The sequence below is a fragment of the Ailuropoda melanoleuca genome, chromosome 12 (assembly GCF_002007445.2).
Source record: "Ailuropoda melanoleuca isolate Jingjing chromosome 12, ASM200744v2, whole genome shotgun sequence".
NCBI classification, from domain to species: Eukaryota; Metazoa; Chordata; class Mammalia; order Carnivora; family Ursidae; genus Ailuropoda; species Ailuropoda melanoleuca.
Window position 1 is genome coordinate 24,612,302 of NC_048229.1, and position 71,681 is coordinate 24,683,982.

At 45.0% G+C, this 71,681-nt stretch overlaps 2 protein-coding genes across 6 annotated transcripts in view; one reads left to right on the plus strand and one right to left on the minus strand.

Annotated features, from left to right (window-relative positions):
• The first annotated feature begins 9,215 nt into the window (after window positions 1-9,215).
• Window positions 9,216-55,193, plus strand: LOC105234581 (zinc finger protein 501-like). 5 transcript variants are annotated; one of them, XM_019793116.2, is made up of 8 exons: window positions 9,216-9,475; window positions 12,411-12,487; window positions 13,667-13,784; window positions 48,268-48,348; window positions 50,667-50,943; window positions 51,810-51,969; window positions 52,160-52,286; window positions 52,928-55,193. In XM_019793116.2, exons 7-8 carry the CDS (start codon window positions 52,253-52,255, stop codon window positions 54,208-54,210), a joined length of 1,317 nt encoding a protein of 438 aa, XP_019648675.1. In that variant the 5' UTR covers window positions 9,216-9,475; window positions 12,411-12,487; window positions 13,667-13,784; window positions 48,268-48,348; window positions 50,667-50,943; window positions 51,810-51,969; window positions 52,160-52,252; the 3' UTR covers window positions 54,211-55,193. The 5 variants fall into 5 exon arrangements, with proteins under 5 accessions (XP_019648675.1, XP_034495229.1, XP_034495232.1 ...); XM_034639338.1 differs by lacking the exon at window positions 51,810-51,969 and having other exon boundaries at window positions 12,411-12,498; XM_034639341.1 differs by lacking the exon at window positions 51,810-51,969 and having other exon boundaries at window positions 52,165-52,286.
• Window positions 55,194-66,272: 11,079 nt separating this feature from the next.
• The window catches only part of LOC100467960 (zinc finger protein 256-like), a 22,840-nt gene continuing 17,431 nt past the window's right edge, over window positions 66,273-71,681 (minus strand). The window contains 2 exon segments of the mRNA XM_034639345.1: window positions 66,273-67,452; window positions 67,455-68,480. Coding sequence (XP_034495236.1) covers window positions 67,346-67,452; window positions 67,455-68,480 — 1,133 coding nt within the window. The 3' untranslated portion in view covers window positions 66,273-67,345.

The window sequence follows — 71,681 nt, forward strand, 5'->3', positions numbered from 1 at the left end:
TGATGTGGGGCTCCGTCCCAGGACCCGGGTTCAAGACCTGAGCCAAAGGCAGCTGCTTAACTGACTGAGCCACCCACATGCCCCATCACATTCTTTTTTAAAAGATTTATTTATTTATTTATTTACTTACTTATTTATTGGGAGAGACAGCTAATGGGGGATGAGGGTGGCAGAGGGAGAGGGAGAAGCAGATTCCCAGCTGAGCAAGGAGTCTTGAGGCTCAATCCCAGGATCCTGGGATCATGACCCAAGCCAAAGGCAGACACTCAACCGACTGAGCCACCCAGGTGCCCCTTTCCATCACATTCCCTTAAGTGCAGTCGTTGAAGAATATGATAAAGCCTTGCTTTGCAGTGGTTACACATTTTCCTGCTTTATCACCGTTGGGGTTGGTGGGTTGGAGCAGATGGGCGACAAGGTTGCATTAGTACAGGCTGGGCTTCGAGTCCCAAAGCCTGGCTGGGGGGTGATGTAGAGGTCATAATTAGGCTTCCCAAGTCCTGGCCCAGGGTCCCTAAGTTTAATTCCTGGATTCCTGGCCCTTGTAAGGACCCACAGGCAAATGCCCCCATCCAGGGCCTCAGTTTCATCCTATGTAAAATGGGGATTAGGAACTGCCCTATCCCTGGTCCATTGGAAGTTGTGAAGAGTTGAGCTGTCAATTCCTGTATAGTTCTACCTATGGGGAACAACCTAGAGCCAGGCACCTCTAGCTCTCCCTGTTTCCACCAGACCACTGTGCCCCTAGGTGTGTCAGGAACCGAGCTTCTCAGGAGCCCCTGAACTAGGTCAGTCCCCAAAACCCACCTGCAGGGAGGAGGGTCTGTACCATACTGAGTCTCGGTGTGGATTCCTGGGAATATCTGGGCAACTCCCCAGAGCCCCTTGAACCTCAGTTGGCTGACTGTGACATAGAAGTGATGATGGTGCTTACCTTGGCCCCTGGGAGCTTCAGTTAAAGTAACAGAACACTGAGCACTTACATGACAGAATTCCATGGGATTTTGAGCTTGTATATAATGTTTTTCTATCAAGTTTTTAATATAAATATTTCCATAACTTTCTTTTTCACAGTTCTTACTGTGGTTAGCTCTTAGTTATTGGCATTTATATTGCATTAGTAATATCCTAGTTTTGTTCATTCTATAGAGTGCCACATAAATCAATATATTTACTGTGGAATTTTGTCCAATCCATGTATGTTTGACCTAGCTTATTTTCTCTTCTGAATCACTCTGTAAGACCAAGAGCATGTTCACCAATTGGTGGATTATTTCAGAAATACTTTGATACGGGGCGCCTGGGTGGCACAGCGGTTGGGCGTCTGCCTTCGGCTCAGGGCGTGATCCCGGCGTTGCGGGATCGAGCCACATCAGGCTCCTCTGCTGTGAGCCTGCTTCTTCCTCTCCCACTCCCCCTGCTTGTGTTCCCTCTCTCACTGGCTGTCTCTATCTCTGTCCAAATAAATAAATAAAATCTTTAAAAAAAAAAAAAAGAAATACTTTGATTCATTTTCTTTTCTTTTTTTTTTAATTGAGAGAGAGTGCCCCGGTGGGGGGAGGAGGAGAGGGACAAGCAGACTCCCCGCTGAGCAGAGAGTCCCATGCAGGGCTTGATTCCAGGTCCCTGAGATGATGATCAGAATGACATGATGCTTAACCGACTGAGCCACCCTGGTGCCCTGATTCTTTTTCATATGTACTGAGAGAGCTCTTATGGACCTCTACTTGCTCTAACTGCCAGATTAATTCTCTTCAGGCCCTCTTTAGACAAATTTGATTTATGATGCTTAAATGCAAAATGACCAGTACTATTAAAGTATGTTATTCCACACATCAGAGATTCTTTTCACATAGCTATGTTTTGGTTCATTAAGAGTCATTTTTTTTTCTTTCCTAAAAATTCAATGCAAGTTTTACTTATTTAAAACTTGAACTGTTTAATAATATGATGTACACAACAGATGACCACTTGGAAAAACAAAAAACATTTTAATGAATTTTGTTAGAGTGCACTGGAAAGCTTCCAAGTTCATTTTAAAAAAATTCAGTGAAATGTTGCTGATATAAAGTAGAAATGATAAAGTAATAAATATATAGCTATATAAATTTTCTACAATTAGAATGTTTTTGACACATTAAAAAATTTCAGTCCACTTTAGTTTTAAATGTGTTAAATGTAAATTTTGAAATCAAGATGAAATTTTCATAATTTATTGTATAGTTGTGTGTGTGTATCTCCATATACTGGATAATTTTCACAAAAATTGTCTGTTTTAAAACTTTTCCTAATATTTTATGGCTTGTATGGGTACTGAAAATATTATAGTTCTTTTTTACATTATATAAGTTATTTTTGTGATTAAATTTTTTAGTTGTCTTTGTATTTTGCATATATTTTTATTTTAAAAAAGTGAAAAGCATATTTTGTGGTTTTAAATTGGGGTCTTGTTTTGTAATGACTTGCACATTTCAAGTGCAGGTTTGTTAAAAAAAAATATATATATCTTTTGTCTACGGCCATACCACCCTGAACTTGCCCGAGCTTGTCTGATCTTGGAAGAAAAAAAATCTTTTCTTTTAAATAATCTTAGGCTTTTTGTTTTCTTTTTTCCTTCTTCTTCTTCTTCTTTAAGATTTTATTTTTTTATTTGACACAGAGAGAGAGGAACACAAGCAGGGAGAGTGGGAGAGGAAGAAGCAGGCTCCCAGTGGAGGAGCCTGATGTAGGGCTCGATCCCAGGACTCTGGGATCACGCCCTGAGCTGAAGGCAGATGCTTAACGACTGAGCCACCCAGGCGCCCCAGCTTTTTGTTTTCATGTTAGGCTTGATGCAGTTAATTTTCTGTTTGACCTGAGATATAAATTGAGATTTTTTTTCTTTCTCATTTGGAATCCATCTTAATATTTTATTCCATTATCTATTTTCTCTACAAGTTGATAATCAAATTTAATACATATATGTTTATAAAAGTTTACCAATATACAGTTGTCAGGGGTATTCTCAGGCTGTCTACTGTGTACCACTAACCCATTCTGGTTTCCTTTCCAGAATAAGTTGTTAGATGTAAATGTAAGATTTCTCAATAAACTTACATTTATTACACTTTAGAAAACATTTCTTCTTTTTAAAAAATTTTTTAATTGAGGTATAGTTGACATGTAATATATTTCAGGTGTACAACATAGTGATTTGACACATACATCATGAAATGCTAACGTGTAGTTACAACCTGTCACCAAAGTCATTAAAATATTGTTGTCTATATTCCCTATTCTGTACTTTTCATCTCTGTGACTTCCTTATTTTATAATGGGACGTTTGTACTAATTAATCCCCTTCACGTATTTTGCCCATCCCCTACCCCTTCCTCCCTGGCAATCGCTAGTTTTCTATGAGTCAATTTCTCTTTGTTGTTTTGTTTTTTAGATTCCACATGTAAGTGAAGTCATACAGTATCTTTCTCCGTCTGACGTATTTGACTTAGCGTAATGCTCTCTAGGTCCATCCATGTTGTCATGAATGGCAAGATTTTCTTTTTTTTTTTTTAATGGCTGAGTAATAGTGCATTGTGTCTATGTATCACATCTTTATCCATTCATCTATCGATGGACACTTTGGTTGGTTCCATATCTTCTCTGTTGTAAATAATGCAATAAATAAAGGAGTGCACATATCTTTTTGAATTAGTGTTTTGTTTTTTTCAGGTAAATATCCAGAGTTGTAGCTATTGGATTGTATCAGTCTATTTTTAGTTTTTTGAGGAACTTCAACAGCGTTGCTTTCCAGAGTAGCTTCACCAATTTCCATTCCCACTAACAGCGCACGAGGGTTCCCTTTTCTCCATATCCTTGTCAACACATTTCTTGTCTTTTTAAAAATTATTTTAAAGATTTTATTTATTTATTTGACAGCACAAGTAGGGGGAGCAGCAGGCAGAGGGAGAGGGCGAAAGAGGCTCTCCACTGAGCAGGGAGCCCAACGTAGGGCTCTATCCCAGGACCTTGGGATCATGACCTGAGCTGAAGGCAGCTGCTTAACTGACTGGGCCACCCAGGTGCCCCTATTTCTGGTCTTTTTAATCCTAGCTGTTCTTACTGGTGATATCTCATTGTGGTTTTGATTTGCATTTCCTTGATGATTAGTCATATTGAGCGTTCTTTGATGTGTCTATTGGATATCTGTATGTCCTCTGTGGAAAAATGTCCATTTAGGTCTTCTGCCAAGTTTTAACTGGATTGTTTACAGGTTTTTGGTGCTGAGGTGTGTGAGTTCTTTATATATGTTGGATATTAATCCCTAATTGGATACATCATTAGCAAGTATCTTTGCCTTTTTGTTTTGTTGATGGCTTGCTTTGCCATGCAAAAGGTTTTTAGTTTGATTTAGTCCCATTTGTTTATTTTTCCCTTGTCTGAGGAGACAGATTCAGAAAAATATTGCTAAGATTGATATCCATGCCGTTACTGCCTGTTTTCCTTTGAATTTCATGGTTTTAGGTCTTATATTTAGGTATTTAATCCATTTTCAGTTTATTGTTTCTGAATGGTATAAGAAAGTGTTTCAGTTTCACTTTTTTGCCATGTAGCTCTCCAGTTCTCCCAATCCCATTGATTGAAGAGACTGTCTTTTTCCTCACGGCTTCCTTTGTCATAGATTGATAAGTGTGGGTTTATTTTTGGGCTCTCAATTTGAATTAATAACCTCAGGAATATTAGCATTTTTGTTTGAAATACACAAATTGTCTTTTTGTAGTAGCTGTATTTATAATATCTAATCTTTCTGTATAAAATGTCTTGTATCTATTTTTATTTAGGTCTGCTTTTCACAACTCCTGATACATTTTTGGATTTCTTTCAGTTCTTGTCACATTTGTTAGCATTAATTTGTTTTTTAAATTTTTATTTCATTTAGATATTTTCTCTAAATGTTTAAGTAGGAGAAAGCTTTATACAGGATTACCATGAATTTTTTTTTTACTTTTATTGCATTTACATAATTATCTTGTTAATATTTCATATGATTTTAAAAAGATTCTCAGCTATAGAAATGTTAACTTTGAGTTGTTCATTTGTTCTAAGTATAATTCATAAGTATGTCCCTAGTCTTAGAGCACTGAATATTCCAGACATATCGTATCCATCCTCTGATCTGTATCTCTTATGACTTCCAGAATAGACACACAGCTTCTCTGGTAGCCATTCCAGTCGTGACTTCCGCGCACCTGCTTTTTGTTCACACACAAAAGACAGGCTGGTGGTTTCCTGACCACCCCCAACTCAGTTTTACCAGAGCTTTTACATATCTTAGTACCAGTTCCTGATAGAACCCTCCACACCTGTTTACACTGGTTGCAAGAGATGATACATACAAAACCCGACATGCACTTCACACCCTGGGTTTTGGGTTTCTCCGTGATCTCCAAACTCAAGGACTGGGAAAATGAAATTTAGACTAATAGGAAACCACAACTCTGAGAACGTGTCAGCGGGGTTATGGACCAGTGTTCTTGCTCTCAGCAGCTTGGAAAGGCTGGACTTGTATCTTCCTGTTCACGATCTTCCCATTGGTCCCAGGGCTCTAGGAACGAAAGTACCGCACCTCCACTGGCCATTCCAGGCGTGACTCCGCCTCACACACTCTGTCACCTGAGGGCAGAATCCTACTGTCTCAGGGCCCCCCTCTAGCCTCTGCCCCAGCCGACCCCTCAGACCCGAGCCCACTTCCGCAGCCAGCATGCCAGCGCTCACACACGGGCCCTCGCCCACCAGCGCCTCCCTGTTCCGGACACTAGGGCCTGGACTGCATGGACGTGACGTGCTCGGGCCTTTTGGGTCTGGGTGGGGTGACGGCGGGGCAGAGATAGCCTAATATAATAACCTCCATCTCTAGAGCTGCTGCGGAAATCCTGGATTCATCCCTATATCCGGTTTCACTCCACTTTCCACATTAGAAAATCTGGTTACCTCTTACTAGGACATGCATCCACAATCCAACCACATCTCCTAAACCATGACTCTGTTCAATTAACCCTCACCTGAACTACAGCAGTAGCCTCAACTGCCATCTTACTTCCTCCTCCCTCAGCCCTGTGGTCTGTTCTCCATTCTGCAGCCAGATGTAGCCTGCTGAGACCTTGGTAACCGCTTCCTTTTACCTCCAGAATAAACACCCGAGTGTCATCCAGGTGTTCCAGTCTGACTCCTGACCTATTATTTTCCACTTGAAAAGAGACTTGTGGTTTCTGAACACTCTCAGCTCAGTTGTACTTAAAAGCATTTTACACATCCTCGAGCCAGTTTCTGGGATAATACCCATGCCTGTTTACGCTGATTACCAGAAGCCCATATGACCTGTGGCATCGACTTAGGTCCCTGGGGTTGAGTTTTTCCAGTTCCCAACCCTAGGATTGGGGGAATGGCACTTAAGACTCTCAGGAAACCACAACTGACAGAACACAATGGTGGCTTTGGGGCCAGTGAGGGACTGGAACACCCCTCACTTACCTGTGTAGGCTCCATTAGTGCATCTACAGTCATGGGAACCTGTGGGAAGAGGAAAGTCTTGGAGGAATGTGTCAGAGGGAGGGTTTGATGGGCTCATGCCTCACTGTACCCTTTCCTGGCCCTGGGATAAGGTGACTTCAGGCTAGCTTCTATCTTCTGTGCCTCAAGTGTTCAGTGTCACCTCTTAGCAATGATGTTGTATGACTTTGAGAAAAGATGCAAATGCCCTGGGCCTCGCCTCTATGTTCTGATCATTCCTCTCTGGTCTGTTCTCCTTTTGAAGTTTCCTCTGAAGAAACTTTTTTTTTTTTTAAGATTTTATTTATTTGACAGAGAGAGAGAGAGGGACAGTCAGCGAGAGAGGGAACACAGGCAGGGGGAGTAGGAGAGGAAGAAGAAGGCTCCCAGCGGAGGAGCCTGATGCGGGGCTCAATCCCAGAATGCCGGGATCACTCCCTGAGCTGAAGGCAGCCGCTTAATGACTGAGCCACCCAGGCGCCCCCCTCTGAAGAAACTCTTAAAACATAAACATAGATTGTGTCACTCCTTCGTCTACTATTCCAGACTTAATTCAGCCACAGAGTTCTGTTCCCTGCAGGCAGAATGTGGACCCCAGATTCCCAAACCCTCCCACCTCAGACCCCCTCCGTGCATCTGCACCAGCTGGCCCCCTTCAGCCCAGAACCCGCTCCTGAACGCCAGCAACTAGCACACTGGCACTCACACATAACCACCCCTCCCAACACACACACAACTGCCTCCCTGTTCTGGGCGAAGTGATAATTGCTCGAAGACTTGAAACCTTTTATTAGACCTGACTAAAAGAAATGAGAACCTAAATGACATCTAGGTCATATTTCTCAAACCTCCTTGTTATTCAAATGTGGCAGTAAGACTCTCACCTAAAATGTCTGTTGAACATAACAAGTATCAACCAACTATGAAATTCCCCTCTGAGGGACATGATGGACCCCAGAGCAGAAAACGAGGAGGCACCTTTTGAGCAGAGCATTTCTGTATTTCTGATAATCGCTTTGCAGCAAAGAGAGGAGATCATGGGCTTCAGATGCCTCATCTCAGAGTTCAGATGCTCCCTTTCTACCTTGACCTTTACAGAATATCAATAGTTAGGGTAAGAGAGGGTTGGTCTCAGCCTATCAATAATGATGCAACGAGCTAAGAATGCCTGGGGTTCAGTACTACTTGTGGCGAGCCTTCATAGATATTTCTCTGGAGCTAATGTTGGGGCTGGATGTCCCTCATGATTTTTATTATGATTGCAGGACACACCTCAGGGAAAACCATCAAGAACTTTGAAAAACCAAGGTTCATTACAGGTAGTGAAGGATACAAGGCACATCCAAGGACCACACAAGGCGGTCACCACTAGAGGGAGGGAGTGTGAACCCAGGGCTCTGCTTTGATTATGGTCATGAATGGGCTGCCTAGGGTTTCACAGGTTCCCTCTCTATTGGAGAATTGAAAATATAAGAGTGGGAATTGGGGCACAAAGGGAAAAACAGGGTCACTTGGTTATTTAGGCTACCTGGGGCTTTATACTAGTCATTTTACTAGTAGCTGTGTTACATAGCTGGCAATATGCTTTTTTCCAGACGGATGTCTTTGAAATTGATGTCTTGGAAATCAAAAGCTTATTGTCAGGCCCTTGTACTACAGGGAGGGATGAACAGGTGGAGCAGAGGATTTTTAGATCAGCGAAACTTCTCTATATGATATTATAATGGTGAATACTTGTCATTATACATTTGTCCAAATCCATATACGGTACAACACCATGAATGAATTCTTATACAACTATGGGCTTTGGATGATAATGATATGTCAGTGAAGATTCATAAATTGTAACAAATTACCACTCTGGTGGAGGTAATCTGGTAATGGGGGAGCATTGAATGGGGGGGGGATCAGAGATGTTGGGGAAATCTCTGTACCTTTTGCCCATTTGCTGTGATCCTAAAACGCTATAAAAAATAGTCTATTAAGAAACAAACAAAAAAAGATAGCATTAGTTAAGTTGTTCTCAGATTGAGCTGCTTCTCAGATTGCTAAAAGAAATTGAGTATATCTTAGTATATGGAGTAAAAAATGTGGATAAAAAGTGTTTTTTAGTGTGTAGGACACAATCTCCGATGATATAGGCAAGGGGGAAATTTTCTGTGGGATTGAGACGCAGAGCTCCTACTTGTCCACGAGCGTCAGGGCAGTCTAACATTCCTCTTCTTTGTTCCCACTCATGGCCCTCTGGAATTTTTTCTATTCTTCCTGACCAAACGTAATGAAACACTGAGTAGCGCTTGAGGCCACGGCCCTAACATAACGTTTCCAGCTATTCAAGGACTTATTTTATGACTGATTATGGGATGATTAGGCCATTTATGTTAAGTCGATCTCGGAGCATCTCAAATAAGATTTTTATCCTCTTGGAGTAGGTTGATTTTATGGAGTCTGAAACAATGTCTTTTCTCCGTCTTTGACATGGGCAAAACCTCTTCCTCCCTTGAGGTAGGAGTACCATTACTAGTACCTTCCTAGTACCGCGTAGCCAATGCTCCATGCTCTGGTTTATCAAGGGTGGAGAACCCCCTTTCCGGCCACCTCCAGAGCTCTAGGACTACATTACCCAGAAGATCGTGCGTTCAGAGGAGCTGAAGACGCCTCAGGACGAGGCGCATATGTGCGTGCGCATCGCGCTGGGGCGGGACTTCCGGCCTCCTGCTTTGGGCCGGCGTGCTTTGCAGTTCTGGGGGATCCTTTCCGCAGAGCTGAGGCGTATGTGACAGAGCGGAGTAAGCGTGAAGAGTCGTCCTCACTGCAGAGATTTGGGTCCGCGGCTGGCGACGCCGTCCGGACTGCCCTGCGCAGGGGACCGGACAGGAGCCGCCGGCCCGGGTGTCCGCTCCGCCCACCGAATCCGATGGCGGCGACCGCGCCCAGGGACCCAGCTCAGGTAAACGCTCGTCCCCCGGCCTTCCCCGCCGTCCCCCTACCCAGACTCGAGCGCGGGGCGCCTGCTCGCGTCCCTGCGGCCTAGGCCCCGGTGTCTGGGACAGGGAGGCGCCGGCGGGCGGGGGCCCGTGTGTGAGCGCCGGCGTGCTGGCTGCGGGAGCGGGCTCCGGGCTGAGGGGCCGGCTGGGGCAGAGGCTGGAGGGGGCCTGAGACCGGAGGTTTCTGCCCTCAGGTGACAGCGTGAGGTGGAGTCACGCCCGGACTGGTTAGCCAAGGTGAGGTGTGGTACCTTCAGATGAGGACTCTAGACGCCGGGGGGACATTGGGCCCAAGGAGGGACACGATCTCCTTTAGGATTTCAAGACTTCCCCAAGGAGTTCTAAAGAAGAGCAGATTGGGAGAGGGAGATCAGTGCACTGAAGCACTGGGAAGTTGAGTCTTTGTTCAGGGTCACATAGCTGGTAAAAGGCAACACCGAGCACTGAGACCCACTGAGGGTCTCTTGGCTCCAGGGCCAGGGAAGGGTACAGAGAGACATGAGCAACTTCCCGTGGTCAGCGCAGTCGTTAAGCGTCTGCCTTCGGCTCAGGGCGTGACCCCGGCGTTCTGGGATCGAGCCCCACATCAGGCTCCTCCGCTGGGAGCCTGCTTCTCCCTCTCCCACTCCCCCTGCTTTGTGTTCCCTCTCTCGCTGGCTGTCTCTCTGTCAAATAAATAAATAAAATCTTAAAAAAAAAAAAAGCCTGCCTTTTCCCCCGGAGTCCCAGGACTGCAGAAGTACTTATGGAACCAGCACAGGTACGTAGAGGGTGTCCTAGTCCTTTACTGGCCCTGACTACCGCTCAGATGTCCTCTGGATTGTGGTGTCCTAGGATTCTTATGTGTTGTTTTCAGAGTTCTAAGTCGATGTCAGGGGTTATATGAAGGTGTCCGCATTCCTGTCAGCCGACATAAATGAGTGTTTAGGGTTAACCCAGGAGCGGGTACCAGGATCTGCAAATACATGGAGGTAAAGCCGAGCTGGGGGTGTTCAGGAACCACAGATCTCCTTTTATGATATAAACAAAGAGCAGGGGGACAGGTGTCAGGACAGGAATAACTGCCTGAAAAATTGCGTGTCTATTCTGGAGGTAATGGGAGGTTTGGGTCACAGGAGAGAGAATGTTCGAAAAGTTGAAATAGTCTTCTTACTGTAAAGTGGAAAACAGACCATGGGAATGAGGGAGGGACAAGGGAAATCTGGGCAGAGGCTACTAACATAGACTAGGTGAGGGTTAATTGACCAGGACTGTGGTTTAGGGTAGTTGCATTTCTGGATGCAACCATGGGATGCATGTATTTTTTGTTTTGTTTTTGTTTTTTAAAGATTTTATTTATTTATTTTGTCAGAGAGAGGGACAGAGAGCGTGCACAAGCAGGGGGAGTGGCAGGCAGAGGGAGAAGCAGGCTCTCCGCTGAGCAAGGAGCCCAGTGCGTGACTTGATCCCAGAACACTGGGATCATGACCTGAGTCGAAGGCAGACGCTTCACCAACTGAGCCACCCAGGCATCCTGGGATGCATGTTTTAAAAACGGGAAACTAGGTTTTCTAATATGGGTGGTGTGGGAGAGAAACAGAGGTATCAGGGATAATCTCAGGGTGTTTGATCTTTGCAGCTGTAGGGGTGGAAGTTCCAACTGAGAGGAGGAAGTTGGTAGTAGGAATAATATTCACTGGGGGATATCAGAAGCTTTGTTTTGGCCACGTTTAGATTCTGAGGTGTTTCAGACATCACTGAGTGGAGGCATCAGATTGGCAGCTGGAAACCCAAGTTGGGAAATCAAAAGAGCCGTTCATATTGGAGGCATTCAAAATGTGGCATTTACTGTGTGGACCTAACTAAGTGACCTGTGATTACATTTAGGAGGTATAAGCTTCTTGTTAATTGGTGTGAAGCTGTTCATAGGCCAGGAAGTAGAGGGTAGGGGCTGAGCACTGGGTCTCTCGGTTGGGTACTTGAATGATGGTATTGAAATTTATAAATGCTGGTGAGGGAGGTATGTGTCCTGAAAGTTAGGGTGTATCAGACAGACTAGTCTAGCAGGTGGCCCAGGCTTCCAGGATAAGAATGGACGTGAGAGAGATGCAGAGTCAAGGGGTAATTCAGGCTAGATAGCAATCAGGCCAACGCTCTTGGTTATTCACATCTCTGTGGGTTTGCAATGATTTGAGAGGACTTTGGTGGGACCTGGGGTGTTTCATCCAGCCTGGTGGGTATGGTTAGGGGCAAATACGGTCATCTTTGAGAATCAGTAGCAATGGATGTGTGGTAAATGGACTGGGCTTTGAATGAGGGTTAGGTGGACAGAGGAGGTTGTCATTGCTAAGGGGACAGCAGGTACAGCACAGAAATGGAAGAGGGCCATGGGTTTCTGAGATCCAGAAGTGGTTCTGTTTGGCTTGGTCTCAGGCATGGAAGAGAGCCAGGTAGGGAGGTCTTCGTAGAAGGATTAGGTGTTTTCAGCTCTAGCAGGAGCCATGGGAGCTCTGGGTTAGTATTGAGACCTATTTGAATTTGCCAAACAACTCTGGATGTTTTCTGCTAAGTTGTATTTCATGGCCTAAAATTAAGGCCCATTATTATGTGCTGTCTTGACACCTGTTGAAACTCAAAGTGCCTGACATGGTCTGAGTACACATTCTCCTCCCCACTCTTGGATAGTCTCCTAGCCTTGCCTCCCTTCTCATCAAGATGACCAGAGAAGTTCGTGCTTATGCCTTTGAAATGGGTTTCAGTTCTCTACTGGCCCATGGAATTATTCACGTAAGCCCTTCACATTATCCTGTGGGAAACCAGGTTATTACCCCACCTCTTAGTCTTGTAAAACTTGCCTCTCACAGCCCCTGGTTGTTCACTGTACCCTTAGATGTTCTCTGTTCTTTCCTTTTTCCCCAGAGGCTGGTCCGTCCTTCTTATACCAGAACCATGGACACTGCTTGTTTCTCCAATTCCCTAAGCACATGCTGTGGCTGGTAAGTCTGAGGTGTGTGCACTGCCCTCTCCCTGAGCAGCCCCAACACAGAGTCAGGCATCTAGTGGTCATTGTAATTGATTCCTTTGCTTGCCCTCTCCCTGGTCTGGTGACTTTGTCTGGATCTAAGGCACCCGAATACATCAGTTGCTACTTCTTTCCTCTAGCTGACATTTCTTCATGACTGCCCGTGCCAGGAATTGCTAACACAGACATGGGTACGGTTACGGGGACCATGGTCTTTTCTTGCAAGACTCTCCTCTTAAGTTTTCTGTAATTGGTCCATCCTGTGTCCGTCTCCCCCCACCCCACCGCCATGAGCTATCACGTACTGAGTTGTTCTGGCCCAGTACTGTCCGCTGTTCTGTAAGGTCTTCCCCTAAGTAATTGCATCATGCAGGTGCCATGTATTTGCTCATTTTGGGAGTAGGTTGGAGAGCCTTTAAGTGGTTCACAGATGGCTGTTCATCCAGCCACAGCACTATGAGCTCAGGAGGATCCCGATTTGGAGGATTGGCCCCTGGGGGAGGGCATAAATCAGGGCTGTGTTTAAATTGTAGCAGAAACCTTTTCTGTTTGGTTAGTATTTTGGTGCCAGTGGGCACACCTCATTTCTGCTGTTTCTTCACCAGTCTTGACACTTTGCCTACTTGTCAACTCTACATGTCACTTCTACTCTAACATCCTGCGTGGGACCAGTCCCTACCTCTCTGGGCTCCACGTCTTACCTGCTTTTCTCACTGCTCCATCTGCAGTGCTTCCCAGCATTGACCTCTGCATATTTTATCATGAGGTGCGCATATATATCTTCAAATAATCCTTGAACACGAGCGACTCTATTGCAGTTGGATTTTCTTGGTCCTGAACATACCCTTCCACATAGTGGTCATGTGTCACCAGGAAACGAGCTGGCTGGAAGTGATTTGCAGAAAAACAGGTTATAGACCCTTCTGTCCTCCACACGTCACACGTCGTAGTTGTGTCCTTCACCATTTGAGACTTTCCCCGTTTTATGCTCTTTATTTCCCTGGACCAAGGCGCTCTGTCCTCAACCTGAACCAATTCTGGTTCTGCAGACAATCGCAGGGACTTGTCCTGAGTTTGTCACACATTCTTGTGTATGGGTGGTCCCCTCCAGCCAGAGTCAACATGGGCTCCTCCAGCATTTTATTTCTTTCAGGTTGTTGGTGTGGAGCAGATAATGAGGAGGCACCTTTGGAGCAGAGCATTTCCGTAGGAGTGTCACAGGTCAGGACTCCTAGACAGGTGTGTCTGCCCAGAAGGCCCACTCCTGTGAGGTATGTAGCCTAGTCTTGAGAGAGATTTTGCACTTGGCTGCACCAGGGAATGCATACCAGGCAGAAACCATACACCTGTGGGGCATGTGGAAAATGATTATGTTTTACTGCAAACCTTCCATAGCCCCAGAAGCAGCACATTGGAGAGAAACACTTCAGAAGCAGAGCCTCATTTGTGAAGAGCTGCAGGTTGTGTGTGTCAAGGAAGCCCTTTACCTGCAGGGAGGTTTTGAAGGACTTCTTGATCAGCTCAGGATCTCTCCAACAGTACGTCAGCGAGCAGTACCAAGTGTGTAGTGGCCTTACATGATATAAAAATGTATTATAAATGGGGAGGATGCATGAAAACTTGTGAGAACAAGTACACATTTATACAACACCAGAGAGACCTCTCTAGAACAAGACGTTACATATATAGTGCATGTGGGAAGTCTTTCAGCAAAAGGTACCGCCTCAATCACCACTGGAGAGTTCACACTGGAACAAGGGCCTTAATGAGTGTGTGGAATGTGGTAAATTATTTAGCATCAAGGCCAGCCTCATTCAGCACCACACAGTTCACACTGGGGAAAGGCCTTATGTATGCAGGGAATGTGGGAACTTCTTTACTTACAGATCTCTTTCATTACCTGAGGTTTCACACTGAATCAAGGCCTTTTGAGTGTGGTGAATGTGGGAAACCCTTCAGATGGCGCTCTGTTGCTCCTGCAGTGTTGGAAAGTTCACACTGGATTACGGCCTTGTGAATGACTGCTCAGGTGGAGGACCTGGCTCACTGAGTATCAGAAAATTCACATAGGAAATTTAGGGAATTAACGTCGATGTGTGGGGAGAGTGCTAGCTCTGTAGTCCTTATAACACAGCAGGTGTCCCTTATGAGGGTGCTATCTACCTGAATTTAATCTCCTACATCAGAACAGCCACTAAATTCCAGGTATGTGAGAGGTGTGTATATATAATACATATATATAAATAAGATATATACATTTTTTAAAAAAGATTTTATTTATTTATTTGACAGAGCACAAGCAAGGGGAGTGGCAGGCAAAGGGAGAGGGAGAAGCAGGCTCCCTGCAGAGCAGAGAGCCCCACGGAGGGCTCAATTCCAGGACCCTGGGATCATGATCTGAGCCAAAGGCAGTTGCTTAGCCAATTGAGCCACCCAGGCGCCCAGAGAGGTATATTTTTAAAATGCCCGGGCCATTGGCAGGTTTATGTCCCTCCGTTCTGTTGCAGATGCTTTTCTACTTCTACCCCTTGGAAGGTGCCCAGGGTGTGTCTCATTCACTGACTACGTCGTCGTATTTAGGGAAGTAAAACTTCCCTGTTCTCCTATTTGTGAAAGGATGTGTGAAAAAGCCTGACCATTCTTTTCTCATTTCTTTCTCTCTGATGAGTTAGGCCATGGACCTAACCCTTTTTGGGCCCAGAGGTCAGTGCTCATGATTTGAAAACATAGACTTCCTTTTTCAGGGGTGTTACTGGTCTCCCATGACTCTTGTGATGGAATTTTCCAGCCTCCAAATCACAAACCGAGGAACAGCTTGCCTTCCATTGTTCTGATTTGTGTGATAACAAAGGCCTTATTTAAGGCACCTTTAATCTTGGGGGTTCTATTCACTGTGTACGTGGCAGTTTAAAAACAACTATTTGAGTTGTTCTGCTGAGAACAACTGAGTTCTAGTAGCATGAAGATATGACTAGCTTTTGTTGGACCCAAACTTTGTGTGCCTCAGGTAGGACAGTATTATGGCAGACTGTATATAGCTCTCTCATTTTGGCCTAGTTTGCATTGCTGCCCACAGCCTCCCAGGAAAGACTGCAGGGCTTTATGGTCCTTATTTGTAGCTTGGATGGTATTTTGTAGGTTCAGAGGTCAACCTGAGGAGGAGACAGTTGTGACAACCTCTGGTGTTTGTCAGAATTGTTCTCTTATTCACAGGGGATGTTGCATTGTGTTCAACACTGGTAAGGGAAATCTGTTCCTCGGGTCCTGCAAAGGGGCCATGTGCTCTGGTGTCCAGAATTCTTTAGGGTGGTGCCACTGGTTGAAAGATCATAGGGGGAATCATAATTGTTAAAAACAAACAAATAAAAAAAACCCCACTGGATTTATAGGGAGTGAGGACACTACAACAAACTGGTTGGGATGGGCCTCTTTTAAAAGGGTGTCCACAAGGTTTAGTCACTACGGCTGTGAAGGATGAGCAGGCACAGAAGTTGTCAGGATTTCCAGAAGGGTATATCTTCTGTAGCTGCTGGCCTGTCAGAAAAAAAAAGGTAAAGTTTTTATGACTTGTTGCTTTTTGGCGCTCTGTCTCAAGGCGATGTGGAGAGGAAGCTGATGTCTTGGTCAGCGATTGTGGCCTTTGTCCCGCAGCCTGCATTCTTTTGAATCTAGTGGAAATGGCTTTCGTTGTTTACCTGTATTTGTTATCACTGAGGCGAGGCATCCCCTCCTGGGGCATGAGGAGAGATAGTGGAGTCAGTATAGGGGGATTTTACAAACCAGTAGGAAATGCAGATTTTATTTTGAACCATGTATTTAAAGCTGTGATAAGGCATAGATGACATGCAATAAACCGTACATATTTAAACTGTACAGCTCAATAAGTTGAAATTCATTTAACCCAGGAAACTCATTACAATCACGAAAATGGACCTATCTATCACTCCCATATTTATGTTCAACACTTTAATGATATCTCTCTCTGTCTCTCTCTCTCTCTCTGTCCTTCAGCAACCATTCATCTACTTTCCTTTATAACAGATTAGTTTGCATTGCCTAGAATTTTATATGATTGAAATAATAGTTTACCCTTTTTTTTTTCTCCCATGGGTGCCCTCTGCATAATGTTTATTTTCAGATTCGGCAATGAAACTTACATGAATAGTTCATTATTTTTATATCGCTGAGAAGAATGATTTTCTGTGAATTACCACTATTTGTTTTTTGTTTTCTTTAAGATTTTATTTATTTATTTGACAGAGAGACAGCCAGCAAGAGAGGGAACACAAGCAGGGGGAGAAGGAGAGGAAGAAGCAGGCTCCCAGCGGAGGAGCCTGATATGGGGCTCGATTCCAGTACTCCGGGATCACGCCCTGAGCCGAAGGCAGACGCTTAGCGACTGAGCCACCCAGGCGCCCCCAACTATTTGTATATTCATTCATCTGTTTATGGATATTGACTGCTTTCCAATATTGGTTGTTAAAATAAGATTACTACAGACATTTTAATACAATTCTTTTTGTGGCTATGTTTCATTTCTCTTGTGTTAATACCTACGGGAACGATGCTGGAGTCACAGGCTGAGTGAATGTATTAACTTTTTCAGAAATGTCAAGCTGTGATCTAAAATGGTTCTTTCTACTAGCAGTGTGTAAGAGTTCCACTTCTTCCATATCCTTGCCAGTAGTAGATACAGTTAATCTTTTAAAATTTTGACCCTTTTAATGAATATTTAGCAATTTTATCTCAGCTGTGGTTTTAGGTGCGTTTCCCTGATGTTTAGCATTTTTTCATTTGTTTATTTGCCAGATTGTCTTCTTTGATAGAATGTTGGTTATCTTTTACCTGCTTTTTAAAAATGAATTTTGGCAAATAAGATAGTGAAAAAAAACAAAGAAAGATCAGAAAGATCATGTGCCATAAAACAAGTCTTAACAAATTTAAGAAGATGGAAATAATATCTAGTATCTTTTCTGACCACAGTGGTATTAAAGTAGAAATAAGAGAAAAATGGGAAAACTCACAAATAAAAGGAAATTAAACAACATACTCCTGAACAACCAGTGGGTCAAAGAAGAAATCAAAAGGGGAAGAAAAGGGACACCTGGGGGGCTCAGTCGGTTAAGCATCTGCCTTCGGCTCAGGTCATCATCCCAGAGTCCTGGGATTGAGTCCCACATCAGGCTCCTTGCTTGGTGGAGGGCCTGATTCTCCCTCTGCCTCTGCCTGTCGTTCCCCCTACTTGTGCTCTCTCTCTCTCTGACAAATAAATAAATAAAATCTTAAGCAAAACAAAAGGTAAATAAAAAATTATCTTGAAACAAATGAAGATGAAAATACAACATACCAAAACTTACCGGATGCAGGGAAAGCAGTTATAAGGAAAGGTTATAGATATATATATCTACATTGAGATAAAAGATCTCAAATAAGCAACCTTTACACTTCCAGGAACTAGAAAAACAATAAATTAAGCCCAGAGTTAGCTGAAGAAAAAATTGATAATGGTTAGAACAGAAATAAATAGATACTCGAAAAACAATGGAAATGATCAATGAAACCAAGAATTTTTTTTTAAAGAAAAACAAAATTGACAAAACTAGCTAGATTAACTAGCTAGATTAGTGTAAAAAAGAGAAAGGATCCAATTAAAATTATATAAAAAGTGGAGGCCTTACAGCTGATACCACAGAAATAAAAGGATCACAAGAGTCTCCTGTGAGCAAGCACAGAACTCTGCGTAAGAAGACTGTAAAGCAGGAAGGTTTGGTGTTTTGAGGCCCATCTATCAGCCACAGTGACTGATAAATTGCCCTTGTGCTCTAGATGAGAGCTGTTGAAATCCTAGTTATATGGAGAAAACCAAACACATATCACATATTTTTCAAAAGTTGGGAAGACAGCCTTCCACATCACAGAGGACATTTGTGTGTTCTTGCATATGCACATTCTATCAAGACAAAATTCCATGTCCCTTAGGTGTTAGATTGTTTTGTTTCATTTGAAACAGTATTTCTTCTCTCAAACACTTAAGTTTCCCACAAAATATTAAATGTATAATATATGACCACTTGAAAACAGATGAACTCATAGCAAACATCAGTTGCCTCATCCCTGGAATCCAGTCACTCAGACCAGAAATATAATTTAAAAGGTTTAAAAGATATTTGTAAGTAAGAGGAATGGAAAGAGCAAAGGGGTCAAGGTACAGGATGAGATTAGATGAAAGCTGCTTAAGTTAGGAAAAAACATCTTAGGAAAACATTTGAATTTTGAAACTGATAAAATCACTTACAACCTTTGCTACCTGAAGTAACTCAGTCTCTTCCTTAAATTCGTATTTTCTCCATTTAAGAGGGGAGGGAAGATTTTTCTTCTTTTGCAGTTCACAGAATTTTTTCCTACAGAAGTACAGTCTTGGTTTCTTAAGCATGTCCTCACCCAGTTAGAGAAACATTATCATACTCCAGATGGTGTCTTGAGATTTGGAGTCTCTGAATTGGGAGCTTCCCACATACTGTGTTATCTTATGTCATTTATAAGAGTGCATTACAAAAATATTCACGGCTCTGCAGTGTGAAGAGGCAACATGAGGATTTCAAAAGGCAGATGAAACAGCAGAAGACAAATACAGTCTAATTGTACTATGAAGATTTGGTTTCATATCTACATCAAAATTCATACAACTCCACTCTTGAGGATTCCACTAAATAATATGAAAAACAGGGAAAATGTCTGACATCTAGGACCTGTCCTAAATTCAACTCAGTCATATTTCCTCTTCATTTGCTAGGAATAAATTACCATGAAGAATATTTCAAGTCTAGGAAGCCACTCCAGATGGTTCATCATTTTCCTGTGTCTCCCCTTCATGGAAGTTTAGTACACAGTTACTGCATACATTTAGTAAATTATCTGTGGCCAGGTGTGATCTTGGATCAGAGAGAGAGTAAACACATAGAGTAAAGCAAGAGAGTGATGGAGTAGACAGAGGTGAGAGAAGGAGAGAAGAGAAAGAAAGAACGAGAGATGAATCATGTTAGAAATCACAGGTTAAAAAATTTCAGGAAGTGGCACAGTTCTAGAAAATGAGAGACATGATTTTTTTGAATGTGGAATACGTGAGATGTTTTCTGGTGAGAAGGATATTTAAGTCAATTGTTTCCTTAAGGTGTAGAGAATGAGCCGTTGTTCATTAGAAAAATCGGGGGCAAGCTATAGTGCAGCTACAATCTAGACTCTGATGAAAACCCAGAATCTAAGAGAAATGGGACAGTATAAGTCGTCAGGATTGAGAAAAAGGACTGCCGAAACCACATGACAGGAACGGAACTAAAGTACATTTTCTTTTTTTTCTTTTTTCTTTTTTTTTTAAGATTTTATTTATTCATTCTACAGAGATAGAGACAGCCAGCGAGAGAGGGAACACAAGCAGGGGGAGTGGGAGAGGAAGAAGCAGGCTCACAGCAGAGGAGCCTGACGTGGGGCTCGATCCCACAACGCCAGGATCACGCCCTGAGCCAAAGGCAGACGCCTAACCGCTGTGCCACCTAGGCGCCCCAAAATATTTTCTATTTTAAATTGTATTTAATTTTAATTGGGTTCCACACCCAAAGTACGGCTCAAACTCATGGCCAGCCAGGTGCCCTTCTATTTTAAAATTTTAATTAATTAATTTGTTTGTTCATTTTTAAATTTTTATTTGGAAGAGAGAGTGAGAGTGAGCGTGAATGTGAATGTGGGGGGAGGGGCAGAGGGAGAAGCAGGCTCCCCGCTGAGCAGGGAGACCTATACCAGGCTCGATTCCAGGACCCCGGGATCATGACCTGAGGGGAAGGCAGACACTTAACCAACTGAGCCACCCAGGAGTCCCTATTTTTAATTTTTAAAATAAACTTATTTTAGAGCAGTTTTAGGTTCATAGCAAAATAGAGCAGAAATTACAGGGAGTTCCAGTTTACTGCCTGCCTGTCCCGAGACACAAAGCCTGCCCGACTCTGAGCATCCTATATTAGAGTGGCTCATTTGTTACAATCAGTAAAACTAAATGGACACATCATTATCACCCAAAGTTCATACTTTAAATTAGAATTTGCTTTTGGTGTGGTGCATTCTGTGGATTTGACAAACGTATAATGATATGTGTCTATCATTATAATATACAGAATAATTTTGCTACCCTAGAAGTCCTTCATGCTCTGAATATTCATCCACCCCTTACCTTAACCCCTGGCAACCACTGATCTTTTTACTGTCCAAAGTTTTCCTTTTTCTAAGTGTTAAATAATTGGAATGACACAGTATGTAGCCTTTTCAGATTATCTTCTTTCACTTAGCAATATGCATTTTTGGTTCTTTTGTGTCTTTTCTGGCTTGAAAGTTCATTTCTTTTTAGTGCTGAATAATATTCCATTGTTGAATATACTAGGGTTTATGTATCCATTTATCTGTTAAAGTGAATCTTGGTTGCTTTCCAGTTTGGCAACTATGAATAAAGCTGCTATAACATCTGTGTGCAAGTTTTTGTATGGATATGTTTTCAGCCCATTTGGGTAAATACCAAACAATGTGATTACTGGATTGTGTAGTAAGAGTATGTTTACTTTTGTTAGACACTGTCAGACTTCTTTCCAAAGTGGCTATGCAAGTGTGCATTCCTGCCAGAAGTGAATGAGACTTCGCGTTGTTCCACCTTCTCACTAGCATTTGATATTGTCAGTGTTTCGGGTATTGGCAATTCTGTTAGGTGTGTAGTAGTATCTCATTTTAATTTGCAATTTCTTAATGACATATGATGTTGAACATAATTTCATATGCTCTGGTGATAGGTGTATCTTATTTGATGAGGTGTCAGTTAAGGTCTTTTGTCAATTTTTTGTTTTTGTTTTTGGTATTTTTTGCCCATTTGTTAATCGAGTGTTTTGTTACTGTTGGGTTTTAAGAGTTCTTTGTATATTTTTGATAACAGTCTTTCATCAGATGTGTCTTTGTAAATGCTTTCTTCTGGTTTGTGACTTTTCTTATTCTCTTGATATTTGTCTTTTGCTGAGCAGAAGTTGTGAATTTTATTGAAGTCCAGCTTTATCAATTATTTCTGTAATGAATTTTGCCTTTGGTTTTGTATTGAAGACGTTAGCATCATACCCAAGGTTACCTAAGTTTTCTCCTATGTTATCTCCTGGGAATTTTATAGGTTTTGTTGTTGTTATACATTTAGGTCTATGATCCACTTTGAGTTCATTTTTGTGGAGGGAAAAAGGCTATGTCTAGATTCTTTTTTTTTTTTTTTTGCCTGTGGATGTCCAGTTGTTCCAGCATATTTGTTGAAAATATTATTTGTGCGCCATTGCATTGCTTTTGTTACTTTGTCAAAGATCAGTTGACTCTATTTCTGAGCTCACTATTCTGTCCCATTAATCTTTTTATCCTTTAGCCAGTAACACACTGTCTTCATCACTGTAGCTTTACAGTAATCTTGAAGTTGGGTAGTGTCAGTCTTCGACCTTGTTCTTCTTCAATATTGAGTTAGTTAGCTATTTTGATTCTTTTGCCACTCCATACAAACTTTAGAATCAGTTTGTCAATATCAGCAAAATAATTTGCCAGGATTTTTATTAAGATTGTGTTGAATATATAGATAAATTTGAAGAAAACTGATATCTAAACAATACTGAGTCTTCCTGCTCATGAACATGGTATATCTCTCCATTTATTTAGTTCTTCTTTGATATCTTTCATCAGGATTTTGTGGTTTTCCCCATATATATCGTGTACATGTTTTGTTAGATTGATACCTAAGTATTCATTTTGAGGGTACTAATAATGTAAATGGTAATATTTTTAATTTCAAATTCCATTTGTTCATTGCTGGTATGATACACTGATTTATAAGAAATGTTGTATTATTATATATTCTATCATTTCTTAGATATATTGGTCTTCATCCATAGTTCCTGAAAACGCTTCAGAGCTATAAAGGTAAAATGAGTGTCTTGTTCTTAGTGAAGGTGATTTTTTCTTTCCGAACCCACCCAACGTTCAGAGACAGTTTGCAGGAAGAGCGATCATGTGATAAAGGACTAGAACTTTGAGTCCCTATTCCCAAGCCCCCACCTCCAGGGAAGGAGAGTGGCTGGAGGTCTCATCAGCCAGTGGCCAATGACTTAGGCATCATGACTCTGTAATAAAGCCTTCATAAAGACCCAAGAGGACAGTCTTGGTCTTTTTGGAGAGGTTTCACGCTTGGAGAACCAGAATGTTTGCATGTGCCGCCAAGCCAGGCCCTGAGCTCCATGAGAACAGAAAGACCTCATGGAGTGACGTAAGAATTCTGGAGATGGATAATCTTGACAGTTGCACTACAATGTGAATGTATTTACTGCCACTGAATTGTACACTTAAAATGGTTAAAATGGTAACTTTTCATTATGTATATTTTATCATAATAAAACATGTTACAATTACTCAAAGATTACTTTCTCAAACGTTAGTGTTTTTCACTAATGAATTGTAATTTTTTTTTAAGATTTTATTTATTTATTTCAGATAGAGTGTGAGCATGAGCTGGGGAAGGGAGAAGCAAACTTCCCTCTGAGCGGGGAGCCCAATGTGCGGCTCGGTCCCAGGACCCTGGGATCATGACCTGAGCCAAAGGCAGACGCTTAACCAACCGAGCCACCCAGGTGCCCCATGAATTTTAATTTTTGAAAAAAACTTATTTTAGAGCAGTTTTCAGTTCATGGCCAAATAGAGCAGAAATTACAGGGAGTTCCTGTATACTACTTGCCTGACCCCAGATGCACAGCCTCCCCCACTATGAACATCCTATATTAGAGTGGTTCATTTGTTATAATGAATAAACCTAAATTGACACATTGTTATCACCCAAAGTTCATAGTTTATTTTTATTTTTTAAACATTTTATTTATCTGACAGAGCACAAGCAGGGGGAGCAACAGAGGGAGAGGGAGAAGCAGGCTGTCCACTGAGCAGGGAGCCCAATGTGAGGCTCGATCCCAGGACTCTGGGATCATGACCTGAGCTTAAGACAGTTGCTTAACCGACTGAGCCACCCAGGCGCCCCCAAAGTTCAAAGTTCATAGTTTAAATTAGAGTTCACTTTTGGTGTTGGACCTTCAACATTTTGGAGTTCTAAGGTAGAAGGATCTATTAGGGAACCATAAAATATCCTGCTAACCCAAAAAACTTCTGCACACAAGTAGAAAACAGTTTTATTATTAATAAGCATTGAAACAGATGTGATGTGCATCACAGGCAATCCAGTAAAGAGATTAAATCTCACCTTTTCATACAATCAGGCAGATACAACCTATTACATACATGTTCTTAAGAGAAATGTGAACTAGTCCATAAGTAAGAGGACTTGATACACCATTTGCCAAATAGTTCATCATAAATTCACTGGGGTGGCCATTTGCATTTGCTAAGTGCTTTTGTCTAAGTGTACAATAACATATACCTGCCGTAAGTGACTATAAAAATGGCAAAATACACAGAATTCCTGCTTTCAGGTGTGGGACAGCACATAGCATGGGGCTGTGACCCTTAAGGACAGGGCAACAGATGAGGTGTGCTCCCATCTTCCTCCCAGGGCAATTTCTAAACCTGTTACAGGGAAGTGGAGCCCAGACAACAGGTGGGGTAACAGAGATGAGGACCTAGGGCTCCAGAGGGAGCTGGAATCCTGTGTTTGTGTTTTCTCAGGGGAGTCCTACCCAGATAGGGGTGTTCTGAAACCTCAAGTCTGGCCTCCCTCAAGCCTCAGCCCCAGAGGTGTAACCCTCACACTAGATCAGAAGTCAGCACCAGCCACTGTATCCCAGCTTCCTCCTACAGAGGCAGTGTCCTCACCTCAGGCTTAGAAGCTGAGGTCCCATTTTCTCCTACTTGAGAAGTCGATGCCCCACCTGTGGCAACTGAGCGGTACTGGCTCCTCTCTTGCACATGTGTCCATGCAATTTTGTGCACCTGCCCTCGGGTCAGTATGCGAACTCATGGACTCTGCATTAGGAATCTCGGCTGAGGGGCGCCTGGGTGGCTCAGTCGTTAAGCGTCGGCCTTTGGGTCAGGGTGTGAGCCCAGGGTTCTAGGATCGAGCCCCAAATCCGGCTCCCTGCCCAGCGGGAAGCCTGCTGCTCCCTCTCCCACTCCCCCTGCTTGTGTTCCCTCTCTCGCTGGCTGTCTCTGTCTGTTAAATAAATAAATAAAATCTTAAAAGAAAAAAAAAAAACACTTTCTTTAAAAAAAAAAAAAAAAAAGGAATCTCGGCTAAACCTGGGCCCTGGGACGTGGTTGCCAGCCTCCAGGCCTTCATACTGTCATTACTTGGTCTGGTTTTCCTGCCCATGGGGAGCTATAGAGGGGCTTGACCAGCCCACTTGGAGGACTCTAGGCGCCCCTGAGGAGTTTTTTTTGGCCTTGGAGAAAAGGTCTTATAGAAACTGAGAGGTAATGAATAGCCATGTGCCCTGCTCCCTCCCAGCAGCTGGCCAGCTGTGCACAGAATGCAAAGCAGTCTTTATTTATTTATTTATTTATTTATTTATTTATTAAAGATTTTATTTATTTATTCGACAGAGATAGAGACCGCCAGCTAGAGAGGGAACACAAGCAGGGGGAGTGGGAGAGGAAGAAGCAGGCCCACAGCAGAGGAGCCTGATGTGGGGCTCGATCCCGCAATGCTGAGATCACGCCCTGAGCTGAAGGCAGACGCCCAACTGCTGTGCCACCCGGGCGCCCCTATTTATTTATTTTTAAAAATATTTTATTTTTTTATTTATTTGACAGAGAGAGAGAGTCAGCGAGAGAGGGAACACAAGGAGGGGGAGTGGGAGAGGAAGAAGCAGGCTCCCAGCAGAAGAGCCTGACATGGGGCTCGATCCCACAACTCCGGGATCACGCCCTGAGCCGAAGGCAGACGCTTCAGGACTGAGGCCCCCAGGCGCCCCCAAAGCAGTCTTTAAAAGAAGGCAGCTTTAGGTCTATAAGGCTTCAAGAGAAGGAAGTATCAGTAAGTATTGGCTATAAAGTGAGAAAGTAGGTTTAGGTTGTCCCAGGTGTATTCAGTGAGAAAAACCAAAATGTGGATTGGTGTACAAAGTCTGACTTTATTTTTACTGAGACAACAATTTATAAAGGAATGTATTTGAACACATGGTGTTCACTATGTGATGCACACATGTGCAGACACAATTCTGAAAAGATAATGCTGTACTGTCAATGTTTTTCTCCAGAAGGTAGAACTATCATAGACTTTCCACATTCTATTTTATATATGTTTTTTAAAGATTTTATTTATTTCATTTAGAGGGAGAGAGCAGGTGAGGGACAGAGGGAGAGAGAATCTTGAGCAGACTCCTCGCTGAGCACGGAAACTGACAGGTGGCTTGATTTCTCCACCCTGAGATCATGACCTGAGCCGAAACCAAGAGTCGGACACTTAACTGACTGAGCCACCGAGGCACCTTTCATATTCTATTTTATAATTGTATATAATATTTTGTATTAGGGAAAATAACCTGTACTGATCCCTTCTTTTTAAATATCAATTCAAAAATCCTGCACATTTAGAGGTGACTCCTGTTATTGTGAGAAACACTGTGACCTGGTCTATGGAAACCACAGTAGTACAATGAAATGTTATATCACAATCACTTGAAAAATTGTTAAAACACAGATTCTAGGTCTTGATCCACAGAATCTCTGTTTCACTAGGCTAGTTTCTGAAATGAGAATGAGCATTTCTAACAAATCACCAGGTGACATGAATGGTAAAGGTCTAGGAATCAAACTTGAAAACCAGGATTTGATGAAAAATGAGGCTGCCTAGTTCCAGGCCTTGTAGTCTACCACAGTGAAAAATTGCAGACTCCCAGACGCAGAGCCAAAGTTTCTCACATATATCCCGAGCGTCTCTGCAGTGAGCAAGTTAGGCTAATGGCCAACCTGGCTGGAGTCTTCAACTGCTGTGAGGGCTCCACCTACCAAAGCTATCTAGCCACCTGCGTATTTTGCCTAGAACTTATTCCAAGAACACTCACATAGTTATCCCTCATACCCTTTTTTTTTTCAATGACCCTATTATCAAAGAGGCCTACCTTACTGCACTATGTAATACACATACCATACTTGCACATTCACCTTATGTTCCTCCATTGTGCCTACCACATTCCAAGATGCTATATGATTTAGGATTTCTTCTTGAGTTCTGTGACATCCTTGTGTATCATATAACCCCCAGGAGGGCAGGAGTCTTTTGTCCCTTTGTGTCCAAATGTCTCCTATACAATAGGTTCTTGAAGCCAAATAGTCATTATTTGTTAGAACAGTGAGTACACAAAACATCTTAGCTTCCCTTTATATTTTTACAATTCTGCCTATTCCTGACATCCCCATTAGCTTTCCCTGAATGCTGGTATCACTTAATTTCAAGAAGGAGGAAGAATCAAATTTGGGAGACAAAATCTTCAGAATGATTGTTTTAGTCACATGCTCAGCTTAACTGTAACTTAGACTGTATCTCTGACACAATTTTTCTAAGATCTTCACATTTTTACCATCCACTGGTATTTCCACTAAGACATTTCGGACACAATCTCTGAATCATTATATAGCCATTATTAATAGCTTTTTGTAATTTGCATTTTACAGCTGTTTTCTCAGATAATGTCAATTTCTCGTGCAGAATACTGCCTGAAATCACAGGGGAAATCATAACCACTTTCAAGTAATGAGATGAGATCACAGATTTAAGTTACCCTTTGCATTTTGGAAATAAGAGCACCCTTTTCATACATGCTAACACTTGTAAACACTGAAGCCACTGTCCAGTGTCAAAATAGCACGTCTTTCACGGTTCTGTTGTAGAGATTGATCTCAGATTTCCAAAAGGAAGTATCAGGCTATCCAAAAAGAGATATTAGATAAACGTGTTGCTAAGTTGAACACAGTAATTCACCATACAGTCAAGGGAGATACTTTCTGTGGTAATTACAGAGATCACCTTTGTTTTCCTGCTTCAGGGTAGTCCAACATCCCTCTACAATATTTTCTGTCATGACCCAATCTGTTTTTTTCTCTCGTCCGTGATCAGAGCGACTGATAAAACCAACTCTAACACTTCATAGTGTATGGATTTGATTTGCAACGTGACGTGTTAGCTTCTGCTACCAGTGAACACATTTTGAGCCTGCATGACTACGGATGACAAGTGTATTTGGATCTGTAGCCTTTAGGAGTATCTGAAATATGTTTAACCTCTGGGAGCAAGCTGAACTTCACGGAGTCCGAAATAACACTTCCCCACACGCTTGAGTGAACAGCTACGGGCAACACACAACACGCCCCCCCAAAACGTGAGTTCTGCTTCTTTAAGGAAGGACAAAAACCCTTCTAATCTCTTGGACTCGTAGACACCACCTCCCAGCGCAGCTCGCGGGTTTAAAGTGTCTGCAGGTGGGCTGCGGAGCGCCCGTACCCTCGGCATCTGAATGCGTGGGAACTACATTACCCTGTATGCTTCGCGCCCAACGGCCGCCTCGCTGAACCAATGAAGGCTCAGAACAGGGGCCTTCCGTATGTAACACCGAACGCGGGGCGGGACTTCCGGCGTCCTCCTCCGGGCGGTCATTTTGGCTTCTCCCCTGTGTTCGTCCGGGTAGAAGTTCCGGAGAGCTGGGTGTGCGCGAGGTGGCTTGCAGGAGAAGGACTCAGAGGAGTCGTTGACCCCGCCATACAGAGGCGGCTCTGAGGCTTGGCGACGCCGCCCGGGGTGCCCCGCACCAGGGCCCGTATAAGAACCGCCTGCCCGCTCCCGGCCCCGCTCCGCCCACAGGCCCGGATGGCGGCAGCCACGCTGAGGGACCCGGCTCAGGTAAATGCTGCGTTTTCCGCCCTTCGCCGCCACCCAGATCCTAAAGCTCCGGTTGAGGGGCGCTTCCTCACGTCCTCACATCCCAGGTCTTACTGTTTAGGATAACGAGGCACTAGTAGGTGGGATCCCATTTCTGACAATGGCTCTGAATAAACAAGACGTCTCAGCTTCCCTGTTTAATTTTTACTGTTGTGATTAGGTGTGGGGGAGTGTTACCCGCAGAGGAGCCGACCTGTGCAAAGGCGTGGAGGTGCCGCTGAGCTGGGAGTATTCGGGAAAGCTGGGGGCTCTTGTGCCTGCGGGGAACAGTGTTTGAGGCGGAGTCACACCTGGAATAGCAGGCTGAGGGTTCTGCCTGAATTCTCAGGACTCTAGAGGCTGTGGATAGTTTTAAACAAAGGAGCGACACGAATTACACAACCTCACAGAGGTTGTTGATTGGAAAAACAGACTGAAGGAGGGTGATTGGAGACATTGAGGTATTAGGAGGTTGACTATTTCTTCGCGGTCACAGAGCTAGTAAGATGAAACACTGAGGCACAAAAGGTAGACATTCAGTTATAAATTCACCTGGCTTACCGGCCAGGCGTGGATACACAGAGGAGTCTGAGCCCATTGAAAGCCGACATTGTTGTATTCATCTATAACCTGCTCGTTAAAACATGACTACGGACGCACTTGAACCTACGCAGTACACAGGTATGTGTAGGGTGTCCTAGTCCCTCACTAGCTCCTACTCCTACACATATATTCTCCATTGTAGTGTCTGGGGACTCTACATGCCATTCCTCCAGACCTTGGGTGTAGGGACCCTGGAGAAACCCCACGCCTCCGCCCTGAGTCCATAGGAGGAATTAAATGGAGATATTTCCATTTTTGGCACCTGATGTAAACAGTTGTGGAAAGGTTATCTCAATACAGGAATGTAAAAATGTTTGGAGGTAGAGGTAAGCTGGGAGCATTAAGGAAACCATAGATTCCCTTTCCTTCAGGTGGGAGCAGTAAGATGGGATTCAGGACTGGAATGGCTGCCTGAGAAGTTGTTCATCTTTACCGGAGGTGATGGTAATTTTGGATTAGAGGAGGGAGATGATCTTAGCCAGGTTTTAGCAGACTTCATCTGGCTGCATGGTAGAGAACAGATTGTGAGGATGAGGGAAGAGGAAGGAAAACTAAGGTGTAGTCCACTGTAGTGGTCCAGTTGAGGGTTCATGGGACAGAGTGGTGGCTTAGAGGCTGGATTCTGGATCTATTTTTATTAAGAGTCAACTAGATTTCCTAATGTTCAAGGGAAGTCACATGATTGGTCTGCTTGTATTGCTGTGTAACAAAATACCACAAACTTGGTGATTTATAAACCACAGAAATTTATTTCTCACGGTTCCGGAGGTGAGAAGTCCAAGATCAGGATGCCTGCATGGTCAGGTTCTGTCTAGTGAGGGCCTCCTTCCTAATTTGCATCCAAATGCCCCAGTTCCTAATACCATCAGTTTGTGGGGTGGTAGAGTGTCAAAATATGAATTTTGGGGGGACACAAACATTTTTTCTAGAACAGTGAGAAAGTGAAGCACAGGATTCAGAGATGACCCTAAGGTTTTGATCTAAACAACAGGAAGGATGAAAATTCTAACTGATATGGGGAAGTTCGTCATAGAGTAATTTTAACTGGGTATATCAGGAACTTTCTTTTGGCTATTTTAAGATCTGAGTTGTTTCAGAGACCACTGAGTGAAGGCGTCAAGTAGGCAGCTGGACACCCACATCTGGAATTCTGGGGAGGGGTTCAGGATGGAGACATCCAACATACTCTGGCTACTGTATATGTCCAGGTAGGTGAGTTATTTTTGGGAGGGGCAGTCTCTAGGTGATGATGGTAAAACCATTTTCAGACTAGGAAAGGGAAGGTGGTGGCTGAGAACTGGGCCTCTTGCTTGGATATTTGGTTGATGGCATTGAGTTTCACATACTCAAGTTAGAGAAGTGGCACGAAGAGAGAAAATGTCAAGGACAGGGCAGACTCAGAGCTGATGAAGGGGACCAACAGAACAGTGGACATGAGGTGGATACAGAGGCATAGGACTTGGCACGTTAATGCTCAGTCTTTGGAGCTAGTGTTTATTCCACTCAGAGGACTTTATGGATTTTGTGGCAACTTTGGTGGGTACTGGGATATTTCATTCAGTCTGGAGGATGACGTTAGGGGCGAATCTTTGAGAACCACTAGGACTCAGGTGGGTAACTAGTAGGGGGCTTTGAATGAGGGTTAAGTCAAAAGAGGAAAGTCCTGACTGCAGAAGGCACAGCAGGTGCAGCACAGATATGGAATGAGGCCATGAGTATCTGAAATCTGCAGGTCATTCTGGGCTGTGGAGGTTTTAGCAAGAAACAGACTTGGGGGGGCGGCTACATAGCAGGCTTTAGAGCTGCCTCTGACAGTGAGGATCATGAGAGGATCAATTGGGTCTTGACTGGATTTACAAAAACCTCTCTGGATACCATGCAGTAGGTAACATGGGGAGGCCAGAGAGATGCCTGTGCCTTCCTGTGGGGCAGAAAGTGGCTGTGGCTTTTAAAAAGAAGCAAGGGAGAGCCTCTCCAGAAAACAGATATTTAAAGGCAATCATATATGCTGTTGTTAACACACACAAGCACAGGAAATATTCATTCCCAGAAGAGATTTGAGTGACCCTAGAACCTCTAAGCTGGGGAGATTAGTGAAGGTCTTCCCCTGCACAGGTGCAGTTCTTAATGACTGGAAGTGTTGGCTGTTTTTTCAAATGCCCAAATCTTGACAAAAGATTGCAGAGTATACAAAGAAATAAGGAAACAAGGCCCAATCAAAAGAACAAAACAAATTGTCTGGAAACTGGCCCTATAAAAATGTAGGCCTCTGAATTACTTGACAAAAATTTAAAACAACTGTGCTAAAGATGCTCGGTGACTTAAGAGAACACAGACAACAATGTCAGAAAACAATTCATGGACAGTGTGAGAATATTAACAGAGATGGAAACTTTAAAAGAGAACCAACCAGAAATTCTAGAGCTGAACAATACAACAGTTAAACTGGAAAATTTACTAGAGGGGTTCAGTAGCAGACTTGATCAGGTAGAATAAAGAATCTATAAACTTGAAGACAGGTCATTTGAAATTGTCAAGTCAGAGGAGTCATTCTTAAGGGACTTATGGGATACCAGCCGGCCAACCAATAATATGCATTATCCAACAGAGGACAAGTATCTAAAATACATAAAGAACATTTATAACTCAATAGTTATGAACAATTTTTTAAAAGAAACAGACAAAAAAATGTGAACAGATATTTCCAAAGGAAATTATGGCAAAAAATTACATAAGATACTGGAAAGAGTCATTAGAAAAATGAAAAATTAAACTCATAATGACTTAACCACTGTGCACTTTTTAAATCATTAAAATAGAAAACTCTGACCATAGCATAAAATAAAAAACTCTACATGTTGTCAAGCATGGAGAGTGGATGGAACTCTCATCCACTGATGGTAGGAATGGAAATTGTACAAGCACTTTGGAAAGCAATGTGGCAGGTTCTTTAAAATTAAACATGCAGCTTTTATACAACCCAGCCATCCCATTCCTAGGTATTTATGCAAGGGAAATAAAAGCATATGTTTATGCAAAGACCTGCGAACAAATGTTTAAAGCAGCTTTATTTTTAATGGTAAAGGGGGGGAAAAACCCAAAGTCCATCAAAAATAGTTGAATGAATAAACAAATCATAGTACCTCCATATAATAGAATACCACTCAGGAATAAATAGGAATTGTCCTTGCTGTAAAAAACAAACAAACAAAAAACTGTAGACTGAGTGACTTGAAAAATAGAAAGTTATTGTTCACGGTTCTGGAAGCTGGCAAGAAAGTCCAGATCAGGGTGCTTACTGCTTTGGTTCCTGGTGAGGACTCTTCTTGGTATGCAGGTGGTTTTCTTGTGTCTTCACATAATGGAAAGACGTAGTTTCAGGTGTACAGTGTAATGATTTGACTATTATATACATTACAAAAGGGGCACCTGGGTGGCTCAGTCGGTTAAGTGTTTGCCTGGTTAAGTGTCTGCTCAGGTCATGATGTCAAGGTCCTGGGGTTGAGCACCCTGTCGGGCTCCCTGCTCTGCAGGGGGTCTGCTTCTCCCTCTGCCCTTCCCCCTGCTCATGCTTTCTCTCTTTCTCTCAAATAAAATCTTAAATACACACACACACACACTACAAAATGCTTATCATAAGTGTACTTTACTGTCTGTCACTAAACAAAGTTATTAGTATTATCAGTGATTCTCTGTGTTGTGCTTCTCAACCTTGTGACTTGTTTTAGAGCTGAAATTTTGTACCTCTTAATCTCCCTCACTTATTTTGCCCATCTCCCCTCACTCCTCCCATTTGGCAACCACCAGTTTGTTCTCTGTATTTATAAGTCTGCTTTTGTTATTGCTGTTGTTTGATTGCTTTGTTTTCTAGATTGCACACAAAGCTGAAATCATATGGTATTTGTCGTTTTCTGACTTATGTAGCCCTTAGGTCCATCCATGTTATTGTGAGTGGCAAGATGACTTGCCTTTTTTTCTTTTTTTTTTTTTAAATAATCTCCATGCCCAATGTGGGACTTGAACTCACGATCTGGAGAGTGAGTCACATGCTCTACCAACTGAGCCAGCCAGGCACCCCATGGTTTCATTTTTTTTTTTTAATGGTGAGTAATATTCCCTTGCATGCATACATATACACACACACACACACACACACACACCACATCTTTATTCATTTATCTGTCAGTGGACACTTAGGTTGTGTCCATATTTTACGTATTGCAAATAATGCTGTGGTAAACAGGGATGCATCTTTTTGAATTAGTGTTTTCATTTTCTTCAGGCAGGTACCCAGAATTGAAATCACTGGAGCGTATATATTTTTATTTTTACTTTTCTAAGGATCCTCCATACTGTTTTCCAGAGTGGCTGTGCCACTTTACATCCCCTCTCCCCAAACACACACACACAAAATGCACAAGAGTTGTTTTTGATACTAGCCGTTTTGACTGGTGTGAGGTTATAACTCATTGTGGATTTGATTTGCATTTCCCTGATGTTGAGCATCTTTGTATATCTGTTGGCCATTGGTATGTTTCTTTGGAAAAATGTGCGTTCAGGTCTTCTACCAGTTTTTAATTGGATTGTTTGGGGTTTTTTGGTGTTGAGGTGTGTGAGTTCTTTATATATTTTGGATATTAAACCCTTATTGGATATATTGTTAGCAAATATCTTTTCTAATTCAGTAGGTTGTCTCTTCATTTTGTTGATGGTTTGCTTTGCTATGCACAAGTTTTTCAGTTTGATATAGTCCCAGTTCGTTTTTGTTATTTCCCTTTTCTGAGGAGATAAATCTAGAAGAATGTTGTGAAGGCTGATGTCAAAGAAATTACTGCATATGTCTTCTTTTAGTTATATGGTTTCAGGACTTAAATCTAGGTCGTTAATCCATTTTGAGCTTATTTTTGTGTATGGTGTAAGAAAGTGGTCCAGTTTCATTCTTTTGTATATAGATGTCCAGTTTCCCCAACGCCATTTATTGAAGAGACTGTCTTTCCCCATTGTGTATTCTTGCCTCCTTTGTCATAGATTAATTGACCATATAAGCATGGGTTTATTTCTGGGCTTTGTTTTGTTCCATTGAGCTATGTGTCTATTTTTGTGCCAGTACCATACTGTTTTGATTACTATGGCTTTGTAGTATAGTTTGAAATCTGGTTGTGATACTTCCAGTGTTCTTTCTCAAGCTTGCTTTGGCTATTTGTGGTCTTTTGTGGTTCCATAAAAGTTTTAGGATTCTTTGCTCTGCTTCTATGAAGAATACTATTGATATTTTGATAGGGGTTGTATTGAATCTGTAGATTGCTTTGGGTAGTATGGACATTTTAACAATATTCTTCCATTCCATGAACATGGTGTATGGTGTATCTTTCCATTTATTTGTATTGTCTTCAGATTCTTTCATCAGTGTCTTACAGTTTTCAGAATACGAATCTTTCACCTCCTTGCCTAAATTTATTACTAGGTACTTTATTCCTTTTGATACAGTCATAAATGGAATTGTTTCCCCAATTTCTCCTTTATTTATATGATTTTTTTAACCTATTTCCTATTTCTGCTGGGTTGTTATTGGTGTATAGAACATGACAAATCTCTCTCCTTTTTAAGTTTCATCTATTTTAGAGAGAGAGAGCATGAGCTGGAGGGGCAGAAGGAGGGGAAATAACAGATTTCTGTATAGTAATTTTGTATCCTGCAAATTTACTGAATTCGTTTATTGGAATCTTTAGGGTTTTCTTTTTTTCTTTTTTTTAAAAGGTTTTATTTATTTATTCGACAGAGATAGAGACAGCCAGCAAGAGAGGGAACACAAGCAGGGGGAGTGGGAGAGGAAGAAGCAGGCTCATAGCGGGACAGCCTGATGTGGGGCTTGATCCCAGAACGCTGGGATCACGCCCTGAGCCCAAGGCAGACGCTTAACCGCTGTGCAACCCAGGCGCCCCTAGGGTTTTCTATATATAGTATCATGTCATCTACAAATAGCGACAGTTTTACTTTTTTTATTCCAACTTGGATGCCTTTTAGTTCTTTTTCTTGTCTTAATGCTGTGGCTAGGATTTGCAGTACTATGTTGAATTAAGGTGGTGACAGTGGGCATCCTCGTCTTGATCTTAGAGGAAAAGCTTTCAGCTTTTCACCCATGAGTACGATGTTAGCTGTGATTTTTTCGTATGTGGCCTTTATTATGTTGAGGTATTTTTTCCCTCTGAACCCACTGTGTTGAGAGTTTTTATTATGATCAGATGTTAAATTTTGTCAGATGCTGTTTTTGCATCTACTGAGATGTTTGTATGATTTTTATCATTCGTTTTGTTAATATGTTGTTATGTTGATTGATTTGCAGGTACTGAACCACCCTTACATACCTGAAATAAATCCCACTTGATTGTNGTCCCTGCTGAGCAGGGAGCCCCATGTGGGGCTCGATCCCAGGACCCTGGGATCATGACCTGAGCTGAAGGCAGATGCTTAACCCACTGAGCCACCCAGGCGCCCCTTAATCTGGTTTTGGTATCAGGGTAATGCTAACTTTGAGGAATGAATTTGGACACATTCCTTTTCTATTTTTTTGTAGTTGTTTGAGAAGGATAGGTGCTAACACTTCTTTAAATATTTGGTAAGATTCACTTGTGAAGTCATGGGATCCTGGACTTTTGTTTGTTGGGAGTTGTGGGTTGTTTGGAGGAGGGGAGTGGAGGAGAGAGGGACAGAGGGAGAGATGATCTCAGCAGGCTCCAGGCCAAGCTCAGAGCCCAGTGTGAGGCTCAATCTCATGACCTTAAGATCGTGACCTGACCCAAAATCAAGAGTTGGACACTTAACTGACTGAGCAACCCAGGCGCCCCTGTTGGGAGGTTTTTGATTCCTGATTTAATTTTGTGACTAGTAAACGGTCTGTACAAATTTTCTATTTCTTTGTGATACAGTCTTAGAAGGTTGTATTTTTCTAAGAATTTATCTGTTTCTTCTAGGTTGTCCAGTTTGTTGGCATATAATTAATCCTTTATATTTTTGTGGTGTCAGTTGTAATTTCTCTTTCATTTGTGATTTTACTTGAGTCCTCTTTTTGCCTTGATGAGTCTGTCTAAAGTTATCTATTTTATCTTTTCGAAGAACCAGCTCTTAGTTTCCTTGATCTTTTTATTGTTTTTTAGTCTCTATTTCATTAATTTTCACTCTAATCTTTATTATTTTTTTCATTCTACTAACTTTGGATCTTGTTTGTTCTTTTTCTAGCTACTTTAGGTATAAGGTTAGATTGAGATTTTTCTTGTTTCTTGAGGTAGGTGTGTATTGCTATAAACTTCCTTCTGAGAACTGCTTTTGCTTCATCTCAAAGATTTTGAAGTCTTATATTTGTTTTCATTTGTCTCCAGCTGTTTTTCAGTTTCCTCTTTGATTTCTTTGACTTACTGTTTAGTAGCATGTTTCGCCTCCATGTGTTTGTGTTTTTCCATTTTTTCTTGTAATTGATTTCTAGTTTCATACTGTTGTGATTGGAAAAGATACTTGATGTGATTTCAGTCTTTAAATTTATTGAGGTTTGTTTTATGGCCTAATATGTGATCTGTCTTGGAGAATGTTCCATGTGCATTTGAAAGAATGTGTATTCTTGTTTGGGGATGGACTATCTGTATATGTCTTGTTAAGTCTGTGTGGTCTATTGTATTGATTAAAGCCACTGTTTCTTACTGATTTTCTGTGTAGATGATCTATCCGTTGATGTAAGTGGAGTGTTGAAGCCCCCTCCTGTTATTGTATTCTGTTCGTTTCTCCCTTTATGTCTGCTCATGTTTGCTTTCTATTCTTAGGTGTTCCTGTTTTGGTTGTATAGATATTTACAATTGTTAAATCCTCTTGTTGGATTGATTTCTTTATAATTATGCAGTGCTTTTCTTTGTCTTTATTACAATCCATGTTTTAAACTCCACTTTACTATGAGTATTCCTACCCTAGCTTGTTTTTCATTTCCATTTGCATGGAATATGTTTTCCCATTCCTTCACTTTCAGTCTCTATGTGTCTTTGGGTCTAGAAGTGAGTCTCTTGTAGGCCGCATATAGATGGGTCTTGTTTTTGTTTTTGTTTTATAATCCATTCAGTCACCCTGTATCTTTTGATTGGAGCACTTTTACATTTACATTTAAAGTAATTATTGGTAGGTATGTACTTACTGCATTTTTTTTTTTCTGTTTCTCTCTCTCTCTCTTTGGTAGTTTTTCTCTGTTCCTTTCTTTTGTGCTCTTGTGATTTGATGACTTTCTTTAGTACTACAGGTTTCTGGTTTGTGGTTACCATGAGGTCCATCTTTCACATCCCAATATATAGTAGCCTATTTTAAGTTGATGGTCATTTAAATTCACACACATTCTAAAAGTACTACATTTATTACTTCCCCCCATCATGTTTTATGTATAGGATGTCATATTTTAGATCTTCTTTGTGTGTGTTGCTTAACTAATTTTTGTAGGTAAAGTCGATTTTACTACTTCTGCTGTTTAGCCTCTGTACTAGCTTTATAAGTCATTGATCCACTACCTTTATTATAAATTTTATTTACTAGTGGAACTTTTTTCCTTTCATAATTTTCTTCTAGTTATGGTTTTGTCTTTTCTACTGAAAAAAATCCCTTTAACATGACTTGTAAAGCCAGTTTAGTGGTGATGAACTTTAACTTGTGTTTGTCTGGGAAATGTATATTTCTCCTTCAATTCTGAATAATAATCTTGCTGGGTGAAGGATTCTTGGTTTTAGGATTTTTTCCTTTCAGTACTTTGAATATATCATGACACTCCCTTCTGGCCAGAAATATTTCTGCTGAAAATTCTGCTAATAGCCTTATGGAGTCTCCCTTGTGTGTAACTATTAGCTTTTCTTTTTCTGCTTTTAAGATCATCTCTTGATTTGGGTTTTTGTCTGTTTTCATTATTTTGTGTCTTGGTGTGGACCTACGTGGGTTCATCTTGTTTGGGCCTCTCTGTGCTTCCTGGGGTTGGATGTTAGTTTCCTGTTCCCAGGTTAAGAAAATTTTCAGCACCGTTCTTTCTCTCTTCTCCTTCTGAGACTCCTGTAATGCGAGTGTTGTCCTAGAGGTCCCTTAACTTACCCCAGTTTAAAAAATTACTTCTTTCTTTTTGTTGACTTGGGTGCTTTCCACTGCCATATCTTCCAGATCACTGATCCATTCTGCTGCATCCTCTAATCTATTGATTCCCTCCAGTGTAGTTTTCATCATTTCAGTTATTGTGTTCATCTCTGGTTCTTTTAAAATATTTTGTATCTCTTTTTTTTCTCTCTTATTTTTTCTTTTAAGATTTTATTTATTTGTTTGTCAGAGAGAGAGAGTGAGTACAGGCAGAGGGAGAAGCAGGCTCCCTGCTGAGCAAGGAGCCCAGTGTGGGACTCCATCCCAGGACCCTGGGATCATGACCTGAGCTGAAGGCAGACACTTAACTGACTGAGCCACCCAGGTGCCCCTGTATTTTGTATTTTGGTATTGAAGTTCTCACTGAACTCATCCACTTTTCTGTCAAGACCAGTGAGCATCTTTAGGACCATTACTTTGAATTTTTTTTTATCAGGTAGATTGTTTCATTTAGTTCTTTTTTCTGAGGTTTTGTCTTGTTTCATTTGAAACATACTCCTCTCTCTACATTTTGTCTGACTCCTTGTTTGTTGGTATGTATTAGGTCAGCTGCAGGTCCTGGTCTTGAAAGTAGTGACCTTTTATGTAGAAGGCAGCCTGTGGGTCCCAGTAGTCCAGTCCCCCCAGTCACCAGAACCAGTCACTGTAGGGTGTGTCCCCTGTGCTTTTTGAGCTCTTTTGTAACTGGTCAGGGACTACTGTGGGCATGCTGGTGGGTGGGGCTGGCCCTCAGCCCATCTGTCTGCAGTGACCAGCCGTGACTACTGCAAGCACACTAGTGGACAGGGCTGGTCCTTACTGTGGCTGGCTGAGAGATCAAGCTGTAGCCGCTGCTGGTGGGCTGGTGGGTGGGGCCGTTCCCTCCTCCTGGGGGCAGGAGTCGTTTTGGAGAGGTGCCTGTCCCAGCTGGGGCTGCCCATGCACTGCTTTGGAGGGGTATCTTCTGGGGATGGGTAGCTTAGGTGGGGTGGGGGGAGGAGTGCTAGCAAGGGAGAGGGAGAGGGTCAGAACTGGCTCCCAGCCATCTAGGCTGAAGGAGAGCGAGAATGGTCTCTGCCAGCACTTGCTTTCCTTGAGAAGGCTTCCACAGATCCTTGCTCCTCTGGCACATGCTCTAAAATTCGTTAATAAATCTTCACCTGTGACCTAGATGCTTTTCAAACTGCTGCCTTTTGTGCCAAGTTTCTGACGGAGTGTTATACTATGCTGGCCCTTTAAGAACAGAGTCTCAGTTTCCTATGGCCTTCTGGCTCCCCCATTACCATAGTTAAGCCCTGCTGATTTTCAGATCTCTGAGTTAAGCTCTGTTCATTTTCAAAGTCAGACTTTATTGGGCTCATCTGCCTTCAGGTCCCCAGGGCCAGGGGTGCCCAGTGTGGGGATTGAGCCCCTTTCTCCTTAGGGAGGACTTCTGTGTCTGTGATATCCCTCCTACTTGTGGATTGCTATGTTAGGTGTCTGGTTCTCCATCACATCTCTAACCCTTCCCACCCTACTCCATTTGGCTTTTTGTCTTCAGCTGCGGAATAAGTATTCTAGTCTTAAGGTCACTGTCAGAATGAATTGTGTTATATGTAGCTGTTGCCCTGGTGCATCTGTGGGTGGTGAGCTAGCCTCTTCCTACTCTGCCATCTTCCTCTGCTTTGTCTCATATTTCTTATAAAGGCACTAACTTGATCATGAGAGTCCCAGCCAGATGACCTTATTTAACGTAATTACCTCCCCATACCCTACCTTCTAATTCCGTTACATTGGGGTTAGGGGTTCAACATATGAATTTGGGGGGCACACATCGACTGCGTAATAGAAATGGAATATGGATATTTGCAACAACATGGATGAGTCTCTAAATATACTGAGTGGAAGAATTTAGATGAACTGAACATACAGATCGTTCCATTTATTTAAGATTCTTGAAAATGCAAACTAATCCATTATCCTAGAAGCAGATCAGTGGTTTCCTGAGAATCGTGGCTGAGTGAGTGAGGGATGTAATAGAAAGGGTTATGAGAAAATTTTGGATGGTGATGAATATGTTTCCTATCTTGATTGTGGTGATGGTTTCAGTGGTATATATTTGTGTTAAAACTCACCACATTGTACACTTTAAATGTGTTCAGTTATTATAGTTTAATAAAACTATGAAGATACAGATAAAAAATATATTTACTTCCAGCAAGATAAAGTTTCTGAGGAGAACGGTTGGAATGAAAGCAGTAAGGGGGAGAAATTGAAGCTACCAGCATAGAATGCTGAAGAAGAGGGGAAACGGTTTCTTTTTTCTCTTGCTCTGCCCAATGGTATCAATATGCAGTTAAGGATAAAGCAGAAACCCCTAAAATGATGGAGTTGTTGGAGTCACTTTCATACCGTGAGGGCCTGAGGAGGATCCAGCAGTAGATATTCCTAAATCCGTATGACCCAGCGTTGTTTCCAATGAGAGGGAAAGTGTGTGCTGGCCTTTGGGAGTTGCAGTAGTTTCTAAACCAATGGGATAGGTAGAATAATGTCCCATTTACATGTCCTTACCCCAATGATTGGGTTATACAGCAAAGGAGAGTTAAGGTAGTAGTAGGTAGGGGCGCCTGGGTGGCACAGCGGTTAAGCGTCTGCCTTCGGCTCAGGGCGTGGTCCCGGCGTTATGGGATCGAGCCTCACATCAGGCTCCTCTGCTATGAGCCTGCTTCTTCCTCTTCCCACTCCCCCTGCTTGTGTTCCCTCTCTTGCTGGCTGTCTCTATCTCTGTCAAATAAATAAATAAAATCTTTATTAAAAAAAAAAAAAGGTAGTAGTAGGTAAAGAGTGCTAATCAACTGACATAGAAGTGGAGAGATTATGTTGGATTGCCTGAGTCTGCCCAGTGTAATCATATGGGTTCTTGGATGGGGAAATGACAGGCAGAAAATGGAAAGTGTCCTAGTGATGCAGGGTGAGAACAACTTAGCTGTCCATTGCTGGCTTTGAGACGGAAAGGGGCCATGAGCCCAGGTGTGTGGGTGGCCTGTAAAGAATGAGGCAAAAGAATGAATTCTTTCCTAGAGCCTCCGGAAAGGAAGACAGCTCTGCTGACACCAGGGAGACGTCTCATTTTGGACTTCTGACTTCCAGAACTGTAGTATGATAAATTTGTATTGTTTAAACAGTAATAAGAAACTATAAAGGCCAGTTTCACATGTTAGAATTATACCCAGTTGAAATAGTGCATTACCAGAATACTTACAGTTGCCAGATTTAGAAAATAAAAATACAGGGCACTCAGTTAAATGTGAATTTCAGATAAACACTCTCTCTCTCTCTCTGTATATGTGTGTGTGTGTGTATATATATATATTACTGTCTGTCCCTTGCAGTATACCTTATGAAATTATTCATTATTCTTCTGAAACCCACATTAAACTGGGTATCCTATGCTCTGTCAGGGAGCTCTAGGTATACTAGAAAGCACCATGAGCATGTTTTGCTACTTTTAGAACCCTGGTTATTCTCTATAATAAAGAAGGATAAAAAGAAACAGGAATTTATCAGCTGACTGCTGGTAGGATAAAGTAGGATAAGATCTGAACGCGCATACAATACTGGTATACAGGTAAGTGTCCAGTTAGCTTCAGGCTATTAAGAGAACCTTGTGAATGACTGGAAAACATTCTGGGGCCTTGATGCAGTTATGCAGATGTGCTGCTTTGAGTCAGAATAACCAAATCTTTTATGATATTCAATTTCATCACCTTTAGGAACACCCACCAATACCCCTCCCTGTCCCTTTCCCTTCCCACCCGCAAATACACAAACACATGCATGCATTAGCAAACACACTTGCTACCAAATGCACATGTGAACATACATGAGGAATCACATTAACATTTTGTAGGGATACCTTTCTGTGATCTAAAATTGTCTGGAAGTGGAGGTGGAGGAATTGGAATTCTCAGATATTTGCTGTTGGCAATGCAAAATGGTACATCTGCTTTGAAGAATGATTTTTTGCAGTGTTTTTTTTTTTTTAATTAATTAGACATACAACTCAGAAACCTAAGTTTAATACAAAAAGTTGTAGGCAAATATTATTGTGGCTATATTCATAATATCTGGAAACGGAAATGATTCAAATGTCCCTCAGTTGGGGAATCTATAAACAAACCATGGTACGTCCACACAATTGGCATTATAGAGAATGAGCTACCAATACCCACAAAAACAAGGATGAATCAGAAATGCATTGTTCTGTGGGGCACCTGGTGGCTCAGTCATTTAAGCATCTGACTTGATTTTTGGCTCAGTCCTGATCTCAGGGTTGTGGAATCGAACTCCACGTTGGGCTCTGTGCTCAATGCAGAGTCTGCTTGTTCCTCTCCCTCTGCTCCTCCCCAGCTCAAGTGCACTCTCTCTCAAATAAATAAATGAAATCTTAAAAAAAAAAAAAACAAAATACCAAACCCAAAACAAATGCATTGTTTTCAGTGGAAGGGCTGTATGCTATTTGTTTCCCTTATCAGACACACTGGAGAAGTTATGTGCCTAAAACTCGAGGTTCAGACATCACATTGTAGGGTTTCATAAGGCTGAGATAGGGAGAACAACTTTCTACAAAGGGGTAGGAGGACTTAATGGAGAGATGGGACTGTTCTGTGTATTTATTTTAGTGATGAATTTGTGATTATGCTGTCAAAACATGTAGAACTGATACATTAGAGTGCATTTTGAAGCATATGGTATTCTGGAAAGTTAAAACATAAACACCAAAAAGAGTGGCTATCGTTGTAAGTAGGGCTGTCATGAAAGGACTTGGCAGCAAGCATTTCATTTGGCTGAGAACAAAGAAACTCAGGCAGAGAGATCTGAACTTTGCTTAGGCAACGTCAGAGTAGTCCTGTTTGGTTTAAAGGAGAATACATTTGTGAAACAGAAGTAATTTCCCCAGATATATAATCTCTGATCTGACATCTACAATGCTAAAAGCTTTTGGAAATCTTTCCTTTTTCTTTGTGCATAAACCACACCAGTTTTAGACAGGCACAGTGTCATCTCCATGGCATGTTGTAATCTGTTTGTGGCTTGCAGCAGGCATCATAATTCCCACTTCTGTTTCTTTTTTTTAAAATTTTTAAAGACTTTTATTTGTTTGACAGAGAGGCACTTAGAGAGGGAACACCAGCAGGGGGAGTGGGAGAGGGAGAAGCAGGCTTCCCGCGGAGCAGGGAGCGCGATGCGGGGCTCGATCGCAGGACCCTGGGATCATGACCTGAGCCGAAGGCAGACGCTTAACAACTGAGCCACCCATGCACCCCCCCCACTTCTATTTCTAACCCACAGGCTCCTTATACCAGAGCCACCAAGTCACGGCAGTCAGGGGGGCGAGTCTTGGCACATGCAGCACAGATTCACAGGCCACAGTGAGTCTTGGCACATGCAACACAGATTCACAGGCCAGCCACTTGCTGCACGAAGCAGGATGCTGGCTTAAAGGGAGGACACTTCCACAACTGCCAGCTAGGGTCTCAGATACTTTCCCTGCTCTTTAGAGATGTAAAACCCAGGGTTGCATTATTCCTGTTCTGAGATTTCACTTGCCTTTTACTAGAAAGACTCCACATAGAGGTTTTCTTCTTAGTCTTACCACAGCCATCACCTTCCACCTTGACTTCATTTAGTTGGGGAATATTCAGAAAATCTAGGACCTATTCCCCTAAACTGTCTTAATAATTGTAAATAGTTCAGTACTCTCAGATAAGGAGCCCAGTCATTATTGAGCCATCACTTAAAACTTCCCAAACCCTGGTCACAGACTTCTCTGGAGCTCCTGTGCATGAGCGTCCCCTGCTCTAGCAGCCTCTTTCTAGGTCTTAATTGTATCTTCAGATTGCAGTTCTTGACTCAGTATATCTCTAATTGTTCATTCATTAAGTTTCCTAGTATTACTCCCCTCTCTCTCTTGATATTCTGCTCCCTTAACACAAAGAACAAAGAAATCACCATTTGAAAACACTTTCTGCTTCCTTACATAAAACCAGTCTGTTTAACTTATTTTATTTTTTTATTTGTCAGAGCGTTCACACAAGCAAGGGGAGCCGCAGGCAGAGGGAGAAGCAGGCTCCCTGCTGAGCAAGGATACAGGACTCGGTCCCAGGACCCTGTGATCATGACCTGAGCCAAAGTCAAACACGTAACTGACTGAGCGACGCAGGGGTCCCAGTTGGTTTAAGTCTTATTATGGACCTGCTCGTATCAAAATAGAATAGATTCCTCCCCTCTGATTTAGGGTCATTTACTAATGCCAGCTAAGGACCATGCGCCCCATGTCTTAACTTCTCTGGGGACTGGTTCTTTATCAAATCTCATGACAGTAACCTCTCTGTTACTGTGTTTTCTTTTTCAGTCTCAGAAGTAACTGTATAAACACTATTATCCTTTTAAAAATACTTTTCCCTCCTTAGTGATCCAGTATATTTCCTGTTCTGCCATTTGTCTCTCTCACTTTTATTTTTATTTTATTTTTTTTTAATTTTTTTTTTAAATTTTATTCATTTATTCGACAGAGATAGAGACAGCCAGCGAGAGAGGGAACACAAGCAGGGGGAGTGGGAGAGGGAAGCAGGCTCATAGCAGAGGAGCCCGATGTGGGGCTCGATCCCAGAACGCCGGGATCACGCCCTGAGCCGAAGGCAGACGCTTAACCGCTGTGCCACCCAGGCGCCCCTGTCTCTCTCACTTTTAAAACTGAACTTTTGGGGCGCCTGGGGGGCACAGCGGTTAAGCGTCTGCCTTCGGCTCAGGGCGTGATCCCGGCGTTCTGGGATCGAGCCCCACATCGGGCTCCTCCGCTATGAGCCTGCTTCTTCCTCTCCCACTCCCCCTGCTTGTGTTCCCTCTCTCGCTGGCTGTCTCTATCTCTGTCGAATAAATAAATAAAATCTTTAAAAAAAAAAAAACTGAACTTTTAAGATAAATTCTCGAGGAGCATTTTTTCCCCTCTCACTCAATTCCTCAACTCCTTGTGGCTCTCCACTCATTCATGTTTGGATTATTAGCCAACTTCCAAATCCAGTGGTGACTTCTAAGATTTTGTTTAAAGTTCCTCTCAGAAGCTTCTGAATCTTTCCCATCCCTTTACTGTAGGAATGCCCATTAGTCATTTCTGAATTCTCAAACTGCACACTCATGATCTCATGCGGTGTCATGACTATTTATGGCACACACTATAAATACCACAAAACTTCCAAAATCTGTATCTCTATCACAGACCCCCGCGTGTTCAAAAATTTCTTGTGTGCTTCCTTCCAGTCCTTCCCTGGCCCCGGCCTTCCCAATTTCAGTTGATGCCAGCTCCATCTTTCCACTTGCTGAGGCAGTCTAAAAATCTAAATGTCATATTTCATGCATGCATTCCTAATTAACATACAGTGGTGTATTAGTACAATGTTGTATTAGTTTCTGGTGATTCAAAAATTCTATACATTATGCGGTGCTCACCGTTATAATAAGTGTAGTTACCACCTGTCACCGTACATTACTGCAGTACTGTTGACTATTTCTTTTTTTAAAGATTTATTTTAGGGAGGATTGGGGGGGGGGAGAATCTCACGCAAACTCCCCGATGAGTGCAGAGCCCTGTGGGCTCGATCTCAGTACCCTAAGATCATGACTTGAGCCAAAATCAAGAGTCAGACACTTAACTGAGTAAGCCACCCAGGCACCCCAACATTGACTGTTCCCCTGTGCTGTACCTTTCATCCCTCCATGACTTACTCATTCCATAACTGGCAGCCTGTACCTCCTCCTCTCCTTCACCCATTCTTCCCCCTCCCCTTCACCCATTCCTCCAGAACCCCTAACAACAGCTGTATAAAGGTATGCTGATAAAGGAATGCACAGCTCTAAGTTGATGTATACATTAGGAAAAATGCTGGGTTTTTTTTGTTTTTGTTTAGTGAGAATCTTAAGCCCAATCTCTTGACACCCCCCCACACACACATCAAGAGTTGGGACACTCAGCTGACCCACCCAGTTATTTTTTACAACATTGTTAGTGAAAGGGTTTCTATCATTCGGTGGTTAATATGAGTTATATTATTGAATTTAAAATTAACTTCTTTTGGGGCACCTGGGTGGCTCAGATGGTTAAGTGTCTGCCTTCAGCTTAGGTCATGATCTTCAGGTCCTGGGATCGAGCCCCACATTGGGCTCCCTGTGCTGTAGGGAGTTTGCTTCTTCCTCTTGCTCTGGCCTTCCCCTGACTCGTGCCCTCTTTCACGCAAATGAAATTAAAAATCTTCAACTTCTTGGGGCGCCTGGGTGGCACAGCGGTTAAGCGTCTGCCTTCGGCTCAGGGCGTGATCCTGGCGTTGTGGGATTGAGCCCCACATCAGGCTCCTCCACTATGAGCCTGCTTCTTCCTCTCCCACTCCCCCTGCTTGTGTTCCCTCTCTCGCTGGCTGTCTCTATCTCTGTCAAATAAATAAATAAAAATCTTTAAAGAAAAAAAATCTTCAACTTCTCCTAGTTTGGTTAAGGCCTGAGCTTTGATACACAGTTACATAGTTTTTATTTTTAGCTTTTTTAAGTAAGTATAGATTCACAGGAAGTTGTATAGTTAAAAAGTCCCACGTTCCCTTCACCCAGCCTCCCCAAATGATGACATCTTAGATAGCTATAGATTTTATTCAGTTTTCACCATTTGAATCTTGCACATGTGTATACTGTTATAAAATCTTCCCCCTACATAGAGATACACATCACCACCAGTGCAATCAAGATATAGAGCTGGTTTGTGACTGCAAAAACTTCCTCTTGCTATTGGTATTCACACCAACTTACACCCCACCCCCTTCCTGTCCTCTGAAAAGCAGTAATCCATTCTCCATCTCTATAGTTTTATGAATTTTTTTCCTACTAAACCTACCATGCTTGAGATCTATCCATTGTACGGATGTTAAAGAATTTATTCAATTATTCATCTGTTGAAGTTTATTTCTAGTATTGTGCTATATAATGAGTAAAGGTGCTGTGACCATTGATTTGTGAATATAATTTGGGTTTTGTTTTTGTTTTTTTGTGTTTTTTTTTTGGAATTTTGTTTCAAAATATCTCATCAGAAATATACAAAAGGAATCTTTCGTCCTGTTTACCCCACTTTTCCCCCTCCCCTGTCAATTAGATACCATTCTTGCAAGTTTTAAAACATCTAGTATATAATCACACAGACCGATTTTCCTTCCTTCCAGTGTTGGGGAAAAAGCGAATTACAGATGGCATTCTGATACTCATTACATTAGATTATGACCTGAAGGCTCAGTAGTAGGGAAAATGTATTGATCATATCCACAGCATCCTAATGCTCCTGAGGATTTATTCAATTCCCAATTGATAGATACTAGTTTGATTCTGTGAGGCTACTCTTTGTTATTAGAAGGCAATTTACATGAAATAGCTTTGTAATTTTGAAAGACTTGCATGCAGCAATGATTATTATTAAATTGAAACACTTTGTTATGTGAAGAAATTTTCTGGTATAAGGATAGTGACCCAGTATATTGACAAATGTATTCTTTCTTTTTTTTTCTTTTTTAAAGATTTTATTTATTTATTCGACAGATAGAGACAGCCAGTGAGAGAGGGAACACAAGCAGGGAGAGTGGGAAAGGAAGAAGCAGGCTCATAGCGGAGGAGCCTGATGTGGGGCTCGATCCCATAACACCGGGATCATGCCCTGAGTCGAAGGCAGACGCTTAACCACTGTGCCACCCAGGCGCCCCCCAGTATTCTTTCTTTGCCAAATAAAATCATGCTGTCTAAAATTGGTAAGGTAGTTTCAAATAACTTAAATCTCAATATTGTCTTTCTCATTCAGACTAGAGCTGGGATCCTTGGAAATTCCTCACCCTTTTCTTTAGACATTCCTGTGAGAGTGCCAGTTTTGTTGAGGAGGAACATAAGTATTGGGGGAAACGTATACATTTTCCCTGGGCTCTTGCAGACAGATTGAGAAGCTTAGGAGGCAGGCATAGAAAATTGACAGCAGCTGTGCTGTTCTGTGTTATTCATGTAATGCCCTTGAGCCTCATGGTCTGGGTTTGACTTCCCATTATCTTTGTTCTTTACAGATACAAGCAGAGGGTTCAATGCCTTCTCAGCAGTAACTATCTTCCTGTGAAGCCAGAGCCATAGGCACCATCCTGATCCTGGTGAGTACGTTTGACTCTTCTTACTCCTTCACTAATACTTTGTCCTTTTGGTTAACCCTGATCGTGAATCCAGGCTCTCGGCTTACGACCACATCCCTTCATTAGCAGTGACAAAGATGCTCTGGAAAACCTCTTTTTCCAAATAGAGTTGGGCTCGAAGTTCCCACCAGAAAATGGAAAAGTATATTTAGTAACACTGTAAAAAAATGCATATAGTCTCAAACTATGCCAGTTAATCTCCTGGGACTTTTGCATTCAGCGTTGAATAACACTTGTAGGAACGCTAATTTGAATTTTAAGCTCAAATACCCAAAATATTTATTTTATGAAAACATTGGGTGAAAAAATGTTGCATGTGAAGGGACAATGCATGTGGACTGTGGTGAATATAAATGTCTACATTGTCTAAATAGCATTTTTAATCTAACACTATGCTATGATGATGGAGAAAAGATGACATGACATTTCTGGGGTAGGGACCTCTTTCCCTTTACACTCTTTGGACAAGAGAGTAAAAATGGGAGGAAGCTCAACGTTGGTCTAAAAAGTTTCTGGTTTTGTCAGATAATGGATGCTCCAGGAAGGCTCCTTTCTGCCTAATGTTGCTTTGGCTAGAGTGGCGTATTTTAGTCTCATCACCAGCAACACTATAGGCATAGATTTGGTTCCTGGCTCCCAGTTATCCACTGTCATTTCAACAGTCTTCCAGCATCTTCACTGAGAGTAGACCCCAAGCAGCCCCTTTCTCTGGTCATTCCATTCACAGTCACATCCTCTCTACTTCTAATTCTCTGGCAGCTTCCCCCACATCTGCTATTAGTTGTTCCACAGAAGTCTTAAATCCCCACAAAGTCATCCATGAGGGTTGAAATCACAAACTCCCATACTTTGACTCTGCCACCAGAATGGAATTCCAGAAGGTTTTTACTTCTCTGGCTGTACATCTGTATTTTTCATGAATAAGACTGGAAAGTCAGGCTCTTGGGTGACCCAGTACACCATATTATAAACAAATGTGCTGTCCTTTGTTGTTCCATTTATACCTCAGGCAGAGTGGACTTAGTGTAATTAAGGGCCATAGGATTTTCAGAATGATAAATGAGCTTGACATCTCTAGCTCTGAAAGTGCTAGATGGCATCTTCTATTAGAAGGTTGTTCGGTCTACCTTGAGAATTTGTGGTTCAGTATAGCCACCTTCACGAATGTCCTTACTAATCTTCCAGATTCAGCACTAGGTGCTTCACCTTGTACTTTCCTTTAAGTTCAGAAACCAACTTCTGCTAACTTCCAGCTCGTCTTCTGCCCATTCCTCACCTCTCTCAGCCTTCCTGGAATTGGAGACCGTTAGGACCTTTGCTCTCAATTAGGTTTTGGCTTAAGGGATCTTTGTGCAGAACATTAAAACTTTCTCTGTAACCGTAGTAAGGGCGGTTTTGCTTTCTTATCATTTGTGTGTTCACTGGAGTAGCACTTTTAATTTCCTTCACAGACTTTTTGTGGTTTTTTGCATTCACAACTTGGCTTCACGTGGCGAGCTGTTCGGCTGTCTCGGCTTTCAACATACCTTCCTCGCTAAGTGTAATCATTTCATTACCTGGAACTATCAAACCTGTTAATTGTTCCACCAGAGTTAGGAGCTTTAGAGTATTTTCTAATTTCAGAGCCAAAAAAATTCTGGATGCATTTATTTCCCCGCCCACACCCACCATATCATTCATATACATGCACATTAGCAAATCACTATGACCAAGAGTAGGTACGCTCTCTGGCACCTCAGTTCAGGAGTACGTAGCTCAAACTGTCATTTATGGATCTAGACTTTCATCTATTTAAACACCCTAAATATATAAAATATACAGTAACTCAGACTACCTCCACATTATTCTCCGTCCTGACATGGAATTTGGTGTGAAGCTTTGCATTTTATAACTTGTAATCTCTTAACAACCCTAGCATTTGTGAAGTCTGGAAAGAGCTCTGCCTTGGGAATGTGGGTTTGAAAGCTTTAGAATCACTTTCATTTTCCTCAGATGTGTTGTCTGTTCTGGCTGTGAGGCTATTGCAGTCACCTTCCTACTCCTGTAAGGGACTATAAAACTGGACCGACCAAATACCAGAATCTCAAGGGCTTTCCGATATTGGACAAGAGCACGGAATTTGGATTTGTAATATTTGGGGGCATCTGGAATAACCTTTAGCCTCTCGCAGTGTGCTGTTGTAAAGTCTGAAACAGCATCAGTCAACACTCATGCGATCAGTTGCAGGCAACCCCTCACAGTCTGCACAACACTTCCGATGTGTGGCACCCTTTTTGCAGAGGTCTACACCGCCCAGTGACGCCAGCGTGGAGCCAATGAAGGTCCAGGAGACGGGCGTTTCCGTGTGTGCCATCACGTCAGGGTGGGGCTTCCAGGGTCCTCGTGGCAGTCATTTCGGCAGCTCTCGGGTCTGTTTCCTGTTCCGCGGTTCCAGAGCACAGGGTCAGGCCGAGGTGACGACTGAGGAGGCACAAGAGGTGTCCCTGCGGCACTGGGCTGCTCCTGTTCTTCCTACCGTGTCCGATGGCGGCAGCTGTGCCCAGGGACCCAGCTCAGGTAAATGCTTATCCCCTGGGCCCTCCCCAAAAGTGGAACTCGGGTGCCTGCGGCCCAGGCCCCTGTCTCAGCACTGGCATGCTGGCTGTAGGCTGAGGAACGGTCAGAGCAGATGGGAGCTCAGTGAGCCACACATGTCCTAATGAAGCACTTTTGGAACCTACCTGTAATGGGGGAGGGTTGTCTAGGACCCTGGAATGAACTCAAACTAGAGGTTATGTGGGTGGAGGCCTTTGATGGTCATGGGGCACAGTACTGAGTAGTCAGGGAAATGCAGGTGTTCTTTCCTTCTCCTGGTCTGGATCTTACTGTACCCAGTGCTTTGTAGCTACAGAAAAAAGAGTGGGAAGGTTAGAGTTGGCCCCAGAAGGAAGAGAAAGGTGTTGGGTTTTAACTTAAGTAGAGCAAGGTAAAGAACAGGAGGAAACAATGCGGCCAGCTCAGGTAAGGGACAGAAGACTTAACAGGATGAGGAGGCAACAGTGGGGGCTGCTGCTTTTTTTTTTTTTTTTTAAGATTTTATTTATTTATTTGACAGAGATAGAAACAGCCAGCGAGAGAGGGAACACAAGCAGGGGGAGTGGGAGAGGAAGAAGCAGGCTCATAGCAGAAGAGCCTGATGTGGGGCTCGATCCCAGAACGCTGGGATCACGCCCTGAGCCAAAGGCAGACGCTTAACCGCTGTGCCACCCAGGCGCCCCATGGGGCTGCTGCTTATTTGTGCCCACCTTACATGGAGCCTGGTACATGAGCTTAATGTAAGGGCAGAGGTGATCAGCTACTAATTACTAGGCCTGGTATTGTTACTAATTTTCCAGTATTTGGATATAGGGATATTAAATATTGAAGTGATGTTTTTCATGTAGGCTCTAATCCAATATGATGGGTGTCCTGGAACACGGGGTCTGATTTCCCCTGCACTCCTGATGCCATAAAGATGTATTATGGCCTGAGGGAACAGTGCTTGAGGCTATTTTTGGTTGTACCTGGTGGATACACTGTGGAGGATTTCAGGGACAGTGCCTGGTACGTGTGGTCCTGAACTCAAGGTTCTATCTACCCACCTGCCTGTTGGACCTAGTAGTGGTGCTGGCACCAGGGCTTGGTATCTCCTCTAGGTTGGGTGGCCTGGGAGGTGGAGGAGCAGGGGGACAGATTGGGGGGGATTTCTGTGGAGGACGGCTGTTCGTGGTTTCATCTCTCCCCCTCATGGCAGGGTAGTGTGACCTTTGAAGACGTGGTTGTATACTTTTCCTGGGAGGAGTGGGGTCTCCTTGATGAGACTCAGCGATGCCTCTACCATGATGTGATGCTGGAGAACTTTGCACTTGTGATCTCACTGGGTAAGACTGCCACCCACCACCCCACCCTCCAGTGCCTTGCCTAGACTCTACTCTTTTCCTCACACTTGGATTGGGGCTCAACCACTGCCCTCTTAACTGGCAAACCGTCCATCAGGCTGATGGATCAGCATTGGCCACTCTTGTCCAGACCCAGGGCACCTTCCCTCCTCCTAGCTTCTTTTCTGGGGCCAGCAGTTGCCTGGAGTACCAGGGGCTGTTCTTACAAGATATGTTCCTGTGGGGGCTGCTTCTAGTATTTATTTTGCTTATGGGTAGAATTGCTAGTCCTAGTCCATTCACTTGGGGTTTTCAAAGGAGTCCAGGGCCCTTCACAGGATGGCCCACCAGGGTGTTGATGCCAGTGCCCACACCTGCTTTTCATCATTTTTCAACCTTTCGTCATGTATCTGTAGTCTGTGAATAGCATCTAGTCATTTGCAAGCAGCCGTTCCTGGGCCTTAAACTTCCATACAGCACTCCTAGCCCTGCTACAGGGGAGTGAATTAGAAGACCCTGCTTTTCCTGTGCTGCACGCCCCTCCCCCCCGAGTTGACAACAGATCCAGCAGACTTATGCTTTAGTGTGCCCGAAAGACATCTGATGAGGACATGCACTTCACACCAGCATTTCTGTGCTTTCAGGTTGTTGGTATGGAATGGAGGATGAGGAGGCTGTTTCTGTGCAGCAAATGTCACTGGGAAGGACTCCAAGTCCAGAATCACCCCTGTGGAAAGTTCAGCCCTGTGAGAAGTGCGTCTTGCTTGGGAGAGACATTTTGTACCTGGCAGAGGACCAAGGATCGCATCCTGGGCACAAATCCTACACCTGTGAGACATGTGGGAAACAATGGTGGTTCGGTGCCAATTTTCACCAGCACCAGAAGCAGGACGACGAGAAGCCATTCAGATGGGACATGGAGTTTGTGACAAGCTACAAATTGCACATGTCACGGAAGCCTTTCCCCTGTGGGGAAATTGGGAAGGACTTCCTGGCTATATTGAGTCTGCTCCAGCATCAGGCCACTCTCAGAGGGGCCAAACCACACGGGAGCTTTGAACAGGGGGAGTCCTTTCAGGGTAGAAAAAGTCCTCACAAGTGCAGCGACTATGAGAAACCATTCAGCTATGAATATAAACTTTTCCAGGATCAGCAACTTCACCCCAGAGAAAGTTATCACGACTGGGATAACTGTGAGAAACCTTTCAACCAAAGCTCCGTCCTCAATAATTGCCCGAGAGCTTACCCAGGAACAAGGTCTTATGAGTGCAACGAGTGTGGGAAATCCTTTAGCCAAAGCTACAACCTCATTCAACACCACAGAATTCACACTGGCGCGAGGCCTTACAAATGTGGTGAATGTGGCAAAGCCTTCAGTTTCAAATTCAGACTTGTGCAGCACCTGCAGATTCACACTAGAGTGAGGCCTTATGCATGTGGCGAGTGCGGGAAAGCCTTTAGCTACAGCTCTACCCTCATTAAACACCAGAGAGTTCATACAAGAGAGAAGCCTTACAAGTGTGGGGAGTGTGGGAATTCCTTCAGCCAAAGCTCCAACCTCATTCAACACCAGAAAATCCACAGTGGAGCAAGGCCTTATAAATGCAATGAATGTGCAAAATCCTTCAGCTACAAATGCAAACTTGTGCAGCACCTGCGCATTCACACCGGAGAAAGGCCTTATGAGTGCGGCGATTGTGGGAAATCTTTCAGCCACAGGTCCACTCTCAATCAACACCAGAGAATTCACACTGGAGCTAGACCGTATAAGTGCAATGAGTGTGAGAAATCCTTTAGCCAAAAGTCCAACCTCATCCAGCACCGCCGAGTCCACACAGGAGAAAAGCCTTACGAGTGCGGGGAGTGTGGGAAATCCTTCAGCCAAAGCTCCCACATCATTCAACACCGAAAACTTCACACCAGATAACCTCAGGAATGGAACGATTCTGGGAAAAGGTTTCTTTCTAGGTCTATATTACCATGTAACAGCACAGCCCAGCAGAGGCAAAGGAAGCTTCATCTACAGGTCTAACCTGCTTGAGCACTTCCTATGACTGGACTCACCTCTTATGTATGGAACATCACACCTCTGAACGTCCCAACACTGGGGGAGAGTCCCCAAGACTGTGAGCTTTGTGGGATGGCTTGCGGGATCCATGCATATCACTCATTGTGCATTGTCCATTAAGAATGACTGAGGGGTGGGCATTACACCGCAGTTTCCTCATTAGGATTCTGACAACGTAAGGGAGACCTCCCGAGAGTGCTGTGAGCACAGCATATTTTACTGGTCCACCTTGAAGGGTTCTAGGAGAGTGCTCTTTCTGCAGGGTGGTCACATACGAATGTGCACTACTGTGGGGGAAGCTGTCCTCCGACTCCTGCAGAGGAATCATGTGCCTTCACGTGTAGCTTCACTTTTCTGGTGTCAGAAACAGGACTAAGAATCAGGCTGAACACATCCAGTGGATCCACAGCTGAGTATAACCCATGCCTGTGGTTCAGTTTCTAACACTCCACATCCGTGTTCATCCTCCAGTTGAGGGAACTTGAGAGCTGCTGTCAATCTTCCTTTTTCATAGTCCAATCTCAAGGATATATAGCTGCATTAAGGCAAAACGGCAATAGGCTAACAAATCCTGTTGGTGGGATGCTCACTGTAGCTTTCTGACCGGTTGCTGACCCAGAATTCTGTTGAAATTCTCCTTAATATGCAGGGCTTCCCCTCCCCATGCATGGGGAGGGGTGGTGGACTCCCGAGCAAAGAAAGTGTGGGGAGGGACCCAGACTTCCAGTTGATTTTTTTAATAAAGCTTTAATGGAGGTTTAACAAATATGCTGGAAAACTGCACACATTTAAAATGGTATACAAAAGACCACAGACGGTAATAAATCCATACGTAGAACTCCTTTTCCTTGTGCCCTTTTTAAGCCTCCCGGTGTCACCTACAGTGAATTATATAACCTGGCAGCCTGTCTTCTGGTAAGCATCTGCCTTTCTGCTCAAGGTCCTCATGCACCACCCTGGCTTCCAAGTGAGCCCCTGGACTTGCTCACATGAACAGGCCTTGCTCTAGATTCCAAGATGGGCCTGGCATAGGGCCCACGCCCTGGGGGAGCAGCAAGCACCACGGCAGGGCACACCCAGGGTCCCCACCTGCCAAAAGCCCTGGACGGGCTCACCCTTACTCCTGCAGCACTTCAAGGTCTCAAGCACCCTTCCACGTGCTTTCCAACTTCTGCACAACTTCTCGTTTTCCCCTATCAAGCCTCAGACTGTACACCACCACATGCTTGGGGCTGCACAGCAGCAGCCCCAGATCTGGACCTCCCGACACCATACTCACTGCCCCCCAACCCACGGGCAGCCATTCATTGGCAGGCCCCTCCCTCCCTGTTCATACATCGGTACAGAGGGGAAATACTGGGCATCCTGCCTGAACTCACTGCGGGTTACCGCGTCTGATTGGAGGCCGGCAATGATGATCACCTGCCAAGAGTGCAAGGAGAGTCACCCGGCCCCCCCCCCTTGGAGGCCACCGTTGACATCCACCTTTATCCACCACACACAGGGTGCGAGGGGAGGGGAGAGGGACACATGGAAGGGGCCAAGGGGCGGCTGGACAGTTGGGGACAGTGGGGCCCTGCCAGGGAAGGACACTACCACCCACACGTGGAGACAGCCTGCTGTCCTCCCGTCCATACATCCAACCCCATGCATCCGGAAGGGCTGAACCGGGGGCATCACTAACGCGGGCGCAGAGAACGCCACGCACAACTTGGCTTGAGCAAGCCGCCTCTCCCAAAGGAGAAGGGGTACCACATGATCCATTCCAATGGAACCCCAGGCACACACACCCTGGGGAGGTAACATTTGGGGGCCGGGTGTGGGTTCAAAGTCTTGTAGGTCGATGTGTCCTACAACTCCCTGCCCCACTGCTCGAGCCCACTCACCACCGCTAAATCCTTCAGGTTCACCTGCAGAAACCTTTGTACAACTGTCCCTCTCAAGTTCAACCGTGTTAGTGCTCTGCCACAACCGCGGCCCACACGAGGGCCTCACTAATATGCACAGGTGGGCATACAAAGCAGCAGACTCCTGACCTGTATTGACCCGTACTCCCTGGCATTTTAGCTTTCGTGGCGAGCAGTGGCACTCTGCCGCCCAAGAGCACCACACACCTGTTGCCCAGGGCAGTGGGTGGGGTGCCTTCCACTTGTCCCACTAAGAAATTTCTGGAGGACATCTGGCTCCGGGGCCACACAAAGCTCATTTCAGCCTCCAGTATCCACATTAACCAGACAAACCGCTCCCACCCACCCAGCTGTCCTCGCAACGAGAGAGCAACCGACCAGTCCCTGTCCAGGTCCAGATTGGGTGCAGCCGCCTTTGTGAAGTCAAGACCCTGGGCTCCACTCCTGATGGGGATCTTGCCTCATGCCCAGCTTCACAGCCATGCACGCCCCAACACGCAAGACTTTGTTCTCCCAGCAGCTGCCTTGGTGGGTCATGGGAGGCCACCAGCACCTTTGTCACAGAGCATTCTGGAGGACACTACTGTAACGGGACCCCTCTTCCCAACCCCAACTTCCGTTCTCGCTCCAGCGCGCCCTCAAGCACGATCAAGAACACCACCTCCAGCGCCAGGAGACGAAAGCCACCAACATCCATCAGCCAGGGCCTCACGGTCCAGGACACCACGGTCCCACAGCCCACGGGATCCAGGGCCGGCCTGGGACCAGTTTCTACGCAACTGCACCTCAGGGCCATCAAAGGACACAGGCTGGGGGACGCCTAGAAGCAAGGGTGGTGGGGACACCAACGGCCGCCTCCGGACCGACTGAAACCCGCTCCTCCCCGGTTCCTCCTCGATAGCAGCCGCGACTACAGCATCGCCAGGGCTGCTGGCTCCACACTCACCCGCCAGGGGGCTCTCAGGTGAAGGCTCTAAAACGCGCTCCTTCCGAGGACCGGGACCTCGTCTCACCATGGTCTGCGGCCGAGAGAGAGGTATTTGAGCCCCCAATGCGCTCCTCAGATCCGAATTCCCATCCGAATTCCCCGTCACTCGTGACCGCCTTTCCAGAGTCACAAGAACTACCACCAAAACACACAACAGGGGCAGGCATTCAACTACCTGATCGCCGCCTCGCGGTTGTGTTGCCGCCCTGAAAGCCGGAGGCGCACACCCAAGGGCCTTGGGGGGCTGACCGGGCCGGTGCTGGTTTATACGGTGTGCGCCCCCTCGTGGGAGTCTGCCTACCGGGGTACGCTCGGCGCCGAAAGCTGCTATGCCTGGGACAGAAGCAAGCAACCAAAGGAGCCACGTTGGGATTTCTCACTTGCACTGAGCCAGCGTGCGGAGGCGCGGGCGCCCCTCCCCCGATGGCGGCTCCGAAGACAGGCACAGAGCGCCAGGCAATCCCGTTGAGGCCGGCGTCTTGCAAGGACGAAAATCAGAACAAGGCCCTGCCCCTGTAAGCAGCGTGCCTGGGGATCAGAACGAGTAGACGCGACCCGGCGGGCATTCCGGCATCAAAAGAAGGCGCGGTGGGGGCGCGTCCTTGCCCGCACACATGGCCGCCATCGCTAATGGACGCGGAGGAACCCACAGTGGGCGTGGTAAAAGCGATGGCCTGGAGCGGGGCCCCAAGTCGGCAGCAAGGCCGGAAGGGCATGTGAGGGAAGGGGTCGAGGGGCCTGGGGTCACAATAACGGACTGGAACTCCACGGCCTAGACCCCCAATAGAAAGGGTGGTGCCCCAAGGCACCCACTGGTCTAGGAGGACCCCTGCACGTCTCGAGCTTCAGCCCAGCCCTGGAGCGCTGTCCCGTAACCACAAGCACACCCCGCCCGCAGCGCGGCGCCCCCACCCAGGACGCCACCAGCCGGTGAGGAGGGCCCAGGGTGACATCCGCACAGCAGCCAGTCTCCGTTACCGGGGGGCGGGGGGAGGACTGCACAGTGGGTCGTCTGTTCAGAGAGTGGGCGCTGACGGTGAGGAAAAGCACACGGAGATCTGCCCAGCACAGAGGAATGCGCGCTCACGCACCGAGAAGGCGAAGAAAAAAAACCTCAAACACAATTGCTTTGCCAAGAAAACGTCTTAAGAGCAGACACAGGAGCGATCCTGTGAAGTCTGGGCTACACACCAGCCTCGGCATCCTCGAATTCCCTGCGCTGTGGCTCCAGCCGTGAGGGCGCCCGTTGCTCCGTTAAGCTGGGGCCACGGCCGGGAACCGCCCCCTACGAGGCAGCCCGACCGGTGCTCGCTAGCCGCTCGCCGGGTCGGGGGCCAGGAGCGGCCAAGAGCCCCTCACAGCAGGGCAAGGGGTGCTGGAGACGGACCCCGTGGCACCGGAAGGGAGAGCCGCACTCGGACGCAGCAACACGTTTCGCGACGGGGAAAGCTGTGCTCAGCCCCACCGAGGGGCCAGTGGGCTCCACACCGAAAAGAGGCCGTTGCCCACTCACAACGGCACGGCCTAAGTGGCTACTCAGAACGAGAGGGGAGCGGTGGCACGGGCGCCGTTGTAATGTCCTGACCAAAGGCCCGTCTTCCCCTTCATCATGGCCGGCCACACAGATTGAGACACAGGGGTTGGGAACGCCACGACGGAGGTCAGTACGCGGGGCACCGTTAGGATCGGGGGACTAGCGGGGAATCCGCGATCCTTGGGGAGCTCATCAGTTTGCCGCTCAAGGCTTCTAAGTCCCAAAGAAAATTCTCTACGTAAATCCTGAAAATGCATAAAAGCCCCTTGAAGCACCGCCAGCACTCTACAGGAGGCTCGAGACGCCACCGTTGTTCTCTGTCGGGCGAGCCACCCGTCAGGCCTCGGCCACGCACCTAGGCGACATGCGACGACCACGGGAACGGCGCGCTTCCCCTCGCCCACCCGACCACCACCTTTCCACAGCACTGGTGGCGGGCTCAGAGACCACTGCCACTGCAAACGGAGGTACCTGGGGTCCACCTCGAGTGCTCTGATGGTGCCACAGCCGACGGCGCAAGGGGAGCAGAGTGGCAGAATAGCCTCCGCACCTGAGAGCGCCACGCACTAGGTAACCAAGATACGAAGGAAAGCACGGGTTGCGTCAGAAAGCACGGGTTGCGTCAGAGACCCCGGTTTGGTCATAACCGTGCGGCACAGCGGGGCAAGCCAGGGTCCGTACCCCTGCCAGCGCACACACCCGGCAGGGGAGAAGAGCAGTGTCTCTCCCCCCCTCGCCAGTAATATTCGTCTCCCGGCTGCCTGGAGCTGGATCCGGTGCGGAAGAGCGCGCTCACCACCCTGGCCGGCTCGTGAAGCCCCCAGGGGGAGCCCCACCTCTAAGCCTGCTTCATCCCCCAGCCTCCTTTTGTGGGCGGAATACGATCAGTAAAGTGCGGAGATTTTCATTTGACAACGCTTTGCCACGTCGGGTGGCACTGCATGCCTAGGACTCCGTACCTGCAGCAAGAAACGAGCCCGCCAGAGAACGCCCGCTGCCCTCAGGCGCTGGAAGCTGGAGACAGCTCCGCAATTAGAGATCCAGGCCTCGCAGCCCAGTCGAGATTCAGGTGCATAACGCGCGATACGGAAAAGATAACTCACAAGTTAACGTCATTGTCAAGATCAGAGTTTCTGAGCTCCTCTGAATACCCCTCTAAAGCTACAGACACCGAAAGCCGCGCCATTTACAGCCCAGCAAAAAACGCCAATTTCGAGCAAGAAAAAAAAATATCGCTTCTGAAGGAACCTATGGATCATGGGGGCCTCCTGGACCCTTGGTCCGAGGCCCCCAAAGCACAACCCCAGCGCCAGAGCTCCAGATCTGGTCGACCCGCGGGTAATGCCTCCAGAGTAACGGGAACAGTGCGGGCAAATTACAGTCATCCCCCCCACACACCGAGGCTTCTACGAAACTGGGGTTCAGGGTGTAGAAAAACCTCCACTTCAGGGCGCCTGGGTGGCGCAGTCGTTAAGCGTCTGCCTTCAGCTCAGGGCGTGATCCCGGCGTTATGGGATCAAGCCCCACATCAGGCTCCTCCGCTATGAGCCTGCTTCTTCCTCTCCCACTCCCCGTTTGTGTTCCCTCTCTCGCTGGCGGTCTCTATCTCTGTCAAAAATCTTAAAAAAACAAAAAACACACCTCCACTTAAAAGCACTGCCTCCCCCCCCACCCCCCCGCGCCGGAACTTCGAGCAACCCATCAAAGTCCGTGCCCACAGCTTCCACCTGTGGACCAGAACTGCCCCAAAAACCAAGCCCAACCAAAGTCCCCGCAGAAAGAGGTGACCCAACGAGGCCCGCCCTCCTTAGCCACCCGCGTGGGTTGTAGCCAGCCCATTTACATCTGTGTTGGAGACTCGAAAGAGCCTCCGCGGAGGCATGTCCGACCAGCGGACCCCACAAGGAACCACCTTCGGTACTTGCCCGTACTTTCCCGCAAGGTCCGTGCAGAGTGTTTTACCTCTGGAGCAGAACTCAAACGCCGAGCGCGATCGGAGCCCACGGGGGAACGCGAACCCCCGCCACCCTCGCGGGCTGGAGCCGACCCATCCGCGTCTCTCCCTTAGAGACGCAAAAGAACTTCCCGTGGAAGCGTCTCCGTCTAGCGCACCCCACAAGGAACCACGATCAGATTTTCCACACGTTGCCCGGACCTTGCCTCCTAGAGCAAAACGCACAAACACGGGGCGCCGCCAGAGCCCACGCGGGAACGCGAACCGCCGAGGCCCGCCCTCCCCAACCACCAGCGCGAGCTGGGGCCGGTCCATCAACGTCTCTCCGTTAGAAACTCGAAAGCGCTTCCGTGGAGGCGTCTCCGACTAGCGGGCCCCATAAAGAATCGCAACCAGATCTTTAAACGCCTTAACCCGAGCCTTCTCGCATGTTTGGGGCCCGTCCCCGCCTCCGGAGCCGCCGGGCTATAAGCGCAGGGTACCCTCACCTGTTTCCCCGCGGCGCCACAGTCAACGCCCGCGGGCGGGGAAATAAAGCGAGCGTTGAGCGAGCTTTCTGGGCGACCTCACCAGTTCGCCGTTTACCGTCGTTAACACCAACACACCGTAAACTTACGCATCTAATCTCCAGCGAATGCATGGGCGGCAACGCGCCGACGAGACCGGGACGATTCCGCCAGTGCCGCCGGCCTCTCGGAACTACTTCCCGTACCGCTGCCAAATCCCAGCCCTTGTGGATTTCGCCGGAGCTCCGGAGAGGAAAAAGTGTACGAGCGGCCACCAGATGTCGCCCGACAACCGGCGCGAACGTCAGCGGGATGGATCTGCACCGCCTGGGGTGAGCGCGCACTCCCTGCCGCCCGGACGCAGACCGCGTCTCTCCGCCCGGGAGCGTTCGCCTGGAAGTCCCCTGCCTGCAGGGCGGGAGCCCGGTAGCAGAAGGGGAAGCTGGGAAATGATTCCAGGTAGCTGCCGGGAAAGGAACAGACGAACACATGTAAAGTTCCAGGGAGAGGCCCGCAGGCCCGGACCGCTGGCGTGGGCTTTCCTGAGCAGCCCGAACGCTTCCGAGAGGGCTTAAAAAAAAAATTCGCGCGTGGGCACTGTAATAAAACCACGCAAGTGCTCGCAGGACTGACCAGGGATGGATGAATCACTTTAATTCTATTTCGGGTCGAGGAGGTCTTTCTAAAGCATGACAACGCCCAGAAGCCATAAACAAGTTGACCGATAGATTACATAAAAGGTTAAACAAGATCTTTCTCCACATATGCAAAAAAGTACAAAAACAAACATATGTGAAGAACGTTGGTGCAAATACACACGTAGTTATAAGAATGTCAGTTTCAGTGTTACTTATAACAAATTGAGGAGGAATGTTAACAGCCGGTTTACTAAAGTACTTGCCCATCTATGCGATGCAACACTGTTACAAAACTTACAAAAAACAAGAATAAAACTGGCAGAAAGACACGTTGATCAATGGAAAAGAAGAACCCCAAACAAATAGGCTGTTAAAGGACGTCTGCTTGACCCTTGAGTTGAACCCCAACAATTGGAGGTTCCTCGCACTCTCCCCTGTCCTTGGAATGTATGCTGTGCCTACCGTCCTCAGTGGAAGCAATTCCACAGACACAGCCTTGAGAGAATACAGCATTGTTGAGACCATCTGGATGGTATATGTGACTGAACCCAGTTAAGATCTCTATAAATATTCGAGATTTGGTGGGCAGGTAAGGAGATCTACTCCCCTGGTGGCATCCGATATAAGGTCAGAGGGCTTAGTGACTGGGTTACATTTTTGGATCTCTGTTGGACTCTTCCAGGTAGTAAGTATTGGGCACATTGCCCTATGAAGATTATTGAAATTGAACCTAGGATCGCCTGACGTCTGATCAATAGATTGAAATAATTGGTTCTTTTTCTGGGGGACAGGGACACTAGCAGTGTCACGCACTGATTTGTGTAAGGTTAAGGTTCATGTATGTGCAAGTGGAAGTGCCATCCGCTGTTAATTCCCAATGGTCTCATTTGCTGCAACCCGCATGGCCCAGATTTTATGGCGGGCTGATGAATGGCATATCCAACAGTAAGACTGAGGGTACTGACTGCTCTTAGGGATAATCTAATAAAGGTGTTAGATTGAGTGTGTTCTGACATAACCTAATCTTATAGTAGGAAGGAAGAAACGAGTAAAAGGGCTATTAGTGGCAATGACAAGGGGTCTGTAGAAAATGAGAAGTGGAACAATTATAGGCGAGCAGATTTAAAAAAACAAAACAGTGATTTGTTAGATGTCTTGCTCTGAGGTATTGAGGGGAAACGGTCATCTGTTTGTCCTGAAGGTCTTGGGTCACCTGTCTGCTTTTGATCAGCTTAGAATCCTCAGTTTGAGGTCTTGGATTGGAGTAGCCTTCCAATTGTGTGTAATTCTGGATTTCTTCTTTAGTTGTGAAACATGAACCAGAATGACCTCCTGGAGTTTCACTGCTCTATTTGTTTCTTATAGCACCTGATAGGTTCCTTCCAGTAAGATTCAAGGGCAGTTATTCTCTGAGGTCTATTCCAATAGATGGAATCTACTAGTTGAAGATCATGGAAAAGCACTTTGAAGCACGTTTTCAGAAGGTGGCCTTAATCAGGTGGTGATAAGACTAGATATAGTAAGTCAGTCCCTGGTAATATTTTGCCACATCCGCAAATAGCAGGGCAGGACTAGTATTGGAAGCGAAATCCCTAGACACATGCATGATTCTTCCAGTTGGTAATTCATAGGGGGATAGCTGAGTGAGTGGACTACATGGCCATAAGGGCTAGAGAGAGTACCTTTGGCCAAGGGAGCGCAAAGGTTTCTAAAAGTTTTGCTGATGTTAACAATGCCAGTGGTCTGTTCAACTTTTCTAGAAGATTGTGAGTGATTAAAAAATAGAGTTTATATGAAGTGTGACATGATCACTTAATGTAGATGTAAACATTGGGATGACCCAGGGTGGGAAACAAAATCAATCAGCTTTTCAGTGACCATAAGAGCCGCAGCTTTTTGGCAAAGAAATGCTTTAACCCACTCTGCAAATGGACATACAATAACTACAACGTATTCAAGTCTCATGGAGGGTAGAAGCTGGATAAACTCTATTTGAATGTGTTAAGGGGCCCTTGAGGCATGGCCACCACCTATCCAGGGCCCCATGGTGATGTTTGCATGGTCCAAGCCACACAGTCCCTATTTGTCCCCCACTGGCTTGGGACTGTCCAGTAAGGATCAGACCTTCAAGAAGAGCCAGGTGGGAAACTTACCCACCCCCTCACTTCAACCTCAGCCCCTGCTAGGCCCCTCAGGTATAAAGATCCCAATATTCTCCCCCAGTGGTCTTTTGCCTCCCTCTCCAAAGGCACTGCTGACCCCACTCCCCACCCCTTAGGACAATCATTCACTTTTAAAAGACTCTCTATCTGAGCCCCTTTCCTAGGCCCATAAGCTGGGCCCTCAAATAGCCCCAGAGGAAGGTCTGCTCATGACCTCCATTTTACACGGCTGGAAACTGAACCTAGGGGGAGGATGGGCAGAAAGTTCCTATTTGTGACATCCAATGACAGGTGGGGATGGAGGAATCTGTGCCAAGCCCAACCCTCCTTCTGGTCCCAGCTACTCTAAGGATCATCATCTCCTCCTCCCTCTCTCCCTAAGGTGCCCTGTAGATCCTCTCCTTCCCAGATGCTGATGGCCCCCATAAGACTTTGCAAAGACCACCATAATACATTACTTTTGACTGGGTTGCTTAAACAACAGAAATGTATTTTCTCACAAATTTGGAGGCTAGATAGCTGAGATCAGGGAGTCAGCAACACTGATTTCTCCTGAGACCTCTCTCCTTGGCTTGTAGGTGGGCATTTTCTTCCTGTCTTCACATGCTCTTCCCTCTGTGTGTCTGTGTACTAATTTCCTCTTAATAACACTAGTCACACTGGATTAGTGTCCACAGTATCCCCTTTATTTTACCTTTTTAAAAACCCTATTTCCAAATTCAGTAACATTCTGAGGTACTGGAAGTGAGGACTTCAACATATCAATTTGGGAACATACAATTCAGCCCATAACTAACACATCTTTTCATAGGGAGCTAACAGGGAGGAATTCTCACGAGGATGACCTTATTTAACAGTCCCCAAATCACAGCCCTGTAACTCAGGCCTTGCGCTCTAAGGTATTAACACAAGAGAAGTGAAACATATCCATATAAGGAATCAGAAATGCAAGAATCAGATAAATGTCTGTAACAACTGTTTGATAAAGGCCCAAACTGGAAACAACTCAAATATCTGAAACAGATGAGTAAACAAACAAATAGTGGTTTATCCATAGAACGTTACGTTTTTTGGCAACATTAAAAGGATGAACTATGTAATTTACATAGACCCATTGACAAATCTCAAAATAAATATACCAGATGAGGACAGCCAGGGGGGAAAAAAACCCAAGCATTTTATTTTCAGTCGTGTAAAATTACAGAAAATACATATGCATCTATTGTAGAAAAAAGTAAATCAATGTTTGCTTGGAGGGCAGAGAGAAAGAGAATAACTAAAGGGCATGACTGAATATGGGGTGTTGCATATGCACATTGTAATGATTTGTGATGATGGTTTCATGGGTTTTTATGAATGTCAAAACTCATTAAATGGTACAGTTTAAATATGGACGATTTATTATTTAATAACCATACCGAAAAGGTATTAACAGTATAATTTAAAAAATTCTATTTTCAAAAAATAAAATTTGGCAAACATATTGACCCCACCATATCCCTTGGAGTGCCCTGGGATCAGCAACTTGCCTCAGTGGCAGCAAATACAGGTGAGCAATAAAAGCCATTTCCGCCTGAGTCGTTGGGAATGCAGGCTGGGTAAAGCCTGCATTGCTGGACTGAGATCTTACTTCTTTCTATCTTTGTTTTCCTTCCTGTGCGGCAATGGCTTTACGTTGAACAATGCAGAGAAGTGACAGGAATCCATAAAACTGTTAGATTCCTTTTCTTTTAGAGAGAGCGCACGTGAGAGAATGTGAACGTCGGGGAGGGGAGTGCACAAGGGAAAAGGAGGGAGGACCCCAAGCAGGCTCCGCACTGAGGCTAGATCTGTATCCAGGGCTTGATCTCACAACCCTGAGATCTTGATCTGAGTCAAAACCAAGAGTCGGACGCTTAACCAACTGAACCACCCAGGCGCCCCCGTTAGATTAGTTTCTGACAAGGCCCTCAGCTACACAAGATTCACAGTTCAGAAGGATCTGAGAATTTCTGTACTTGCTCATCCTTCACAGCCGTACTGACTGGAACAATGGCAGGTGCCCCTTTAAAAGAGGCACATTCCAACCAATTTGTTGGAATCTCTTGCCCTCGCTGTTTTGTTTTTTTTTTTTTTAAGATTTTATTTATTTGTCAGAGAGAGAGAGCACACAAGCAAGGGTTGCAACAGGCAGATGGAGAAGCAGGTCCCCACTGAGCAAGGAGCCTGATGCGGGACTCGATCCCAGGATCATGGGACCATGACCTGAGCCGAAGGCAGACGCTTAACTGAGCCTCCCAGGTGTCCCCTCCCTCTCCATTAATCCTCTAATTGTGTACAATTATGATTCCCCCTATAATCTTTCAGCCAGAAAGACACTTTCAGACACTACCACAGAAAATTCTGGATATCAGGGTACACCACTCCTCTGCAGGAACTGGGAACAGATTTCCTGCACCAGTGCTGAGCATGATGCAATATCCCCTGCAAACAAGAGAACGATTTCATGTTGTTCCCAGAAGTACTGGAGGTTGTCACAACTGGCCCCTCGTCAGGGTGAGTGCTGACACCACGAAATGTCCTGGCATCCAGGCTACAATTTAACCACAAAACCCTACATAATTTCCTTAGAGGCCTTGGGCAACAATGCAAACAAGGACCAAACTAGAGGGAGGACTACCACCCTTCCATCCCCCTGAAGCACACAAAGATTGGGGTGTCCACGGCAGCTGTTTCTCCTGCCATTCTGAAAGCACCCCATAAAGTGAATCTAACCCTTAAGATAAAGGTGGCTTACACAATCAGGCCTTTGTTACAGCACAAACCAGAGTAATAGAGGAAGGCTGTTCCTCGGTTGGTGGCTTGGAGGCTGGAAATTCCATCACGAGAGTCACCAGATCAATAATATCCCTAAAATGGTCACTTTTCACATCACGAGCAGAACTCGGATGGAGTCCTCTAGAACACAATGGGGTCATTCATGCCCTAACTATTCAGAGAGAAAAGAATGAGCACTCTGGCTTCTCACATTTACCCAGTGAATGGGAAAACACCAAGGTTTACTTCGCTGAACACGTCAGAGTGGATAAATGATACACATGCCGGCACCTGCAGGTGGGAGAGGTAAATGGCTGCTGCTACAGAATCAACAGTAATAAAAATTCACAGGGGCCTGAGCTGACACACACAACACAGCTCCACATACCTGGAATTTATTTTGATGTTTGGATGTATGAGGCTCAATTCAGGCAGACAGCACCCTCAAAACAGATCTCGAGTGTTGTTATACCGAACAAGGAAATACATTTGCTACATATCTAAGTTGTTTATCCCATGTGAATTTTGTCGTAGTCAATGAGGTAAGGCCTTTGGCTAATGCCTTTCTCATTCAAGATATTTATAATGCCCAATCCAGTATGAACTCTCTGGTGTCGAGGCCAGAGCTTTTACTAAAGGATTTCCCACACTGGTTACACTTATATGGCCTTTCTCCAGTGTGAACTCTCCGATGGTCACTGAAGTTGGAGCTTCGCCTAAAGGACTTCCCACACTCACTGCACTCATATGGCCTTTCTCCTGTGTGAACTCTCTGGTGTTTAAGGAGCGCCGAGCTTTGGCTAAAAGATTTTCCACATTTGCTGCACTGATAAGGCCTTTCTCCAGTGTGAACTCTCAGATGTAGAACGAGGCTACAATTCTGGCTAAAAGATTTCCTACATTCACTGCACTCATAAGGCTTTGATCCTGTGTGGACTTTCTGGTGTTTTAAAAGACTGGAATTATAGGTAAAGGACTTCCCACATTCACTGCACTCATAGGGCCGTTCTCCGGTGTGAACGGTATGGTGTTGCAGGAGCGCAGAGCTTTGATTAAAGGATTTCCCACATTCACTGCACTCATAAGGCTTTTCTCCAGTGTGAATTCTCCGATGTTGAATGAGGTTGGATCTTTGACTGAAGCATTTGCCACATTCTCCACACTCAAATGGCCTTTCTCCAGTGTGAACTTTCCGATGGTTATTGAGGCTGTAGCTTTGGCTAAAAGATTTCCCACATTCACTGCACTCATAAGGTCGTTCTCCAGTGTGCACTCTCCGATGTTGGAAGAGGTTGGAGCTCTGGCTAAAGGATTTGCCACATTCCCCACACTCATAAGGCCTTTCTCCTGTGTGAACTCTCTGGTGTTTAATAAGGCTAGAGTTATGGCTAAAAGATTTCCCACATTCACTGCATATGTAACATCTTTCTCCAGGGCGGACTCTCTGGTGATGAACGAATGTGTGCTTGTGGCTGAAAGCTTCTGTGCTGTCTCCGCAGCGGCATTGAGTTTTTCCCTTGTGGAAGGCTGCCCCACATTCAGTTCCATTGTTTGACTTCTCTCCTGCGTGTGTGGACTGTTGCTGGAGGAATCCTGAGCTAGCCAAGAAGTCCTTACCAATCTCCCCACAGATAAAGGGCTTCCCTGACACTTGCAATCTGCAGCTCTTGACCACCGAAGCTCTGCCTCTGTTGTTTCCAAAGGGCTTATCGCTCATGTGCTGCTTCTGCTGCTGCTGCAGGTTTTTGCTGAAAAAGAATCTTTTCCCATGCGTCCCACCAGTGTGCAGTTTCTCATCAAACTGTGTTTCCTGGTGCTCAGCCGAGTGAAAACTGTCTTTCAAGACCAGACCACACACCTCATAGGGGTTGGCCTTCTGGAGAAAAAGACCTGTCTCAGGAGTTCTGACATGTGACACTCCATCTACAGAAACGCTCTGCTTAGAAGGTGCCTCCTCATCCTCTGCTCCATGCCAACAACCTGAAAGCAGGAAATGCTGGTGAAGTGCATGGTGACTTCCTTGGCAGGCAGCTGCTACCCAAGTGTGTATGACACACCCAGAAACAAGTCCATGAGATTGTTTATAGGATAAGAGGTTTGAGTTCAGGCTGAGGATGAGGCCGCTTAGCCATACTAGGCCACTAATGATCACAAAATGGGGGTTCAGGGACACTCACGAGGTGAAACAAACACACTGAGAAGAGACAAGGTCTACATAGAACTTTCAAAAGGACCTAGTCTGCCATGCAGAACGGTGTGTTCAGACCCAGGAAAATTCAACAGTGAAAGAGATGCTGGTGTTCAAGGACTGTTTAAGAATCTATGTGCACCTCACGACACAACATGTAGGAGCTAATAAGGAGAGTGCCCCACACGGAGCAGTGACTAAAATGGTCAAGATGTGGAATCCAGAGAGGTGTAGATTAGTCCTGGGCAGGAAGTAAGAGTACAAGTGATGAAGAGCAGGTGACCAGTCACCTGAGTGTGAAGACTGGGGAAGGAAAGGCAGGTATGAAGTGTTGGGGCCACTGTCATTACCAACGAAAGACCAGTCATGTGGAATAAGTTTCCAGTATGATGTGTACCGAGCCCTGAGGTCATGCCTCCCCCAGGTGTTACTGTTCAGAGCCAGGCTGTGAACCACAACAGACTTTCCACCATAATCCCGAGATGAGCAACTATGTGGCACCTGGATGATGCAAGTAATAAGGGAAAGACAGGAGAGATAAGCGGCCAGCACTGGCCAAGAACAGCTCAGCACATGCAGTGCACACAAAAGAAAACTTTATATTTCTTTTATAGTCTATTCTAATATAATATTCTAATAAATTCTAATATATTCTAATATTCTAATATATTCTAATATAATATTCTATATTATATTATTCTATTATAAAGAAAATTTCCAAGCAAGAACAGACCATGGTCTACATAACAGTGATGGTCAGTGATGGCAATTTCTGGCACAAGAAGGAATGAGGAAATGTCAGCTAGAGGAAGAAAGTAGAACTTGGGATACTCGGGTGCTTTGTAACTGGAAGTCACCTGGCAGGGAGAGGGCAAGCAAAGGGGGATCCACTGGGCTGAATGGAATAGTCCTGACCCTGGTTCCTCTCCTGAGAGGCTTAGGACTGGAAGGTGTTGGGGCTGCTCAAGAGGCAGGCAGTGCACATAACTCAGCCCAGCCAACCACACTGCCTATTCAAGGAAGTGGGGAAGGAAGCAGAGACCATGATCCTGACAGGAGGACAGACCCACCCTTGGGGAAAAAGGTAAAGGGAGAGACCAGCCCAGGGCACAGAGGTGGGTGTGAGGGCCTTACCCAGGGAGGTTATAAGCGCCAAGTTCTCCAGCATCACATCCTGGTACAGGTGTCTCTGAGTCTCATCAAGAAGATCCCATTCCTCCCAGGAGAAGGACACGGCAATGTCCTCAAAGGTCACAGTGCCCTGGCAAGATGGAGACAGATGAACCCATAAACAGCCTCTCCCTCAAAGATGACAATCCATCCCCTCCACATCTACCCCCTCACCATCCTCTTCCTAAGCATCCAACACAGAAGAGAAACCAGGCCCTAGCACTGGTGCCACTGTCTCCTCACAGGCCCATTGATCATGGGCACCAGCCATCAGTAAGACAAGGCAGGTGGATAAAACGGTATCAAACGAGGGTCTGGACAGAGGCATTCACCCATTTCTGCTAAGCAATTCCCTTAGTATGGACAAACTATGCAATTCTCAATCCCAGGGCCCTAGGGCATCCGGCATACTCCCGCTACAAGTACACATCATTCTTTAGATGGCACATCCCCCACATTGCAGACACTGCCACATGCCCATGGTTGCCACCAGCTTACTGCCCTGCATACCTTAGGCATCTCTCTGGCCTCACAATGATATATGACTGTATTTCAATCACCTCTTCACCCCACTGGTGAGGATGGGATTGTGTGCTAGGGGTATGGGGATGGCCAGATGACAGATGAGATCGACAGCATTTTTCTAACCATACGTATTTACAACCTGGGAGAGGAGGACACCACACAGGGCCACATGGGGATGGCACTCTGGGAAAGACTGAACAGCTGGTGGTTGTAAGATCCAAACTTTGTAATATCAATACAAAGAGGTAACTGTTTCCTCTGGGAAGATGCCACTGACTTATCTGAGTAACTCCATGGGCAGGTAGGTAGCTGAAACCAACTACAGAGGGATAAGCACCTGATGCCCTTGATCAAAAACATTCTTTGGTTAGGAGATCTTATTTCTGGGAGCAGAAGTAGCACTCTGGCCATCTGAAGTCCTCATGGTTTCCAGACATCAGTGCCGCACGTAATACTGGGTCTTAATTACAGACCTTGCACCACAACCTGACGACAGCATTCACAGGACGCTCTGCAAATTCAAACAGGATTAAATACTGCCACTGACTTCCCAGGAAGCCCACTAGCCATCACAGCCCCAAATGCTCCTACGAAGCCTTCACTGCTTGGGACTATTCCTTGCCTCAGACGTGTGGATCTTCAGCTACCCATGGCCCAATTCCACGAGCTGCTGCACTTGCTGTCCCCAAGGCAATCACAACCTCCTCGGTCCACCGAACCCTCATTCAAAGCCCACCTCCATTAGTGGTCCACCCCAGGCCTTAGTGACTCTCACAAATGACCACATTTGCCCTTGACCTTATCTTCCTGGCTGAAAGAAACAGCCCAGGCCCCAACAAAGTCCTCACAAAATCCTGGTGAGTGAAGAGTGGTGAATAAAAACCCACTCTGGTCTGCGTGACATCTTGCCTCGGTCATCCCTTGGCTCTGTGTCCACCTTGTTCCTGTCCGCCCTCGCCTTG

Bases quoted from the DNA above. Each gene is read 5' to 3' on its own strand.
- LOC105234581 (XM_034639338.1), top strand. From the start codon at position 50,911: ATGGCGGCAGCTGTGCCCAGGGACCCAGCTCAG. The intron at 50,944-52,159 runs GTAAATGCTTAT...CCCTCATGGCAG, and splicing joins TGCCCAGGGACCCAGCTCAG to GGTAGTGTGACCTTTGAAGA. The intron at 52,287-52,927 runs GTAAGACTGCCA...CTGTGCTTTCAG, and splicing joins TGCACTTGTGATCTCACTGG to GTTGTTGGTATGGAATGGAG.